Source organism: Physella acuta, unplaced genomic scaffold (assembly GCF_028476545.2).
Source record: "Physella acuta isolate Inbredline_101_S28 unplaced genomic scaffold, ASM2847654v3 ptg000850l, whole genome shotgun sequence".
NCBI lineage: Eukaryota > Metazoa > Mollusca > Gastropoda > Physidae > Physella > Physella acuta.
The window spans coordinates 9,863-81,951 of record NW_026732367.1 but is presented as its reverse complement, the minus strand read 5'-3'; the positions used below and the strand labels follow the sequence as shown (position 1 = coordinate 81,951).

Below are 72,089 nucleotides of genomic sequence, written 5' to 3'. Positions count from 1 at the left end.
AAACTTTTAATTTGGCGCCCCAACCCCCATATATTTTTTACATTTATAATGCAAAACTGCAGCTAAAATGAGCTTTTAATTTTTTTCAACCCATTCTGGCGTCCCCTAGGGTCGGCGCCCGAGGACATATATACCCCCCGCCCCCCCCCCCCCCCCTCGCTACGCCTCTGGTTTGTTGGCTCACATAGAAAGGGGAAAAGTGCACACAACCCAAATGCAAGAATTTCAAGCTAGAAAATAAAGCAGTGAAAAAAGTGTGCGTTGAAAAAAGCAAGTAAGGTATTTCTAAAGCGTGAGTGTTTGTGTACTCACCGTTAGCTGCCTTAAGTGACCTGGCTGTTGAGAGCGCAGTGACGTCATCATGTAGAGCCTTGACCTCGTTGTGAAGGTCCTTCAGGTGTCTGTCCAGCACCTGCGCCTCGATGACCTTGTACTCCTTCTGCGTGTCTGGACTCGTGTTTCCGGTGTGTGAGCTCATCGGGTGAGTAGGGTATCTGTGATCTGATTGGCTGAACCTTACATCCGGTGACTTGCGATTGGTTGGCTGGTCTTGTTCTGTGGGGTGTCCCCGATAGTACGGTTCGGTGTTGTGGTCTTTAGGGGAGGTAACTAACTCAGGCTCGCTGTATTTTCGTCGGTTCTTGACATCACTCACAGAGTTATGAGAAGGAAGAGTTGCGGGACTTTGTTTGCCTAAAGTATACATTTTTGGATCGATTAATAAAATAGCAATTATGCAGAGATTAAGTAAATAATTTTTAAAAATTATGTCCACACTGAAATTATCGATGCCTGTTTTTATCTTGAGATACCATTTTGAAATTCAAATTGAAATTTTTGGTGAGGTAAATATCTCACAATCTTGCACCGTCTCTTTATTTCAATGTCAAACATACATGCTAACAGGGGCTGTCTTGATTTTGACTTATACTAAAGTATACACCTTACTTACACCTTACACACCTCAACCCAACCCCATTTACAAAACGATATAATTGCTGTGTTTTTTTAATGTTATTCTGCTCATATTTAATTTTTTTAAAAGTAGTAATTATGAATATTTTTTTTTACGTTGAATAAGAATATACTTTAGTTCTATAATTACTTTTATTGTGGAATTTTATATTCAGGATTAACACTCACCTTTTTTAATGTTAGATTTGATGTCCCTCATTTCTTCATGAAGGGCCCTTAACTCGTCCCTCATATAATCCAGATTTCTCTCGATTTGGTTAAACTGAATCTGGTCTAAAGGCGTGGGGGTCCTCCCACCACCAAAGTTTGTCCCCTGATTCGCCATCATGGGGTAGGTAGGGGAGGCCATTTGAAACGTCATGGGCATCTGGTAGGGGTAGGGGTTGTGGAACAGTGGAGTTATCTGCCCCGCGGTCATCATCAGGGGGGTGGCTGGTACGGTGGGGTTTGATGAGAGGGTGGGGTACATGGGAAGTCCTGTGTAATCGTTTGTCCTCTCCGTGCTTCTGTCCCTTGTTCTTGGTGGTGTCATTAAATAATTCTTGAGCTACGAGGGGCAAAATGTGTAACTTTAAAAAGAAATCTATAGCAATATATCTCATTTTTTTCGTGATTTTTTTGGGGGGGGGGGGGGGGGGGGGGGTTAAGATGAAGGAGTGGAGATAAAGTAATTTAAACATGGTAGTCAAATATAATCTTTAAATGACGCTACTTCTAATAAAAAGTATCGATTTTTTTTAATAATGTGTGCTAAAGACAATGTTTGCAATATAAAAAACATTTTAAAAAAAATCTTTTATCCATTTTAACTTCAGAACATGTTAAATTAGACTGTCTTAAAACAAATTTTAATACATTTTTATTACTATTTTAGTGGTGTAATGTCTCACTTAAATGTTTCACGTTTTGTTACACTCCCTGCTCTATTTACGTAATTAACTACGTAGTGACGTAACATCTTCTCGATAAAAACGAACACGAATCTCCGCACTTTACCGAAACAATATCATGTCACCCTTTAGAGCACTCACCCCGTGTTTGTCCGCCCTTATCCCCACCTTCAGGGACTGCTCCGACTCCAAGAGACGCTCACGGACATCCGGGTAACCACGAGCCTGAAGGACCTCCAGGAATGCCGGGTAGGCACCGGCACCGCGTCGTTGTAGAGTCTTCACCATCAGGCGACTCACGGCTCTGTCTCCCTGGTTCTCGATCCTGGCCAACAGATAAGAAGGTATTTTGTTATTAACTTCTTTCATATAATATATATATATATATATATATATATATATATATATATATATATATATATATATATATATATATTTCTATATATGTACATCCATTCCCTGGTTATTGGTTAATAAGTAAAGCCGTGAATAAAGCAACTTATACTAGAAAAAAACTATTTGTTATCGACAGATGGGTCTCCTAAACAAGAACTTGTTTTTTATTGTAGTTTCACACGCAGTAAAGATATGAAGACACTTTACCACTGAGAATACGCCTTGCCTCATATTTAAATTTATGTCTGGTGGATTAGATAGCTACATACACTGTCATGAAAGATACGCTTTGTCTAAGGTTGTAAGGCATAGATTTATTAGCCGTCCTTATTCTATACAGATAAAAATTCGTGTATGTAACAACTTTGTTGAAAGTACGTCATAATGTTTTGACCATAAACATGTCGGTATTGTAATTTCGTCCAAGTTAATCCCGTCTACTTAATAGGGCTGATTTGGCTAGAGGCCCTCGAAAAGTAACAACAGGAATTCTTATCTAACTAATGGAGAATACAACAGCAGCTCACCTTACTAGAGGTAGAGGATTTAGAAGCTCCCCCCCCCCCCCAATTAAATCAAGTAAAGCACTTTTTTCTTAAAATGCAACTTTGTCATTACTTATTGTATTTCAATTATCACAACCCAAACCATCTTAAAGGCATCTTCTAGTGCCGCAAATAAATGTATAACATAATTGTACAAATTTAAACTTGATTCCTTAACATTACAATTGTTGTAAACGAATTTTTAAAAAAACAGTCAATAACATGGGACAGAAGAACATCCACACTTTATGAAACAGACTCTTCGGCTAACAAGCCTCAAGCCAAAGACATTCTCACTCACAACTGAAGGAGAGATCAGGAAGGAATGGATATGCTACATGCGCGTAAATTGCTTGCGGAAACAAGCAGACACTCAAATGGAATCATTATGGCAGGCGGAATATAAACTGTGTTAGATACCATCATGTTGGGCTAAACATGGAACCAGATAGAGAGATTGGCATAGGGCATGGGCTGTAGATTGGAGAAATGTAGTTTGGCTTTCATACTCCAAGAAGGATAAATGGGACTTGATTGATAGTAATTCAAATGTAAAAAATATGAAAGATGCGACCAGGACGGATCTGGATAATTATAATTGGTTGTAAATAAATTTAAAATATAATAACAGACAGGAAATATGAGTAGTGCACCAAAAACGTGCCTACAGGCAATGAAACGTGAGTTATACGCCCACGACTTGCTTACAGACAATGAAATGTGAGAGGTGCATCAAAAACTTGCCTACAGACAATGTAATGTGAGTGATTAACTTAAGATTTCCTTACAATGAAAAATGTGAGTGATACACCCAAGACTTGCCTACAGACAATGTAATGTAATACCTTCAAGACTTGCCTACAGATAATGTAATGTGAGTGATACACTAAAGACTTACCAACAGACAATTAAATGTAACACTCATGACTTACCTCGATAACTGGTTGTAGTCCGTGTGTGTCAGCACGTGCTGTCTGTACAACTCCCCCACCACGTCACGTGGGTTGATGTTGTCGGTGATGTACGCCATCTCGCGGTCCAGCGTCTCCCGGTGCACGGCGTCCATGGGGTGCACCCTCCACATCACAGGCTCCATGCTAATAAAGTCCTCTTGGCCGTCCGCCACGCTAGGAAGAAATGTATTGTTACTAGAGCTCCGGGAATTGGATTGGGCGAAGAGCTTCAGCAGCGTGATGTCAAGTTTGGGGTTTGATATCATCAAGTTCTCGTCCACAATGTCGCCGTGATTGTAGGATGATCTGTTCGACAAGGGACTGTATCGAGGTACGTATCGCTTATCTGTCCTTGCGTCGTACAGTCGGTGGTTATCTCTCTCAATCCTGGCGGTGTTCGAACCGTACAATCGATTTGTTGCGGGCGTGTCTCCAGTTCTGCTGTGGCGCCTGCTGGTTGGGATTGGTTTATCGTCATCTCGGCTGTTGGAGTCGCTGGTTCTAGACGAGTCGTAGCCCGCCTCGTGTCTAGAAATGGACTCGAATCTGGACACTGACCTCAGTGGGGATTCCCCGTGGTTTACAGACGACTTTCTCCGAGGTGTTTTTGGTTCGTGGTTTTTAGAAGTCCCCTCATCGTATGCTAGACAACAAAATGGAAACAAAATGTGTTGAATACTTCAAGAGAGAAAATGGCATTTTTAAAATATTAATTATTGGGTTTTTCTTATATTTTTTCAATCTACTCCACTTTTACTACAATTAATAAAATACATTTGTTTTAGAAATTATTTCAAATTTACTTAATTATTTTGTATTTAGTTGAATAAATAATGTTTTTTACAGCAATATAGACTAGTTGTAAATGAAGGCTGATAGAAAGCTTTCATTAACAACAAGTCTATATTGCTGCAAAAACATTATATTTACTTTTTCTCTCCGGACTAGAATAACCGTCAGACGCATCTGGAAACGTGTTTGTCTCCACATCGTTGGAGCTCCTACGACTAGCGTGTAGGCGAGAGTTTTGGGCCCTTGTCTTGGGTCGCCGGCCCTGTTCGCCACTCCGGCGTCTGTCTGCCATCTTGCTGTAACATAATGGCAGGTTTATTAATTAGGTAGGTTGTTTAGAGGTTTCCTAGGAAGGTTGGGTTACATTAATTAGGTAGGTTGTTTAGAGGTTTCATATGAAGGTTGGGTTACATTAATTAGGTAGGTTGTTTAGAGGTTTCTTAGGAAGGTTGGGTTACATTAATTAGGTAGGTTGTTTAGAGGTTTCCTAGGAAGGTTGGGTTACATTAATTAGGTAGGTTGTTTAGAGGTTTCCTAGGAAGGTTGGGTTACATTAATTAGGTAGGTTGTTTAGAGGTTTCTTAGGAAGGTTGGGTTACATTAATTAGGTAGGTTGTTTAGAGGTTTCTTGGGAAGGTTGGGTTACATTAATTAGGTAGGTTGTTTAGAGGTTTCCTTGGAAGGTTGGGTTACATTAATTAGGTAGGTTGTTTAGAGGTTTCCTAGGAAGGTTGGGTTACATTAATTAGGTAGGTTGTTTAGAGGTTTCTTAGGAAGGTTGGGTTACATTAATTAGGTAGGTTGTTTAGAGGTTTCCTAGGAAGGTTGGGCTACATTAATTAGGTAGGTTGTTTAGAGGTTTCCTAGGAAGGTTGGGTTACATTAATTAGGTAGGTTGTTTAGAGGTTTCCTAGGAAGGTTGGGTTACACTAGGTTTTACACTAGATTCTTTTTTTAAAATACGCTTTCAGAAGAGACAGTCCATTGGGCAGAGGAGGTAGAGATCTGTTTCTATGACCTCGGCATCTAATGGGTTAGTATGGTCAGAACTGTGCCCAGCAGCATTTATCCCCTCCCCCCCGACTCAGGTACCAATTATGGCTGGGTTGACTCAAGTACGCCCCCATGCTAATACCTGTCGAACTCGTGACATTGGGGCAGTAATCGTGTGCTTTATAACTCGACCAGAAGTAAGATAAAGTGTCTTATTAGGTCAGTAGGTTCATGGGGAGTTTAAAGCACAGTTACGTTAAATATGAGTACAGTAACGGTTAAAACTAGGGTTACGATGATGTTAAACTGAGCTCGATGGGCTTTTCGAGAACTTAAATTACATACAAATGGGGTTAGAGAGCGAGTTAGTACTGTGTTAATGATGTGGTTTTATGTTATTTTTTTTTGTAATTTTTTTTTGTCGTATCCATGCTTAATGCTTCGATATTTTTTACCTATTGATAACGATACTCGTTGTCACTAATATAAAAAAAGACCATTGTAAAATATCCAACCATGAAAAAACCCACAAAATTCGACAAGACGAACATTAAATGAAATACACGAATGAAAACAGTGTGGATGTTCCTCTGTAGAATAAATGTACAGATATAACCGAGGGAGGGTCAGTCATGACAGACAGACATGAACCCACCTGTCACTCCAATGTGGGGAGGCGGGGCCAAACAGCTCATCAGGGGTGACCATTTCCGGTTTTGTCGTGACGATGACCGGAGACTCCGTCTGCCTCTTGGACGCCGGATACGTGATGGCGTCATCAAAACTGTCGGTCCGTTTCAGAATTTGGCGAATTTTGGCCGAGTTTGTTTCCGGTTTCGTTTTCTCTGATCCGAGTTCCGATGGTCCACGAGCATTAGATCTCTCCTGATCATCTCCACCTGATCTGTATCTATCGTCCCCAGCATCGAATCTATCGTCTTCACCTTTATCAGATCTGTGTGTTTGTCTGTCGTGTTCCGTGTCAGATCTGTGTGTTGGTCTATCGCGTTCCGAGTCGGATCTGTGTGTTGGTCTATCGTGTTCCGTGTCGGATCTATCGTCGTTGTCTGTCTGACCTGTGACTGGCGAGTCCGGCTGAGACTCTGGGCTATCCATGGATTCAAGTCTGTCTGTGGTGTCTTCTGTTGGTGGTTATTTCTTGACAGACATGTAGGAACATCATGCACGAAAGTTTGAACTGTAAGCACATGTTTTAACTGTGAGCATATATTTTACAGTGAGCTCATGCTTTTAATTATAAACACTTGTCTAAACTGCAAACACATGTTTAAACTGTGAGCACTTGTTTAAAGTGTAAGCGCATTTTTAACTGTAAGCCCATTTGAAATTGCTTATATCATTTTTTTTATTAATAGCGTATCGTGTGTATTTTTTATGAAAAACACATCTTTTTATCGATAAATTTTAACATTAAATATTCATTGTTCTGTTGTTATGTTTTTGTTTTTGTTGTTGTTGTTGTTTTTCTTTTGTTACATTTATGCTGTTGCTATATTGGTCATTATAATCATAGAATGGTAGTACTAAAAAATTTATACCATATTTTACATACGGAGTATTGTTAATAACAACTGGATAGTGAAACAATACATTCACTGAAGCTCTTATCTAACACAGAGTTAAGCTGGATCAATGGCAATAAATCATAGTGATTGATACTATCGAATACAAATAGAGGAGCTGATCTTATTGATAGAGTATCAAAATATCTAAGTCATTTTGGCTCTTGTGCGGGGAGGGGGGGGGGGGTGGGTGTGGGGATGAACCCAAAGAAATCTGATTTTTTTTTGTGTATGTTCTAAACAGTACTAATTTATTAATTTTTTTTGCAAAATAAGAAATTAGATTGTACTCGGAACTACATTATATATATATATATATATATATATATATATATATATATATATATATATATATATATATATATATATGACTGAAGTACAATTGGGTTTTATATTTGTTCACAATTAGTGACTAAGTTTAAGTTTAGATAAATAACAAACATCGTGTAGGATAAAATCCTTGTTGTCAAGACTGGACTGGATATTCTATTACCATGACAATTGCCTTAACTACACAAATCGATTTTGAAATTTGTCCAATAAAACAGAGCAAAAACATTCCGCGCAGCAGTAAACAGATGAAATCTACTTCCTCTACCAAACGTACTGTCCAAACTCGAGAAAGCAATTAGAATTGAACATTTACCCACCTTTAATCTTTACACCTTCAGTTGCTGTGACTAGATCCCATCCGTAGAACACGTCTCAGTCATAGCTATGGTATTCACAATGTGTTGGCTACAACAAACTGAACGTTGAAGTATAGAAAACGTTTTTTTTTTTCTTTAGAAAAACTAGCTTCTGTGTGTCCAGAATATGAAATAAATAGTTTTCCGGAAGTTTTATAAAATTATTAAAAATATAATTTTTAAATTTTTAAAAATTCTTTTTAAACCGACCCGTCCATGACCGGTCGTATTTACTAGTACATGAACTGGAAAGTGAATGCTCGGGCTACAAAACACTTTCCTGCGGGCGCATTGAACCATTCACGGTCCACACACTCGTACCGTGACTTGTAAACATTCAATACAAATCTACAGAAATCGATATTGTGATCGGGTCTACTGCTGGTATTCGCGATTAAATTACCGTGTTTTAACGGCGCCCTGGGGTGTTTTAATAAACCACACTCTGTGTATTGGGGGGAGGGGGCGGGGGGGGGGGGCGATAAGAGCGTTACCAATATCAAGGGAAAAAAAAACATAACGATTGTATGTCATTTTTGTTTCGTTGATACTTAAAGCAAGTGAGCTAATTATAAACTTGACTCCCCCCCCCCCCCCTCCGTATTATTTATGACTTTAAAGTTCATGTACGAGCCGGGTAAAGGGGGGAGGGGGGGGGGGGCTACAGTACCAATAAAGCCAGCGACGCCCTGATTTATCTCTATCTGTCCTGCAGTCCGAATCCATAGCAGGTCTGATGTTTTTGGAAATAATACCGAACAATACAAAAGTGTCAATGACCGTATTTTACGTTCATCAAACAAAGATTTTAACATACTAATTTGAAAAAGAAAACAGAGTAGCTTCAGGTATTTAAATAACCTGCAATTTTATTTCCAAACATTAATTATTCAAAACAAAAGTTGGGTTTACTATCGTGTCCAGCAGAGGCTAATAATTAATACCCCTGTTTTTATGTTATATTCTTTAATTAAATAATTAAAACAGTCTTTTCATTGAAATACTTATTGTTCTTAAAAAGAGAGTTGGAAATGATTAATAAGTTAACGGACTTTTAGAGCTAAATCAGGTACAAATGTCACCAGCACTTTCGTGAGCAGTCGTTATCTTAAAAGTCTGTGTTGTTTTGATCTGACACAGTATAATCTGAGCTGATCTTAAAAGTCTATGTTGTTTTGATCTGTCTGAATCTGATACAGTCTAGTCTAAGCTGATGTTAAAAGTCTGTGTTGTCTTGATCTGATACAGTCTAGTCTGAGCTGATCTTAAAAGTCTGTGTTGTTTTGATCTGTCTGAATCTGATACAGTCTAGTCTTCAGCTGGGCGTGTACACACAAGGGCGTGGCTGTTTGGTGACACACACACACACACACACACACACACACATTGATAAACATTGAACATTGATACACGTGTTATGGTGACATTTTGACCTATGATTTTACCTGGCTATGTGACACCGTTATCGTTTCTAATATTAGCCTTATTAAAATAATCAGCATTAGAATACTAGATCGATAGTAAAGTAAGTTGTGTTCAATGAGATAAATTATATATATATATATATATATATATATATATATATATATATATATATATATATATATATATATATATATATATATATATATATATTGTTTGATGTAAGGGATATATCATTACATGTTACAAAATATCTTTTAGAAGTATGGGGTCATCCATAAATGATGTCACACTCGTAGGGGGGAGGGAGGGTCCGTAATTTTGTGACGTGTGATGAAGGGGGTGGGGGGTCAGATGTTGCGACGTCACACTTTTGCATTATAAAAAAGCAATGTTAGAAAACGAATTTTAGACGTTATTTCGCGTTTTAGATAACTGTTTTAATAAATTATAATAGTTTAGACAAGATTTTAGAAAAATATCGATGTTTAAAAAAAATTCAACTGCAATTTTGAGGGGGGGGGGGGGGCTGTAGGTTGAGGTGTGACGTCATTTTAGGGGGGGTCTGGCTTTTTGTGACGACGTGTGACGGAGGGAAGGGGGGGGGGGGGTAAAAATCGTCAAAAAAAGCGTGACGTCATTTATGGATTACGCCTATGGGATTATATTATTGTTGAAACCTTTTTTTTTAAAACATGAACTCTCTAGTTACAAATGCATCGTTTTAAAACCACTACGGTAATGTTCTGATTCTTTCGACTTTTACTAACTCCTCTGGTAGTAATCAAATATGACTGCTAAAAGATTTGTTGAGTTACTTTTATCTCGTAAGGAATACATAATGTAATCTATCGCTTTGGGCACGTAAAATCGGCAGAGGCTAGTAATGTAAAAAGAATGTGCCTCATTAAATTTTAGTAATTATTTCACATTTTAAGGAAGATTTATGTTTTGAAAAATACAAAAATGTTTCAAAGTTTCATTCATGTACCTGTTTTTAAACAATTGTATTAAACTTTACAGTAATAAATAAAGACTAGTGATGTTTTCATCAGATGCAACAAAGCTCGTTTACTTCAGCAGCCATCTTGTTTAAGTTTTTTTTTTTTTTTTTTTTTTTGTAAACTTATAGGGCTGGTAAGTAGGTCACCAATCAGTTCTACGGCTCTTACAGGTTTTATTGAGCCTTGGAACTGGTTGGTAACCTACTTACCAGCGGGAGATTCAGGGGAAGCCATTCATTACTAGCCTCGGCCGATTTGACGTACCTAAAACGATAGATTATCGGTAATTCTAAGCATAGATATTATCTATCAACAACATGATAAAATGCCTTTCTTTTCCTAGGGAACCTCTCTTTGTTTCATTGGTTTCATGGAAACCTTCCTTTTACTGTCATATTTATATACATCTGTTATTTATTCAAATATAATAAACAATTAAATTGATGGTGTTCATATTTGAGAGTATCATTTTTAAAGTGAGATGTGTAGACAGATTGTTATATTGATTTTTAAGAACTAATACCACCCAGTATTATTTTCGTGTATTTTCTTAGAAACTATCCACCGTTATTATGAAAACAAAAATTGTCGGATTTAATATCTTATTTATTAAATCCCAGTTATTAAGATTTCCATTAAATACGATATATCTCATCCATCTTTTGTATTGTAATATCCTTACTCATTCGGGGAGATACTTGTAGCAATGGATCCAAGTTGTCTGATTCAGGAACCACAACCGATAAAATATTAACACTTGAAAGTTGTTTACATAGTTATCGAACATGCCTATTTGATAGTTGGATCCATGGATGTCATTTTATTTGACCGAAATAAAAGAAGTCACTATTCCCCAAACAATGTTGAGTACCTGTTTTAGCTGTCACTGCTCTGGTATGATCGAAGTTAAAATGTTAACCTCTAGTGCAAGCTGGACACAAAACAAAAACACCCCGAGTTTCATTTTTTAATGAGAATAATGCACTTAGCATCAAATATAATGTTAGCCCTGCTCTCTTTATTTACTGTTTGAATTTCTCGGCCTGACCCCGGCAGTTAAGACCAGATACAAAGGTATGCCTATTCTCAGACGGTTCTTATGTAGTGGTTTTCATGCAGATCTTTTTGCAATAGAAAATATACACTTTAACCAGTGGCGTCGTTCGTCCGTCCCGTTCTCCACCCCCCCCCCCCCCCCCCCATCCCACCTCCACAATCGGATAAAACGAAAAAAAACCCCACTGTTTTCAGGATAAGCTGCTGTAACAATGTAATCTCATGTAGTGTCTCACCTAGCAGCTGTTAGCATCAGCATCACCTCGTAACTGTTACAGCATCCAGTGGCGTAGGCAGGGGGTGGGGGTTAGGGGGGTCATAATCCCCCATAGACCCCTCGGTATATACTGTATATATATAAAGTATGAGGGGGTGCAAATCGAAAGTTTGAGGGGGGGGATGCAAATCAAAAGTCTGAGGGGGGGGGGGGGGGGGTGAAAATCGAAAGCTTGTCCCCGGGTAAAAATTGCCCCCCCCCCCTTTTGAGACGATCCTGGCTACGCCACTGACAGCATCACCATCAGGGGTAGACTGGCTGTGTCAGACCACTAGTATAATTTACTTATTGTCGGCTCATCGGGATTTGTTCCGGTAACCCAGTCTACCCCTGGCTAGTACTATCAATCACAGTCTAAACCATTTTTACTTTCTCGTATATACGAAGTATAGAGAAAGTCTTGTAATCGTGCAAACAAAAATCGAGATTTTTACAAATCTCGACGTTTTACACCTCACTGATACGGAAAACATAATTTTGCAATCTTGTCCGTATGTCTGTGTGTGTGTGTGTGTCTGTGTGTGTGTGTAAACACGATAACTTGAGTATCGTTACAGCTAGGTTGATGAAATGTCATATATAAGTATTTTATCAAAATCGTAGATCATTATCAACTTTTGAGCGATTTCAGATAACCGGAAGTGGTACTTTTTCTACTTTGAATTTTTCAAAAGCCTATAACTTGAGTACTATTTCAGATATATATAGATAAATGAAATTTCACTTGTAAGTAAAAGATCTAATTCTCTACCATCTGTCAAACTTTGAGTAATTTCCGTTGACCGGAAGTACTAATTTTCGTTATTTCCGATTTCTCAAAAAACGCATGTAAATTTATAAAGTACTAATAATATTGCGCACTATTATGCACATTTTGTTTTGGCGTTCGCTTGGTGCGCAATTCCTTTTTTCTACTAGATTTTATTCTATTTTTAAAAGTTTAAGTAAACAAAAATTATTTCTATATTCCGAGTTGCCATCCCACGTAGTGTTATATTAGAATATTCGAGAAAGTGTAGGGGAGATCACTCCCGGTTTATTTAATTAGCCATTTATTTCCCTTATTCGTGAGATGAAATCTTATAATTTAAAGTTGTATTTCATATAGCTCTAGGAAGAAAAGCACCTTCTTGACCACAGTAAATGTAGAGATTCCAACCACCTTTTACTTTCTCTAACTTTTATTAGGTACCAAATAGAGCTGGGTGGATTCAGATCCCAGACTCGTAGGTAGGTCTCCGAACTGGAGACTTACGGGTTAGCAGTGGAGAGCTCTACGACCCGACCACGCCACTCCATAAATATAAAGCCAACTCCACTTATAGTGGATCAGAGATTATGTAGATTAGTGTAAGCTGTGGATGTAATTCTACAGGTGCACACGGCCTCCAGATCTGCACGGAACAGGTGGGTCTCGGCACCAAGCCTGAATAAATTAACGCACATTACAGGTGCAAGGTGACCTAGCCAGGTCTGACAACTCCAGTTTTCTCACGTGAAGTTAGAAAGGTTTTACAGCATGTCAGCTGTTAGAAAGGTTTTACAGCATGTCAGCTGTTGTTAGCGCCGATTGCGTCATAGTCTGGCTCCTTGATATGACGGGAGGTATGTGCTTGAACTCCGGTCAACTGGTACGTAAAAAAGGCGCTCTATGGAGTGTGGGTGGTGTAGGTGTATTTGCCTGTGCTTGCGTAAGTGTTAAGTCTGTTATGTATTTTCGTGTGTGTGTACTGTTTCTCTTAGTCATTCCCTCCCTCCCCCCCCCTACCTAGAAGAGGTGTCTGAGAGAAACTCTCTATTTAATTATGTGTGTGTTTGTGCATGTGTATATGCATGCGTTTCAGTGTCTCTTCTTGACTTTTTTCTCCTAGTGGGGACTTTAAAATGTTTTTTTTTTGGGTGGGGGGGGGGGGGGCGGACTAAAATTTTGGGGGGAAGGGGGGCGGGGGTTAAAAGTATATATTTTCTATATAAATTCCATTTCTTTTGTGTCTGCGTACATGCGTGTGTCCGTATGAGTACGTGCATATGTTTGTGTGTGTGTTTACATGTATGCCCGAATGTGTTCGTAAGCGCGCGAGTGTTTGTGTATGTTTGCGTGGGTGTACTTATATGCTGAAGTGTGTGTGTGTGTGTATATGAATACAGCCTAACTTGAAACGCCCTACAGAGCCCTGTGATTTCAACAATAGAACAACACTGTGGAGTGGGGAAAAAAAGTTGATCCCTATAGATTTAGTAGCACGAGTTATTTCCCTTACCTGGAGTTATCTGAGGTCATCTCGTTCAACCAAGTTGCCGGCTGCCATTTTGTATTTCAAGAGAAAAGAAAAATAAACGGAACCGACATGGTTGACTGGCTTTCAGTCTGACAATCCAAGTGTTTGCGCCATGTACCTACGCACCTGTAAACAGCTACAGGTCTAGATCTGACGTAACACGCAGCGTGGATTGAATCAGAATTTATTCAATAAGTCAAACGTAGATTAGCAAATGAAATTTTAAAATGGATTTCAACTCATATACCCAGCGTCCAAGTCGCGTCGATGGTTATATTTTTTAAAGTGGTGTTTTGTGTCAAACGAGCGATAGGGGGGGGGGGGCTAGTCTAGGGATAGTAATAGACTATGACAGTTCCGATGAGTCTTAATCTTAATACCTTAGTCTTAATACCTTAGTCTTAATATCTTAGTCTTAATATCTTAGTCTTAATATCTTAGTCTTAATATCTTAGTCTTAATATCTTAGTCTTAATATCTTAGTCTTAAGATCTAGTCTTAATATCTTAGTCTTAATATCTTAGTCTTAATATCTTAGTCTTAATATCTTAGTCTTAAGATCTAGTCTTAATATCTTAGTCTTAAGATCTAGTCTTAATATCTTAGTCTTAATATCTTAGTCTTAATATCTTAGTCTTAATATCTTAGTCTGAATATAATCAGCCAGTGACTAGAGGAACCAGTGACCCGAGGAAAGTAGGAAAAAAATGGTAGCATCGTTTACAAATGTCTGTGTTGCAATATGAAACAAAACCAGTGCTAATTCTCACCTAGACACAGCACTAGTGCTAATTCTTACTCAAAGCACCACAACTCATTTTACCCTAGACAGCCTTTCTATTCCCGCAGACAAAAAAGAAAGCTAGTTAAAATTGCAAACTATTTACATAGTTCTCATAACACGTGCCAGTGAGTGATCCATACAGATTAGATGTGATTGCTTATGTAAAGAAAAAAAAAACATTTTTCTCTGCACCTCTATCTAAAACATAGCGACTTATACTGTAGCTAGTCTGAAATCAAACTATATACGCCGATGATTAATTTACCAAATAATAAAAGAGAAATACAATGGGGTGAGATGGCATACATTTAAAATTCACCTTAATACGAAAAGCTAAACGACAGAGTTATTTGTTGAAAAATTGTCTGCTGTGCTCTCCCCCCCCCCCCCCCCCCCCCGTGTTGAAATAGTTTATGCACATGATTTCAATTATCTGATCATCTTTTATGCTACTGGTTAACTCTTTTCATTTTGTATTACATTTTTATATTAATTTAAATGTATACAATAATTGTGCTATTTTTAATGTTCCCTAAACACAGTATGTATCATGTTTTCAAATGTAACTTGTATTGATCTTTTTTTAGCATTATTTTTTTTTATTTTGAATCGTGCCAGGAAAATTTGCCGCTCTGGACGTACTCTCTACCTTGTCACCACACCCACCCTTTCAGTGTTTCTTGCAGGCATCTCTTCGCCCCCCCCCCCCCCACCCCCAAAAACAGTCTACCCCCCCCCCCTTTCAGAACGAAATTGAATTTATATAGAAAATATACATGTAAATATATATATATATATATATATATATATATATATATATATATATATATATATATATATATATATATATATATATATTCCGCCCCCCACCCCTCCTTCAACCAAAGTTAGGCTTAAATTAGGGTCGAAGATTCAACATGGGCGATAAGCAGGTTTGGTTACTAAAAACAACTTCTACTTGCTGCAGATGGCACCCAGAAAAACGTAGCCTGTGATCAAACATATCAAATCTACTGCACACTAGTTTATTTGCTCGACCAGGTTTGTCATCCTATCACTTAGTACATAGGTCACCGTGGACTTGATGCAACCTCATGCCCATGTTGACAGGACCCGTGTGTGAAGTACAGTGACCCGTGTGACCCGTGATCCAGCTGTCGCACAAGGTACCCTTCACCTAACGCAGGGTCACCTGGCGCAGTGGTTCTCAAAGTTATAGTCGAAGAGTTTAGTTTAATTCATGAAGTGACAGGAACAGGCTTGTTTTGAAGCCACAAACTGACAGGAGTTGTGTTCAAGTCCCAAAGATTGTTTTAGGCATATATGCATATATATATATATATATATATATATATATATATATATATATATATATATATATATATATGTTTGTGTGTGTGTGTATATACCTATTTACATTTTGTTACTGTAAGTTGAGAACAATATAAAATATCAACTCTGAATTTAGTCTGAAGTTGTAAAATTGTCTTAAACACAAATGCAAGTACTATTTTGTTTATTTCACACTTATCTCATAACTTGGGTCGTTGAAAATTAGTGAATGTTTACCAAAACCCCATAAACAAGTTACATTTTTAATTTAATCTGTCATATTTTTTTTCTCAGCTACAAGCATAATTTAACTCAAATTTTTCTGTAAAAAAAAAAAAAAATATTTTTCTGTTTATGCAAGTGTACGGCGCATTTATGGATGCCAATATTCCCATCAGAAAAAAAAAATGTTTTTCTTTTTAAAAATATCCTTGATGATGAAACAGGTACTCCAGTGATCTCCAACCGACCAATGAAAGTTTGCGATTCGCCGCGAGCGAGCTTTTGATTGGTTGTAAACGCGCACACCCTTGCGGTTGAAATATAGTAAACAAAATACGTCCAACCTCATTCTGAATTCATTCATTGAAACGTGATGGTTATTAGTGCGTTACTCTATAACTTGGGCGAGATTATTATACATTTCAAGAAATCTAACCATAAACTGATCACTGCTTTTGATACTTTCTCAAAGTTACACAACTAAGGTAAGCTTTTTTATAGTGTGTAATTTTTATTTGGTGTGTCCGATCAACATTAATTACGATAATGAAATGGTTAATTAAACGTACCGACGCTGCCGGTATGAAAGCTACACACGGTAATTAAAAGGCAGGAAACGGTGGCTATTAATAGATGCAGGTTATACAGGGACATGAAGGCAGGTAGTATTCGTGGACTTAGCGTCCGTTTAAAGATTGTGAAATGTTGTATTGGTAAGGCTGATATAGGGCCTACTTGTGGGGTGAGGTACTGATATAGGACCTACTTGTGTGGTGAGGTAGTGCTGCTATAGGGCCTACTTGTGGGGTGAGATAGTACTATAGATCCTACTTGTGGGGTGAGGTAGTGTTGCTATAGGGCCTACTTGTGTGGTGAGGTACTGATATAGGGCCTACTTGTGTGGTGAGATAGTGCTGCTGGTTGGGTGATGTAATGATGATATGGAGAGGTCACTCACCTGTAGACTAGCACCTGAATGTTGAATTAACTCAAAGCCTTAATAAAGGTTAATGAAGTGAAACTTTTACTAAAATTTAATGAAGTGAAGCTTTTACTAAAGGTTGATTAAGTGAAACTTTTACTAAAGGCTGATAAGTGAAACTTGTATTAAAGCTGTCAGAAGAAAAAACGTTTTACTGCAGGTGGCGAATATGGCGAAATCTATGTTATGATACAACCATTTTCTCTGTGCGTATAACCCATTAATTTGGCTAAAATCGAAAAATAGTCAATCAAATTATAATTACACTTTATTTATTTACTTTTACGCGATTCTTCGGCTTCCCACATTTACCATTTATATATCCATCTGATTAAAAAATACTTACATCAGCCATTGCGATGCATTGTAAGAACATCGACTAAATCTAAACATTACACAAACTACCTAAAGCGCAATGAACCGTGACTTGCTGCTGAATCAAATGTATCCGGTAATTAAATGATGTGTTACCAATGGCCTTTACTGTGTTGTGTGTTAACAATGTATCAAATACCGTATTTTTAAAATTTAAAAGATTCCAGTGCAGTAAAAAAGTTAGTGTTTATTATGTAATTAAAGCAAGTGGAATAGTTCAGATGGAGAAATGAAATACGGATAGTTTAATTAAAGTCGGTGTTATGTTACTTGGGATACATCTGTGGATATTGAGTACTGAGACTTAAGATAACTAGCGCATATTATACATGGGTATCAGGGGAGTAGGTTAACTGGGAGTAGGGTAACGGGGAGTAACGGGGGAATAGGTAAAGGGGAGTAACGGAGGAGTCCTGTAACGGGGAGTAGGGGTATGGGGAGTAGGGTAACGTGGAGTAACGGGGAGTAGGGTAATGGAGAGTATTGGTAACGGGGAGTAGGGTAACGGGGAGTAGGGTAATGGGGAGTAACGAGGGAATAGGGTAAAGGGGAGTAGGGTAACGGGGAGTAAAGAGGAGTAGGGTAACGGGGAGTAGGGTAACGGGGAGTAGGGTAACGGGGAGTAGGGTAATGGAGAGTAGGGTAATGGGGAGTAGGGTAATGGGGAGTAGGGTAACGGAGAGTAGGGTAACGGGGGAATAGGGTAAAGGGGAGTAGGGTAACGGGGAGTAGGGTAATGGGAAGTAGTGTAATGGGGAGTAGGGTAACGGGGAGTAACGGGGGAATAGGGTAAAGGGGAGTAGGGTAACGGGGAGTAACGGGGAATATGGTAACGGGGAGTAAGGAAACGGGGAGTAGGGTACGGGGAGTAGGGTAACGGTGAGTAGGGTATAAGGGGAGTAGGGTATAAGGGGAAGTAGGGTATAAGGGTGGATGGTAGGATGGTAGGATACTGAGAGGGCTGGAAATGGGCAAAGTTTGAGGGGAATCGGAACGAGAGGCAGTAAACAGAGTTTCATTCAGGTGTTTCTTCGAGTGGGGGACTTAAATTAATTTATAAGTGTATTTTGATTTCACTGCTCATGCCGACCCCCCCCCCCCCCTTTAGATACCGGTTGATGCACCACCACGCTGCATGGTAACACAACACGGCAGTTGTACGTACATTTGGTATAAGCCCGCTATAAAAATACATTTTAAAAAAAATAAAGAATTTTTCTCGGTCAAATTCCCGACTGTTGGCTACCTTGCTCCAGGAAGGCAGTTTGTATCACGTGATCAAGGGATAAACGTATCACGTGATTGGGAGCCCGGGGTATCACGTGATCGAGACACGCCGTACCGGGTTCAGATGTTAACGTAAACTTGAACAAAACACCGAATTTAAAAATAAATAAAACCAATGTTGTGCAATCAGCTCTTCTTTAAGAAGTTAATCTTTTATAGGAAAAACTTGGTGTATGAGGAAAAAATATAACGGTACTCAAACTGGAAACTTTACAATATGAGTAAATCTTCAGTGTACTATACAAACAGGAAATATATTACAATCATAAGCTTTTGGTTTTTATATGGATATAATATTATTTTTAGTTTCCATTTATTACTTTCTATTCATAATTATAGGAAGTATAAGAATGTTATACGGTTATTTCATTTCTAGAAGAAAAAAAACATATTCAATCGCAGCTGTGTATTAAAGCTAGCACATACATTTTACACACTGCGTGTTCCAGCACTACATGGAATGCCAGCAACACGCCATTAAGATTGATTGATTGCACTGGTGGATTGACCAGGTTTAGAAACACTAACAGCGGTCACTAGGTCATTGACCTGGCCGCTACCCTAAAATCCTTACAATAGATTGTTTTAAAGATTTTATTTTAAGCGAACGGTTTTTTTTAGGGTTTCTGAAACTGCGCGACGGGACCAAGTGTTGTGACCTTTCTATTGAAAGCACCTGCTATTGTTTGTTTGTTCTCAGTCTCATTTTCCCAACCCCTCTCTTGTAGTCCCCTCTCTTGTAGTCCCAACCTCTCTCTTGTAGTCCCAACCTCTCTCTTGTAGTCCCCTCTCTTGTAGTCCCCTCTCTTGTAGTCCCATCCCCTCTCTTGTAGTCCCAACCTCTCTCTTGTAGTCCCCTCTCTTGTAGTCCCAACCCCTCTATTGTAGTCCCCTCTTGTAGTCCCAACCCCTCTCTTGTAGTCCCAACCTCCTCTCTTGTAGTCCCAACCCCTCTCTTGTAGTCCCCTCTCTTGTAGTCCCCTCTCTTGTAGTCCCAACCCCTCTCTTGTAGTCCCCTCTCTTGTAGTCCCAACCCCTCTCTTGTAGTCCCAACCCCTCGCTTGTAGTCCCCTCTCTTGTAGTCCCAACCCCTCTCTTGTAGCCCCAACCCCTCTCTTATAGTCCCCTCTCTTGTAGTCCCCTCTCTTGTAGTCCCAACCCCTCTCTTGTAGTCCCAACCCCTCTCTTGTAGCCCCAACCCCTCTCTTGTAGTCCCCTCTCTTGTAGTCCCAACCCCTCTCTTGTAGCCCCAACCCCTCTCTTGTAGTCACCTCTCTTGTAGTCCCAACCCCTCTCTTGTAGTCCCCTCTCTTGTAGTCCCAACCCCTCTCTTGTAGTCCCAACCCCTCGCTTGTAGTCCCAACCTCTCTCTTGTAGTCCCCTCTCTTGTAGTCCCCTCTCTTGTAGTCCCCTCTCTTGTAGTCCCAACCCCTCTCTTGTAGTCCCCTCTCTTGTTGTCCCCTCTCTTGTAGTCCCAACCCCTCTCTTGTAGTCCCCTCTCTTGTAGTCCCCTCTCTTGTTGTCCCTTCTCTTGCAGTCCCAACCCCTCTCTTGTAGTCCCCTCTCTTGTAACCCCAACCCCTCTCTTTTAGTCCCCTCTCTTGTAGCCCCAACCCCTCTCTTGTAGTCCCCTCTCTTGTAGCCCCAACCCCTCTCTTGTAGTCCCAACCCCTCTCTTGTAGTCCCCTCTCTTGTAGTCCCCTCTCTTGTAGTCCCAACACCTCTCTTATAGCCCCAACCCCTCTCTTGTAGTCCCAACCCCTCTCTTGTGGTCCCCTCTCTTGTAGTCCCAACCCCTCTCTTGTAGTCCCCTCTCTTGTAGTCCCAACCCCTCTCTTGTAGTCCCAACCCCTCGCTTGTAGTCCCAACCTCTCTCTTGTAGTCCCCTCTCTTGTAGTCCCCTCTCTTGTAGTCCCCTCTCTTGTAGTCCCAACCCCTCTCTTGTAGTCCCCTCTCTTGTTGTCCCCTCTCTTGTAGTCCCAACCCCTCTCTTGTAGTCCCCTCTCTTGTAGTCCCAACCCCTCTCTTGTAGTCCCAACCCCTCGCTTGTAGTCCCAACCTCTCTCTTGTAGTCCCCTCTCTTGTAGTCCCCTCTCTTGTTGTCCCTTCTCTTGCAGTCCCAACCCCTCTCTTGTAGTCCCCTCTCTTGTAACCCCAACCCCTCTCTTTTAGTCCCCTCTCTTGTAGCCCCAACCCCTCTCTTGTAGTCCCCTCTCTTGTAGTCCCAACACCTCTCTTATAGCCCCAACCCCTCTCTTGTAGTCCCCTCTCTTGTAGTCCCCTCTCTTGTTGTCCCTTCTCTTGCAGTCCCAACCCCTCTCTTGTAGTCCCCTCTCTTGTAACCCCAACCCCTCTCTTTTAGTCCCCTCTCTTGTAGCCCCAACCCCTCTCTTGTAGTCCCCTCTCTTGTAGCCCCAACCCCTCTCTTGTAGTCCCAACCCCTCTCTTGTAGTCCCCTCTCTTGTAGTCCCCTCTCTTGTAGTCCCAACACCTCTCTTATAGCCCCAACCCCTCTCTTGTAGTCCCAACCCCTTTCTTGTAGTCCCAACCCCTCTCTTATAGCCCCAACACCTCTATTATAGCCCCAACCCCTCTCTTGTAGCCCCAACCCCTCTCTTGTAGTCCCAACACCTCTCTTATAGCCCCAACCCCTCTCTTGTAGCCCCAACCTCTCTCTTGTAGTCCCCTCTCTTGTAGTCCCCTCTCTTGTAGTCCCATCCCCTCTCTTGTAGTCCCAACCCCTCTCTTGTAGTCCCAACCCCTCTCTTGTAGTCCCAACCCCTCTCTTGTAGTCCCAACCCCTCTCTTGTAGCCCCAACCCCTCTCTTGTAGTCCCCTCGCTTGTAGTCCCCTCTCTTGTAGTCCCCTCTCTTGTAGTCACCTCTCTTGTAGTCCCCTCTCTTGTAGTCCCCTCTCTTGTAGTCCCAACCCCTCTCTTGTAGCCCCAACCCCTCTTTTGTATCCCCAACCCCTCTCTTGTAGTCCCAACCCCTCTCGTGTTGTCCCCTCTCTTGTAGTCCCAACCCCTCTCTTGTAGTCCCCTCTCTTGTAGTCCCAACCCCTCTCTTGTAGTCCCAACCCCTCTCTTGTAGTCCCCTCTCTTGTAGTCCCCTCTCTTGTAGTCCCCTCTCTTGTAGTCCCCTCTCTTGTAGTCCCCTCTCTTGTAGTCCCAACCCCTCTCTTGTAGTCCCCTCTCTTGTAGTCCCAACCCCTCTCTTGTAGTCCCAACCCCTCTCTTGTAGTCCCCTCTCTTGTAGCCCCAACCCCTCTCTTGTAGTCCCCTCTCTTGTAGTCCCAACCCCTCTCTTGTAGTCCCAACCCCTCTCTTGTAGTCCCAACCCCTCTCTTGTAGCCCCAACCCCTCTCTTGTAGTCCCCTCTCTTGTAGTCCCAACCCCTCTCTTGTAGTCCCCTCTCTTGTAGTCCCAACCCCTCTCTTGTAGTCCCAACCCCTCGCTTGTAGTACCCTCTCTTGTAGTCCCAACCCCTCTCTTGTAGTCCCCTCTCTTGTAGTCCCAACCCCTCGCTTGTAGTACCCTCTCTTGTAGTCCCAACCCCTCTCATGTAGCCCCAACCCCTCTCTTATAGTCCCCTCTCTTGTAGTCCCCTCTCTTGTAGTCCCAACCCCTCTCTTGTAGTCCCAACCCCTCTCTTGTAGCCCCAACCCCTCTCTTGTAGTCCCCTCTCTTGTAGTCCCAACCCCTCTCTTGTAGTCCCCTCTCTTGTTGTCCCCTCTCTTGTAGTCCCAACCCCTCTCTTGTATTCCCCTCTCTTGTAGTCCCCTCTCTTGTTGTCCCTTCTCTTGCAGTCCCAACCCCTCTCTTGTAGTCCCCTCTCTTGTAACCCCAACCCCTCTCTTTTAGTCCCCTCTCTTGTAGCCCCAACCCCTCTCTTGTAGTCCCCTCTCTTGTAGCCCCAACCCCTCTCTTTTAGTCCCAACCCCTCACTTGTAGTCCCCTCTCTTGTAGTCCCCTCTCTTGTAGTCCCAACACCTCTCTTATAGCCCCATCCCCTCTCTTGTAGTCCCAACCCCTTTCTTGTAGTCCCAACCCCTCTCTTATAGCCCCAACACCTCTCTTATAGCCCCAACCCCTCTCTTGTAGTCCTAACCCCTCTCTTGTAGTCCCAACACCTCTCTTATAGCCCCAACCCCTCTCTTGTAGTCCCAACACCTCTCTTATAGCCCCAACCCCTCTCTTGTAGCCCCAACCTCTCTCTTGTAGTCCCCTCTCTTGTAGTCCCCTTTCTTGTAGTCCCATCCCCTCTCTTGTAGTCCCAACCCCTCTCTTGTAGTCCCAACCCCTCTCTTGTAGTCCCAACCCCTCTCTTGTAGTCCCAACCCCTCTCTTGTAGCCCCAACCCCTCTCTTGTAGTCCCCTCTCTTGTAGTCCCCTCTCTTGTAGTCCCCTCTCTTGTAGTCCCCTCTCTTGTAGTCCCCTCTCTTGTAGTCCCCTCTCTTGTAGTCCCAACCCCTCTCTTGTAGCCCCAACCCCTCTCTTGTAGCCCCAACCCCTCTCTTGTATCCCCAACCCCTCTCTTGTAGTCCCAACCCCTCTCGTGTTGTCCCCTCTCTTGTAGTCCCAACCCCTCTCTTGTAGTCCCCTCTCTTGTAGTCCCAACCCCTCTCTTGTAGTTCCAACCCCTCTCTTGTAGTCCCAACCCCTCTCTTGTAGTCCCCTCTCTTGTAGTCCCCTCTCTTGTAGTCCCAACCCCTCTCTTGTAGCCCCAACCCCTCTCTTGTAGCCCCAACCCCTCTCTTGTAGTCCCAACCCCTCTCGTGTTGTCCCCTCTCTTGTAGTCCCAACCCCTCTCTTGTAGTCCCAACCCCTCTCTTGTAGTCCCCTCTCTTGTAGTCCCCTCTCTTGTAGTCCCCTCTCTTGTAGTCCCCTCTCTTGTAGTCCCCTCTCTTGTAGTCCCAACCTCTCTCTTGTAGCCCCAACCCCTCTCTTGTAGTCCCAACCCCTCTCGTGTTGTCCCCTCTCTTGTAGTCCCAACCCCTCTCTTGTAGTCCCCTCTCTTGTAGTCCCCTCTCTTGTAGTCCCCTCTCTTGTAGTCCCCTCTCTTGTAGTCCCCTCTCTTGTAGTCCCCTCTCTTGTAGTCCCAACCCCTCTCTTGTAGTCCCCTCTCTTGTAGTCCCCTCTCTTGTAGTCCCCTCTCTTGTAGTCCCCTCTCTTGTAGTCCCCTCTCTTGTAGTCCCAACCCCTCTCTTGTAGTCCCAACCCCTCTCTTGTAGTCCCAACCCCTCTCGTGTTGTCCCCTCTCTTGTAGTCCCAACCTCTCTCTTGTAGTCCCCTCTCTTGTAGTCCCAACCCCTCTCTTGTAGTCCCCTCTCTTGTAGTCCCCTCTCTTGTAGTCCCAACCCCTCTCTTGTTGTCCCCTCTCTTGTAGTCCCCTCTCTTGTAGTCCCCTCTCTTGTAGTCTCCTCTCTTGTAGTCCCAACCCCTCTCTTGTAGTCCCAACCCCTCTCTTGTAGTCCCCTCTCTTGTAGTCCCAACCCCTCTCTTGTAGTCCCAACCCCTCTCTTGTAGCCCCAACCCCTCTCTTGTAGTCCCCTCTCTTGTAGTCCCAACCCCTCTCTTGTAGTCCCCTCTCTTGTTGTCCCCTCTCTTGTAGTCCCAACCCCTCTCTTGTAGTCCCCTCTCTTGTAGTCCCCTCTCTTGTTGTCCCTTCTCTTGCAGTCCCAACCCCTCTCTTGTAGTCCCCTCTCTTGTAACCCCAACCCCTCTCTTTTAGTCCCCTCTCTTGTAGCCCCAACCCCTCTCTTGTAGTCCCCTCTCTTGTAGCCCCAACCCCTCTCTTTTAGTCCCAACCCCTCTCTTGTAGTCCCCTCTCTTGTAGTCCCCTCTCTTGTAGTCCCAACACCTCTCTTATAGCCCCAACCCCTCTCTTGTAGTCCCAACCCCTTTCTTGTAGTCCCAACCCCTCTCTTATAGCCCCAACACCTCTCTTATAGCCCCAACCCCTCTCTTGTAGTCCCAACACCTCTCTTATAGCCCCAACCCCTCTCTTGTAGCCCCAACCTCTCTCTTGTAGTCCCCTCTCTTGTAGTCCCCTCTCTTGTAGTCCCATCCCCTCTCTTGTAGTCCCAACCCCTCTCTTGTAGTCCCAACCCGTCTCTTGTAGTCCCAACCCCTCTCTTTTAGTCCCAACCCCTCTCTTGTAGCCCCAACCCCTCTCTTGTAGTCCCATCTCTTGTAGTCCCCTCTCTTGTAGTCCCCTCTCTTGTATTCCCCTCTCTTGTAGTCCCCTCTCTTGTAGTCCCCTCTCTTGTAGTCCCAACCCCTCTCTTGTATCCCCAACCCCTCTCTTTTAGTCCCCTCTCTTGTAGCCCCAACCCCTCTCTTGTAGTCCCAACCCCTCTCGTGTTGTCCCCTCTCTTGTAGTCCCAACCCCTCTCTTGTAGTCCCCTCTCTTGTAGTCCCAACCCCTCTCTTGTAGTTCCAACCCCTCTCTTGTAGTCCCAACCCCTCTCTTGTAGTCCCAACCCCTCTCTTGTAGTCCCCTCTCTTGTAGTCCCCTCTCTTGTAGTCCCAACCCCTCTCTTGTAGCCCCAACCCCTCTCTTGTAGCCCCCTCTCTTGTAGTCCCCTCTCTTGTAGTCCCCTCTCTTGTAGTCCCCTCTCTTGTAGTCCCAACCCCTCTCTTGTAGTCCCAACCCCTCTCTTGTAGTCCCAACCCCTCTCTTGTAGTCCCCTCTCTTGTAGTCCCCACGCTTGTAGTCCCAACCCCTGTCTTGTAGTCCCAACCCCTCTCTTGTAGTCCCCTCTCTTGTAGTCCCAACCCCTCTCTTGTAGTCCCCTCTCTTGTAGTCCCCTCTCTTGTAGTCCCCTCTCTTGTAGTCCCCTCTCTTGTAGTCCCCTCTCTTGTAGTCCCCTCTCTTGTAGTCCCAACCTCTCTCTTGTAGTCCCAACCCCTCTCTTGTAGTCCAAACCCCTCTCTTGTAGTCCAAACCCCTCTCTTGTAGTCCCCTCTCTTGTAGTCCCAACCCCTCTCTTGTAGTCCCCTCTCTTGTAGTCCCAACACTTCTCTTGTAGTCCCCTCTCTTGTAGTCCCGTCTCTTGTAGTCCCAACCCCTCTCTTGTAGCCCCAACCCCTCTCTTGTAGTCCCAACCCCTCTCTTGTAGTCCCCTCTCTTGTAGTCCCAACCCCTCTCTTGTAGTCCCCTCTCTTGTAGTCCCAACCCCTCTCTTGTAGTCCCCTCTCTTGTAGCCCCAACCCCTCTCTTGTAGTCCCCTCTCTTGTAGTCCCAACCCCTCTCTTGTAGTCCCAACCCCTCTCTTGTAGCCCCAACCCCTCTCTTGTAGTCCCCTCTCTTGTAGTCCCAACCCCTCTCTTGTAGTCCCAACCCCTCTCTTGTAGCCCCAACCCCTCTCTTGTAGTCCCAACCCCTCTCTTGTAGTCCCCTCTCTTGTAGTCCCCTCTCTTGTAGTCCCAACCCCTCTCTTGTAGTCCCCTCTCTTGTAGTCCCAACCCCTCTCTTGTAGTCCCCTCTCTTGTAGTCCCAAACTCTCTCTTGTAGTCCCCTCTCTTGTAGTCCCCTCTCTTGTAGCCCCAACCCCTCTCTTTTAGTCCCCTCTCTTGTAGTCCCAACCCCTCTCTTGTAGTCCCCTCTCTTGTAGCCCCAACCCCTCTCTTGTAGTCCCAACCCCTCTCTTGTAGTCCCCTCTCTTGTAGTCCCCTCTCTTGTAGTCCCAACACCTCTCTTATAGCCCCAACCCCTCTCTTGTAGTCCCCTCTCTTGTAGTCCCCTCTCTTGTTGTCCCTTCTCTTGCAGTCCCAACCCCTCTCTTGTAGTCCCCTCTCTTGTAGCCCCAACCCCTCTCTTGTAGTCCCAACCCCTCTCTTGTAGTCCCCTCTCTTGTAGTCCCATCTCTTGTAGTCCCCTCTCTTGTAGCCCCAACCCCTCTCTTGTAGTCCCAACCCCTCTCTTGTAGTCCCAACCCCTCTCTTGTAGTCCCAACCCCTCTCTTGTAGTCCCCTCTCTTGTAGCCCCAACCCCTCTCTTGTAGTCCCAACCCCTCTCTTGTAGTCCCCTCTCTTGTAGTCCCAACCCCTCTCTTGTAGTCCCCTCTCTTGTAGTCCCTTCTCTTGTAGTCCCCTCTCTTGTAGTCCCAACCCCTCTCTTGTAGTCCCAACCCCTCTCTTGTAGTCCCAACCCCTCTCTTGTAGTCCCAACCCCTCGCTTGTAGTCCCCTCTCTTGTAGTCCCAACCCCTCTCTTGTAGTCCCCTCTCTTGTAGTCCCCTCTCTTGTAGTCCCCTCTTGTAGCACCAACCCCTCTCTTGTAGTCCCCTCTCTTGTAGTCCCCTCTCTTGTAGTCCCAACCCCTCTCTTGTAGTCCCAACCCCTCTCTTGTAGTCCCAACCCCTCTCTTGTAGTCCCCTCTCTTGTAGTCCCCTCTCTTGTAGTCCCAACCCCTCTCTTGTAGTCCCAACCCCTCTCTTGTAGTCCCCTCTCTTGTAGTCCCCTCTCTTGTAGTCCCAACCCCTCTCTTGTAGTCCCCTCTCTTGTAGTCCCAACCCCTCTCTTGTAGTCCCAACCCCTCTCTTGTAGTCCCAACCCCTCTCTTGTAGTCCCAACCCCTCTTGTAGTCCCAACCTCTCTCTTGTAGTCCCAACCCCTCTCTTGTAGTCCCAACCCCTCTCTTGTAGTCCCAACCCCTCTCTTGTAGTCCCAACCCCTCTCTTGTAGTCCCAACCCCTCGCTTGTAGTCCCCTCTCTTGTAGTCCCAACCCCTCTCTTGTAGTCCCCTCTCTTGTAGTCCCCTCTCTTGTAGTCCCCTCTTGTAGCACCAACCCCTCTCTTGTAGTCCCCTCTCTTGTAGTCCCCTCTCTTGTAGTCCCAACCCCTCTCTTGTAGTCCCAACCCCTCTCTTGTAGTCCCAACCCCTCTCTTGTAGTCCCCTCTCTTGTAGTCCCCTCTCTTGTAGTCCCAACCCCTCTCTTGTAGTCCCAACCCCTCTCTTGTAGTCCCCTCTCTTGTAGTCCCCTCTCTTGTAGTCCCAACCCCTCTCTTGTAGTCCCCTCTCTTGTAGTCCCAACCCCTCTCTTGTAGTCCCAACCCCTCTCTTGTAGTCCCAACCCCTCTCTTGTAGTCCCAACCCCTCTTGTAGTCCCAACCTCTCTCTTGTAGTCCCAACCCCTCTCTTGTAGTCCCAACCCCTCTCTTGTAGTCCCAACCCCTCTCTAGTAGTCCCAACCCTTCTCTTGTAGTCCCAACCTCTCTCTTGTAGTCCCAACCTCTCTCTTGTAGTCCCAACCTCTCTCTTGTAGTCCCAACCCCTCTCTTGTAGTTCCAACCCCTCTCTTGTAGTCCCCTCTCTTCTAGTCCCAACCCCTCTCTTGTAGTCCCCTCTCTTGTAGTCCCAACCCCTCTCTTGTAGTCCCCTCTCTTGTAGTCCCAACCCCTCTCTTGTAGTCCCCTCTCTTGTAGTCCCAACCCCTCTCTTGTAGTCCCAACCCCTCTCTTGTAGTCCCAACCCCTCTCTTGTAGTCCCCTCTCTTGTAGTCCCAACCCCTCTCTTGTAGTCCCAACCCCTCCCATTCCTATTTAAGGACTATCTAGGCAACGATCATTGAAATAGGCTGCGGGTTGGGGGGAGAGGGTGGTCATCCAATTAAAGTTTGTAAGAAAATGTTCAACGTCTAGACCAACTGAACAAAACTATGTGACTTAAACTGACCAAAACTAGTTGACTTAAACTGAACAAAACTACGTGACTTTAACTGAAATAAACTACGTGACGTCAAATGAACTCAACTTCCTGACTTAAAACGCTCAGCTAGTGGGTTCATGAAGTGCAAACTATCAATCTTTTCAGAGCGAGAGTCTTAGGTTTAAGCATGGAAAAGTTATTACATTTTGATAATCAAAACCTATTGATTTGTATCAATCGATATGAAAGTCGGGTGTATTAGCTATTTACCTAACAAGCAGGAATGATCGGGGTGTGTTATAGAGCTGTGCAAGTTTTGAATTTTAAAGGAGCCTAGTCGACTGCAGTAGCTACTTCTACTGTGGTCAGGACATTGTCTAGAGGCGGGCACCTAGCTTTACATGCATCGATAGAGGACGTAGAATTAAATGGAGGAATCTAACTGGTTGGGTATGCACTTCAAACTTTCTATTGTGGAGTTCAGCGGAGGTTTGGTCGACAAGAGGGGGGTGTGCTTCATCATATCATTCTCTAACGAATGAGGGAAATCAATAATATGTCCAGCCGTAATAATGAGCAATCATGAAACGGTATTTTCAAACTTGTAAAAATTATCTATTTAAAAGCTTTAATGGTCTTCTATTCATGCTAAAACAAAAATAATACTTTTAACATCTGAAGTGTTTAAATAACAGCAAATAAGCGTACACAAATTTTAATGCATATACTTATTGATATGTGAAATGATGACCTCTGTTGTTATTTTGTTTCTTTAGAATTTCTATAAATATTTAGTGAAAGCTGGAAACATAGTTGTAGGTTGCGTCCCTTTAATATTTTTACTTTAGAAATGGGAGAGAACTAATTGATTTTCGTGTTTATTTAAAAAAAATAATTCAAAAACAAAAATTAAAACGTCAACACTATTTTTGACTCATTTGTAGCTATCAAATGGCTCTGGGTATATTAATAAATAATGGAGAACACTATTATGTAATTCTTGATGTTGCCCTATTATGAAAAACGTTTAAATTTAAGATATGTTTATAGTCGGTGTAACCTACGTATTGCACAGATCTAAGCGATTATGAAAACGTGTAGTTAGTTGAACTGCTTACTTTTTACGTTGTCTTGTTTTAGTTTCATTTGATGTCGTTCACAAATTTCAAGACATGGTCATCGTCTTCAAGTACTATACCACCTGTCACGTCATTCTGTCTGTGGCGTGACCATGTCTGTCACGTTTAGCTGTCGCGTGATGAAATTTGCCACGTGACACTCTCTGTCACGTGATACGGTTTTCACATTAAACTGTCTGTCATGTTAAGCTGTGTCGCACACGTGACACTAACTGTCAAGTCAAGTTGTCTGTCACGTGATACTGTCTGTCACGTGCATAATTCCATCAACTTCACGTGATCCTGTCACGTGCATAATTCCATCAACTTCACGTGATCCTGTCACGTGCATAATTCCATCAACTTCACGTGATCCTGTCACGTGCATAATTCCATCAACTTCACGTGATCCTGTCACGTGCATAATTCCATCAACTTCACGTGATCCTGTCACGTGCATAATTCCATCAACTTCACGTGATCCTGTCAATGGCATAACTCCATCAACCAATCACTTGCGAGAAAAATCTTCTCCCAGTTGTCGCCATCGATTTCTCTGACCCCCACAGGTCACTACGACACCATCCTGGCTTCTCTAACCACACGAAATCTTCCCCCCCCCCCCCACCCATACCCCTGCCTAGTTAGCTGGCCCGGAAATGCGTCACTGTAGGGTTTTTTTTTTTATCTGCCAGAAAATCGGCTCAGGTGGCTTGCTTATATTTTTTTTAAAATAAATCCTCAAAATCTGGAAAACCAATCACCCGAGGAACGAAGGGTCGAATTACCTTTCCATATTTACCTGATCCAGCAGCAGTGGGTAACTCAGTCCATCACTACATACACTCAGTCTATCACCACCTACACTCAGCCCATCCATATCTACACTCAGTCCATCTTTACCTACACTCAGTCTATCACTACCTACACTCAGTCCATCTACACTCAGTCCATCACTACCTACACTCAGTCCATCACTACCTACACTCAGTACATCCCTACCTACACTCAGTCCATCACTACCTACACTCAGTACATCCCTACCTACACTCAGTCCATCCCTACCTGCACTCAGTCCATCACTACCTACACTCAGTCCATCACTACCTACACTCAGTCCATCACTACCTGCACTCAGTCCATCACTACCTACACTCAGTCCGTCACTACCTACACTCAGTCCGTCACTACCTACACTCAGTCCAACTACACGCAGTCCATCACTACCTACACTCAGTCCATCACTACCTACACTCAGTCCATCACTACCTACACTCAGTCCAACACTACCTACACTCAGTCCATCTACACTCAGTCCATCCCTACCTACACGCAGTCCATCACTACCTACACTCAGTCCATCACTACCTACACGCAGTCCATCACTACCTACACTCAGTCTATCACTACCTACACTCAGTCCATCACTACCTACACTCAGTCCATCTACACTCAGTCCATCCCTACCTACACGCAGTCCATCACTACCTACACTCAGTCCATCACTACCTACACGCAGTCCATCACTACCTACACTCAGTCCATCCCTACCTACACTCAGTCCATCACTACCTACACTTAGTCCATCACTACCTACACTCAGTCCATCCCTACCTACACTCAGTCCATCCCTACCTACACTCAGTCAATCACTACCTACACTCAGCCCATCCCTACCTACACTCAGTCCATCCCTACCTACACTCAGTCCATCACTACCAACACTTAGTCCATCACTACCTACACTCAGTCCATCACTACCTACACTCAGTCCATCCCTACCTACACTCAGTCCATCACTACCTACACTCAGTCCATCCCTACCTACACTCAGTCAATCATTACCTACACTCAGTCCATCACTACCTACACTCAGTCCATCACCACCTACACTCAGTCCATCACTACCTACACTCAGCCCATCCATATCTACACTCAGTCCATCCCTACCTACACTCAGTCAATCACTACCTACACTCAGTCCATCACTACCTACACTCAGTCCATCACTACCTACACTCAGTCCATCACTACCTACACTCAGTCCATCACTATCTACACTCAGTCCATCCCTACCTACACTCAGTCCATCACTACCTACACTCAGTCCATCACTACCTACACTCAGTCCATCACTACCTACAACTACCTACACTTAGTCCATCTACACTCAGTCCATCACTACCTACAGTCAGTCCAACTACACTCAGTCCATCACTACCTACACTCAGTCCATCACTACCTACACTCAGTCCATCACTACCTACACTCAGTCCATCACTACCTACAGTAAGTCCAACTACACTCAGTCCATCACTACCTACACTTAGTCCATCACTACCTACACTCAGTCCATCCCTACCTACACTCAGTCCATCCCTACCTACACTCAGTCAATCACTACCTACACTCAGCCCATCCCTACCTACACTCAGTCCATCCCTACCTACACTCAGTCCATCACTACCTACACTTAGTCCATCACTACCTACACTCAGTCCATCCCTACTTACACTCAGTCCATCCCTACCTACACTCAGTCCATCACTACCTACACTCAGTCCATCCCTACCTACACTCAGTCAATCACTACCTACACTCAGTCCATCACTACCTACACTCAGTCCATCACCACCTACACTCAGTCCATCACTACCTACACTCAGCCCATCCATATCTACACTCAGTCCATCCCTACCTACACTCAGTCAATCACTACCTACACTCAGTCCATCACTACCTACACTCAGTCCATCACTACCTACACTCAGTCCATCACTATCTACACTCAGTCCATCCCTACCTACACTCAGTCCATCACTACCTACACTCAGTCCATCACTACCTACACTCAGTCCATCACTACCTACAACTACCTACACTTAGTCCATCTACACTCAGTCCATCACTACCTACACTCAGTCCATCACTACCTACACTCAGTCCATCACTACCTACACTCAGTCCAACTACACTCAGTCCATCACTACCTACACTCAGTCCATCCCAACCTACACTCAGCCCATCACTACCTACAACTACCTACACTTAGTCCATCTACACTCAGTCCACCACTACCTACAGTCAGTCCAACTACACTCAGTCCATCACTACCTACACTCAGTCCATCACTACCTACACTCAGTCCATCACTACCTACACTTAGTCCATCACTACCTACAGTAAGTCCAACTACACTCAGTCCATCACTACCTACACTCAGTCCATCACTACCTACACTCAGTCCATCACTACCTACACTCAGTCCAACTACACTCAGTCCATCACTACCTACACTCAGTCCATCACTACCTACACTCAGTCCATCACTACCTACACTCAGTCCACCTACACTCAGTCCATCACTACCTACACTCAGTCCATCACTACCTACACTCAGTCCATCACTACCTACACTCAGTCCACCTACACTCAGTCCATCACTACCTACACTCAGTCCATCACTACCTACACTCAGTCCATCACTACCTACACTCAGTCCATCACTACCTAAAGTCAGTCCATCACTACCTACACTCAGTCCATCACTACCTACACGCCACTGCCGACCTGGCCCGACAGCTGCAGGTAACACGAGACGTGTGGGCAAATAATTTACCGAGTTAATTTGGATTTACCTGACGTTCTTGACTGAAAAAAAATCTTTGAATGTCCACGACACTGGTATTTTTAATTTTATCTGTCAAGTTCAGTAGCGTATGTGTGTGTATATATATATATATATATATATATATATATATATATATATATATATATATATATATATATATATATATATATATATATATATATATATATATATATATATGTACAGGAATTTAAACATATCCTTATACACTTTATATGTAGTGTTGTATAGCCACATATATCGTTTGCGTTGACCCGTCTAATCCTTAAATGAACCTCTAAGTTGTGTGACAAACTTATTAGGCTGGGGTGTCTCAAAGCCAATCAATACAGATCTTCCTGCGACATACCGTAGGAATCTTGCCGTCATTTATCTGCCTAGGATGGATGCGTTCACACAGCTTTTTCCGTGTTTCGTCAAGTCGAGGCTCAGGAGGGCCTACTGGTTCGTACATGAGTTTTTATTGGGTGATCTTAGTGTCAGATCTTAGTGTTAGGGATGGTGATCTTAGTGCTAGGGATGGTGATCTTAGTGCTAGGGATGGTGATCTTAGTGTCAGATCTTAGTGCTAGGGATGGTGATCTTAGTGTCAGATCTTAGTGCTGGGGATGGTGATCTTAGTGTCAGATCTTAGTGCTGGGGATGGTGATCTTAGTGTCAGATCTTAGTGCTGGGGATGGTGATCTTAGTGTCAGATCTTAGTGCTAGGGAAGGTGATCTTAGTGCTGGGGATGGTGATCTTAGTTCTAGGGATGGTGATCTTAGTGCTGGGGATGGTGATCTTAATGCTAGGGATGGTGATCTTAGTGCTAGGGATGGTGATCTTAGTGTCAGATCTTAGTGCTGGGGATGGTGATCTTAGTGCTGGGGATGGTGATCTTAATGCTAGGGATGGGGATCTTAGTGCTAGGGAAGGTGATCTTAGTGCTGGGGATGGTGATCTTAATGCTAGGGATGGGGATCTTAGTGCTAGGGATGGTGATCTTAGTGCTGGGGATGGTGATCTTAGTGCTGGGGATGGTGATCTTAGTGCTGGGGATGGTAATCTTAGTGCTAGGGATGGTGATCTTAGTGTCAGATCTTAGTGCTGGGGATGGTGATCTTAGTGTCAGATCTTAGTGCTGGGGATGGTGATCTTAGTGTCAGATCTTAGTGCTAGGGAAGGTGATCTTAGTGCTGGGGATGGTGATCTTAGTTCTAGGGATGGTGATCTTAGTGCTGGGGATGGTGATCTTAATGCTAGGGATGGGGATCTTAGTGCTAGGGATGGTGATCTTAGTGCTGGGGATGGTGATCTTAGTGCTGGGGATGGTGATCTTAGTGCTGGGGATGGTAATCTTAGTGCTAGGGATGGTGATCTTAGTGTCAGATCTTAGTGCTAGGGATGGTGATCTTAGTGTCAGATCTTAGTGCTAGGGATTGTGATCTTAGTGCTGGGGATGGTGATCTTAGTGCTAGGGATGGTGATCTTAGTGTCAGATCTTAGTGCTAGGGATGGTGATCTTAGTGCTGGGGATGGGGATCTTAGTGCTAGGGATGGTGATCTTAGTGTCAGATCTTAGTGCTAGGGAGGGTGATCTTAGTGCTATTGATGGTGATCTTAGTGCTGGTGGATGGTGATCTTAGTGTCAGATCTTAGTGCTAGGGATGGTGATCTTAGTGCTAGGGATGGTGATCTTAGTTTCAGATCTTAGTGCTAGAGATGGTGATCTTAGTGCTGGGGATGGGGATCTTAGTGCTAGGGATGGTGATCTTAGTGTCAGATCTTAGTGCTAGGGATGGTGATCTTAGTGCTAGGGATGGTGATCTTAGTGCTGGGGATGGTGATCTTAGTGTCAGATCTTAGTGTTAGGGATGGTGATCTTAGTGCTAGGGATGGTGATCTTAGTTCCGGGGCTTATGATAGTTATGTTAGTTATGGTGTTGTCATTTTCATGTTAGTGTTGAAGTATCCGGTACTGTTAGGCTCGATGTCAGTTTTAGTGTTATTACTAGTGCTAGGGTTTATGACAATGCATGCAGTTTTCCTTGGGAGAAGGGTGCGGACACCGGGAAAAGTATATATTTTCCATATAAACTCTATTTCGCTCGAAGAGATGCCTGAAAAAAACTCTGCATGCAGGTTGAAATCAGTGGAACGTCCCTGAGTCCACCCAGCTCTGATGGGTACCTAACTCACGTTAGGGAAACAAAGGCGGCTGGGCATAGTACTGACCACGCTATCCTTGATAGGCCGAGGTCTCTGACGCAGTTGAACTCTACTTCCTCTGCCCCATGTATCTTAGGCACGAACGGGAAATGATGATGATGATGATGATACTTGCATGCTAGTTGCTCGTCAATATCTACACGTCTTGACTGAATACAAACCTATAATAGATCATTGTATTAACGTATGTTATGCATAAAATGTTTAAATTTAACTTGCCGTGGTATGCGTGGCTGACAGTGAATCAAATGTTACGTTAGTGAACCAATGTTCTGCTTAAAATGGCTGAGAGTGAATCAAATGTTACGTTAATGAACCAATGTTCTGCTTAAAATGGCTGAGAGTGAATCAAATGTTACGTTAATGAACCAATGTTCTGCTTAAAATGGCTGACAGTGAATCAAATGTTACGTTAGTGAACCAATGTTCTGCTTAAAATGGCTGAGAGTGAATCAAATGTTACGTTAATGAACCAATGTTCTGCTTAAAATGGCTGACAGTGAATCAAATGTTACGTTAGTAAACCAATGTTCTGCTTAAAATGGCTGACAGTGAATCAAATGTTACGTTAGTGAACCAATGTTCAGCTTAAAATGGCTGACAGTGAATCAAATGTTACGTTAGTGAACCAATGTTCTGCTTAAAATGGCTGACAGTGAATCAAATGTTACGTTAGTGAACCAATGTTCTGCTTAAAATGGCTGACAGTGAATCAAATGTTACGTTAGTGAACTAATGTTCTGCTTAAAATGGCTGACAGTGAATCAAATGTTACGTTAGTGAACCAATGTTCTGCTTAAAATGGCTGACAGTGAATCAAATGTTACGTTAGTGAACCAATGTTCTGCTTAAAATGGCTGACAGTGAATCAAATGTTACGTTCGTGAACCAATGTTCTGCTTAAAATGGCTGACAGTGAATCAAATGTTACGTTAGTGAACCAATGTACTGCTTAAAATGGCTGACAGTGAATCAAATGTTACGTTAGTAAACCAATGTTCTGCTTAAAATGGCTGACAGTGAATCAAATGTTACGTTAGTAAACCAATGTTCTGCTTAAAATGGCTGAGAGTGAATCAAATGTTACGTTAATGAACCAATGTTCTGCTTAAAATGGCTGACAGTGAATCAAATGTTACGTTAGTAAACCAATGTTCTGCTTAAAATGGCTGACAGTGAATCAAATGTTACGTTAGTGAACCAATGTACTGCTTAAAATGGCTGACAGTGAATCAAATGTTAAGTTAGTGAACCAATGTTCTGCTTAAAATGGCTGACAGTGAATCAAATGTTACGTTAGTGAATCAATGTTCTGCTTAAAATGGCTGACATTGAATCAAATGTTACGTTAGTGAACCAATGTTCAGCTTAAAATGGCTGCCAGTTAATCAAATGTTACGTTAGTGAACCAATGTTCTGCTTAAAAATATTTTAATTTAACTGTGAAAGAAATCGTCTTAATCGTGTAGTCTACAACGAGTGTATAGAGCCGTTTCATAATTAACTTTTGGATAAGTATAAATTGTGAAGGCGGCATTGAAAGACATGTTCATTACGTTTCTTTCAACTGGAAGCACTACATTTAAAACCAATGACACAAATATTGATTGAACTGAGCCTTTTGACTCCGCTTGCATAGGACGCCGATCATTGTTTGTTTTGTTTTGTTGTTTTTTTTAAATTAATTTCACTTGTAGAACATCACCCAACATGCCAACTATTTTATCACCAGCTTGGATTTATCAAACATCACAGATGTGTCTGTGTGGGTGGGTTGACAACAGCATCGCTACGACTACCAAAGTTCTTGTTTTTTCTTATATAACAACAACAAAACTTAATTTAAATCTCAGTCACCAAACTTGAACAACAAATCAACAACTTATCGATCCCAGCTTTTCCAACCGCGATCGATTTTGTCGCGACGTCAACTTCGATTGGACGTCCCAAAATAGCATCGTCTGCTAGTGAGTTCCATCCCTTGACACCCAAAATATCCCAGAAGAGCGCTAGGTGACCGCGGGATGACCTCAAGTTTTCAGCTTCGAATACCCAGCAAACAAAACAAAGAATTTTCGTTTTACCGTTTCCGTTATGCGTAATTTTATTTCTTCCTTATTCTGTATCTTTTACATAGGTAGGGGGCGTCGGGCTTTGATTAATATGTGTGACAATAGAATTTGGGGAAGGCGAAAATCGTTTAAAAATGTGACCTCGTTTATGGATGGCCCCATGTCACTCTATACCAAGACAACTTGTTTTACTATTTCGTTTCATAATGACAGCTATTTTGTTTGTGTTTTTCATTGTAAGAAATATAAGATTTAGACGCTTGCGTGGTATTGTGAGGGATGAACAATGTCGAAAATAAAGAAAAACTATTAAATTCGAAATATTTATTATTAAAATACTTTTTATGTTGAAATAATAGTTTATTAGTTTTTTTACCGGTTTATTATTAGCTAGACCTATTTTGACACAAATCTTCTCACGCCGTACATTTGCTGTCATTTTGCAATAATTAAAAAACCAAAACCTCAATGATGTTTTTTTTTTAATTAAAAAAAAAATATGCATCTTTTCTAAACCAGCGTCAGTAGCTTAGGCCGGGGTATTGCGGATATAACCAACACCATTTTTGTGGATCCCCTCCCCCCAAACCCCTATAAAAATGCCTATATAGTGTCAGCTTTCTAAAATCGTGAAACTTGATTTATACTGAACCATTTAACTCATCGACCAAGTGTGACTGTAAAATATTATATTTTACTGTTTTTTGTTTTTCAAATTTATCGCTGTTGTGTGTGTTGTAAAATGACCCACCGAAACTGTGACTCTATTTTTGTATTTCCATCAGGCAAACCGTGACCAAACGGCTCGACGTCATGGCCGGATCACACGTCCTGATTTTTTTCGTCAACGGACGGAAGGTAAACTAAACCATGTTTTATTGAATGGTTGCTAGGATACTAAACCATGTTTTATTGAATGGTTGCTAGGATACTAAACCATGTTTTATTGAAAGATTGCTAGGATACTAAACCATGTTTTATTGAATGGTTGCTAGGATACTAAACCATGTTTTATTGAATGGTTGCTAGGATACTAAACCATGTTTTATTGAAAGATTGCTAGGATACTAAACCATGTTTTATTGAATGGTTGCTAGGATACTAAACCATGTTTTATTGAAAGATTGCTAGGATACTAAACCATGTTTTATTGAATGGTTGCTAGGATACTAAAACCATGTTTTATTGAATGGTTGCTAGGATACTAAACCATGTTTTACTGAAGGCTGCTAGGATACTAAAACATGTTTATTTGAAGGGTTGCTAGGATAGGATACTAACCCATGTTTTATTGAAAGGCTGTTAGGATACTAAACCATGTTTTATTGAAAGGTTGCTAGGATACTAAAACATGTTTATTTGAAGGGTTGCTAGGATAGGATACTAAACCATGTTTTATTGAAAGGTTGCTAGGATACTAAACCATGTTTTATTGAAAGGTTGCTAGGATAGGATACTAAACCATGTTTTATTGAAAGGTTGCTAGGATACTAAACCATGTTTTATTGAAAGGTTGCTAGGATACTAAACCATGTTTTATTGAATGGTTGCTAGGATACTAAACCATGTTTTATTGAAAGGTTGCTAGGATACTAAACCATGTTTTATTGAAAGGTTGCTAGGATACCAAACCATGTTTTATTGAATGGTTGCTAGGATACCAAACCATGTTTTATTGAAAGGTTGCTAGGATACTAAACCATGTTTTATTGAAAGGTTGCTAGGAACGAATGTTGGTCTTGGACGCATATGTTGATTTTTATTAATTACCCTACTAATTTAGGAATATTTCTAGTGGCGAGGATGTGGTAATTGAGGGGGGGGGGGGGCTTGTGAACAATTAATTAGAAAATGTGAACATTTTCTCCGACAAACGTAAAAATGAAATAAATCTATTTGGAAAGACATTATCAACCAACAACAAAGTATAACCTATAAATTTTGCTGCTAAAAATCTTATAAAAAGGAGGGGGGATCGTTTTTTTTTAATTGTTTTTTTTTTTTAAAACAAAATATTTTTTAAAAAATAAACACGATACCGTGGTTTGACCAAATCGAGTGCGCACGTCCTCGAAAATAAAGATGATGTAACAGATCTAGACCTAGTTCGTCTGCACCGTGTTACGAAATCAAAGGCCGGTGCTAAAAGATCTTCTGATCTAAAAGTAATCAGACGCGTGAGTGTCAGTGCGTGTGCACGTCACTTCCGGTTTGCCCAGGTCACACTGTGTTTAAATTAGGTGACCCGCGCTGTTAGAATTAAAATATGGACCTGGGTGTTGGGAAATGCGTGTGTGTATATATATATATATATATATATATATATATATATATATATATATATATATATATATAATATATTATATATATATATACACGCCCAATATCGATGAGTACTCAAGAACTCTGTGAGCCTAAAATACATTGGCTAGCTAAGGGTGGAGGGGGGTAGGGGGGGTAGGGGTTCTAATCATTTTTCCTTTCGGAAATATGTTACGCCGTGAGATAGGGGATAGATTAATGTAGATGTGGGTAGGTTTGGAGTACTGAGTTGATGATGGAACCATCTAGACGTCACGTGTTTAAAGCTGGTACAATTACATCACGTGTACAGTCCAGACGTCACGTGTCTAACGCTGGTACAGTCCAGACATCACGTGGTCGGTGCAGATTCAGTGAAGACACCCGATCTGCTATTGTAAGCTTTCTCATGCCTGTCCTTTCCCTGCCTGACCGTACCGTGAGATTTCAGGTTAATTAACTGCACTTGGCGTGTTCCCAAATGGGTCGTCGAAATATGACGTCACACACCCAGAGGGGTAAGTGGGTGGGGAGTTCACACTTTTGTGCAGGTTGGCCGAGCGGGGGAGAATTTAAAATACGTAGAAGGAACAATAAATTTGAATCTTATTTTGTTTACAAATTTTAATCAATATGTCAGTAAAATGTTTCGTATATCGGGGTTTGAGGTAGGTGCAGCGTCATCTGCTAAGAGTTGAAGGGCGGGGGGGGGATGTAAACAGAGTTTCTTCCAGGCATCTCTTCGAAAAAATTCTACCGCCCCCACCCCCCCTCCCCGAACGAAATTAAATGTATATAATTTATATAGAAAATATATACTTTTAACAGTGTCCGCCCCCCCCCCCCCCCCAAAAAAGTCTGGAAGAAACACTGGGTGTAAATGTTTTGCTTTACATGCATGACGTCATATATAGACAACCCCATAGAACTTCGACCTCCGCCAATGTATTTAGTACTACTATACAGGGTTTCTTTTAGACTTTTTTCTCCGTGGGTGGGGTCAATTGAAAAAAAAATTCGGGCGGGGGGGGGGGGGGCGCGGGGGTAAAAATCCGGGGAGAGGTGGGTGGACACTGTTAAAAGTATATATTTTCGATATAATTTCTATTTCGTTCGGAAGGGGGGGGGGGGCGGTAGACTGCTTCGGGGGGCACCGCCACCCCCTCCCCCCTGCGAAGATATGCCTGAAGGAAACACTAGAACCAGAGGCGTAGCGACCCTTCCCGGCGCCCGGGGACAAACTTTCGATTTGCACCCCCCCCCCCCTCAAACTTTCGATTTGCACCCCCCTTCAAACTTTCAATTTGCACCCCCCCCCCCTCAAACTTTCAATTTGTTTTTCCAACCCATTTTGGCGCCCCCTAAATCGGCGCCCGGGGACATATGTCCCCTCACCCCCCTCCACCCCCTCGCCCCACCCCACCCCCTCGTTACGCCTCTGGCATGCACTTCAAATTTTCTATTGTGGAGTTCAGCGGGGGGTTGGTGGAAGTGGGGGGGGGGGCGGCTTCTTCATATCATTCTCTACCTTTTTTTTTAAATAATTTTATTTTCCATAAAGCAAAATGCAACATATTTACAATAACATTGTTTACATAGCTTTGAATGAGTAAGTTCATATGTTAATTAATTACAGCAAGACGGTGGAAAGACAAAATTTTTGCAGTACGCTGGTTTGCATTTCTTTGAAAAATATATTAATTATATATATTAATTATAATTTAAAATTAAAACAAATTACTCTTTTTTTCCCTCATTCTCTACCAAAGAAAGAAATCAACAATTGTCTAGCCGCTAGCCAGTTGATCCAGTGCATATTGAACTGAATTTTTTTAAATTGTAAAAATTATCTATTTAAAATCTCTAATGGCCTTCTATTCAAGCTAAAATAAAAATAATAATTTTAACTTCTGTAGTGTTTAAGTAACAGCAAAAAATTTATATGAATTTTAATGTATATAGTTATTGATATGTGAAATGATGACGTCTGATGTTATTTTTGTTTCTTTGGAATTTCTATAAATATTTAGTGAAAGCTGGAAACATAGTTGTCGGTTGCGTCCCTTTAATATTCTTACTTTAGAAATGGGAGGGAACTAATTGATTTTCGTGTTTATTAACCCTCGCTACGCCTCTGACTGGAACTATACTTACTCCCACTCCGATTAGAACTACCGTTACCCACCGTATTTTTAAATAATTGGGTAGTCGTACAGTAGAGTGCACACAATTTAAATTACAAATGTGCCCTGAATCACAAACTATGATCGTACGGTTGAACTGGAGATATTACTAGGTCAAAATGACATAACACCTCCCTTTTCCCCCACCCCCTCTTCTTAGGTTTCTATAATCCAATTATACTTCATAAAACGTGACTAGTCATAATGTAGTGTAAACATAAAAACAGCATTCGCTTGTTTGTAAAACGCAAACCTGTTTTAATCAACATCCGATTTGAGTCAAATTACACGCGTCGGCTGTTTTTACTTTCTCTTTTCTGGAGAGCTTCCAAAAGTTAGACATTCACGTGTCTCAACACGTGTGGATAACTTTTTTCTTTTCACTACCTAAATTTTGTTTCGTGTCTAGTCATATTTGCAGTCACTTAAACTTTTTAATGTGTTTTTTTTTCATCGCGTCGAAGGTTGCTTTTTAGCGCAATTTCCATACTGGCAATTGCGTTTAATAATTCGTCATTTCTGGATGGATGGATGGATGGATGTGTGGATGTGTGTCCGCAGCTTTAAGTCGTATCTCCTCCTCAACGAAGCAATATCGAGGACTAGTTCCAAAAGCCAATATGTTAAGCAAGTTCCAATGATGATTGTGGGCCAAAAAAATTCCCGGAATTCCTTCCTGGATTTCCCGGAAAAGCCAAAAAACCTCGAACAAATGCAGTTTTTGCTCCATATCTCGACAACCAGACCACTTAGCGACTTGAAACATTTACCAATCGATTCCTGCCATAATTTAGAACAATATTGCTGAAGAAAGTTTTCAAAAATATCCTTTCGTTCGGTCACAAAAAATTAATTAAGTACATTTAAACTGAGCATCGTGTAGGCCTAGGATGATATTTACTACTTTTTTAAACTGAGCATCGTGTAGGCCTACTCGTTAAAATAAAACTATTTCCGTTGATTTTAAATCTCGTTAATATATATTTTTTCTATTTTGTTTTGAATTATTAAAACTACTTGTGTAGCATTATTTATTTGCTGAATATATGATTTATCTCGATTTAAAATTGTTATGGATTACATAAGGACATTGCGCTTAAATTGTCACTAGACTTTTTATTAACTTGTTGTTTTGTTTTGTTTTTGTTTTCAGCATACGTGTAATGACTTCATGTTTTTAATTAATTGAATGTGGTTTTTTTCCTCTGCTCCCAGATTACAGTGAACAACCCTGACCCCGAGATGACCTTGTTACATTTCCTGCGGTACAAACGTATCCTTTTAGTACCAGACATTGAGCAGACAGCTCCAGGTGTAGGGATACATTAGTACATCAGAACGAGGCTCGTATTACTCGCGTGTTTTACATGCGCAGAAGCAGTCGAACAGATGGTGTTATGAGTGTGTTTAATTTTAAATTAAATGTACATTTATTGATTATTGGTACTCTGTACTGTTTAAAACTAACATCATTATTTGGTTGGGAATCCTGAACACAAAGATACATCTGAATAGTTTCGAAAATTATAATTTATAAAATGTGTGAGCTGGAATTGGATATTTTTAAAAAAAACCAGACTATGCAATAGCCAAATTGAGTTGGAGGGGGGGGGGTAAAAAATAAAGCTGATTTTATCCTATAGTCTAGAGTTGATATTTTACAAATACATTATGAACGTGTAACATTGCAATAATAAAATAATTAGCGCTTTAAAAAAAAAATTCGCCACTATTGCTCATATGGAAAAGGCCTCAGACTATAAGGTTCCCATCAACAACGCTCATGACAAAATGACGAAGGCTATTTTTACACTTAACAAAAAATGAAAAATTTAGGTAATTAGTAACACTAAAAGCACTTGGCCTATAGATCTGCATGTGCATCTCTGATGTACTGTGGTGGGCATTAAGGTTAAACTTAGCATAGGTTCAACAATAGGCAAATGTTAAACTGGTTAAAGTTTTAGTTATGAACAGATGTTGTAAGAGCAGGGTAGAGGAGCTTAGGGTTAGTGGAGTTAGGGTTAGTGGAGTTGGGGTTAGGGTTAGTGGAGTTAGGGTTAGTTGAGTTAGGGTTAGTGGAGTTTGGGTTAGGGTTAGTGGAGTTAGGGTTAGTGGAGTTAGGGTTAGTGGAGTTAGGGTTAGTGGAGTTAGGGTTAGTGGAGTTAGGTTTAGTGGAGTTAGGGTAAGTGGAGTTAGAGTTAGTGGAGTGTGAATATTTTTCCTGACCAGCAAGTCCATCTGACCGGCAGCAAGCTCGGCTGTGGGGAGGGAGGATGTGGCGCGTGCACTGTCATGTACTCACGCTATGACTCCACATTGGACATCATCAAGTATCCTTTTGTTTGTGAGGATGTCATGTAACATTTGGTTTGTCATGTGACATTTGGTCTGTCATGTGACATCTGGTTTGTCATGTGACATTTGGTTTGTCATGTGACATTTGGTTTGTCGTGTGACATTTGGTTTGTCATGTGACATTTGGTTTGTCGTGTGACATTTGGTTTGTCTTGTGACATCAATGACATGGGATATCAAATATAGTCAGTGGTTGTCCTATGTTTTGTGATTTTCAGTATGTCTAATGTCATTGTGTTACACTTTTATGAGTAGTTTGTTTTGAGATATGCGACATGTGGTATGGCAATCTACCAAACGCTGTTGTCATGTTGTGATTTTTTATTCATTATTTAACTAAGCTCATTAAATGTTTATCTTTCTATTCAGATAACACAATGCACAATATTCGCTAATGTTCTAGAACATTCTCTAGCAGATTTGCACTACTCACAATAATGAAACAAGAATTTCGCACTCGTCCAGTGCAGCAGAAAGTCTCAGTTACATAATTTACTTTAATTTTTACTTTCTCGTATATACGAAGTATAGAGAAAGTCTTGTAATCGTGCAAAAAAAAATCGAGATTTTTGCAAATCTCGACGTTTTGCATCTCACTGATACGGAAAAACATAATTTTGCAATCTTGTCCGTATGTCTGTGTGTCTGTGTGTGTGTGTGTGTGTGTGTGTCCGTGTGTAAACACGATAACTTGAGTACCGTTACAGCTAGGTTGATGAAATTTCATATATAAGTATTTAATCAAAATCGTAGATCCGTATCAACTTTTGAGCGATTTCCGATAACCGGAAGTGGTACTTTTCCTACTTTGAATTTTTCAAAAGCCTATAACTTGAGTACTATTTCAGATAGATAAATGAAATTTCATACGTAAGTAAAAGATCTAATTCTCTACCTTCTATTAAATTTTGAGTCGTTTCCGTTGACTGGAAGTAGTACTTTACGCTACTTCCGATTTCTCAAAAAACTAATGTAAATTTTAAAAGTAATAATAATATTGCGCACTATTATGCGTTTTTTTATTTCGCGTTCACTTGGTGTGCAATTAATTTGTCTACGAGATTTTATTCTATTTTTAAAACTTTAAGTATTTAAAATGGATTAAAAATCATGTCTATAGCCCGAGTTCCCATCCCCTGTTATTTTATATAAGAATATTCGAGAAAGTTTAGGGGAGATCACTCCCGGTTTATTTAATTTAGTGTGTTGAAAAATTAGTGTAACGATTACAAAACTGCCGCCAAAGAACGCTCTTTTCCATTTGCCGATATCTGGCAAAAATGTTCTGCTTTAGTTTATGAAGCTGTTTTCTCCTTTTTTTTTTTTACAAAATAAGGTTCCTGATCTTATGACTTTGCAAACCATAACATGCAGGACTAGGATGCTAGCTTTTGTCTGTCTGACCCATACCCACGCAGATATTCACAGCTTAGTTGAACCTGCTCGGAGTGTAAACTCCCGCCGGTATAGCTCTGGGGGGGGGGGGGGTGACAGGAGATTACACTCCCGCTGGTATAGCTCTGGGGTCGTCATGCCTACACTTAATATATATAAACATTTTGTGTTGTCTTCCAAATAATATATTAATACGTTATAGTGACGTAGGCAGAAGGTATTTGGTTTAGAACCCCCAACCCCCCCCCCCCCCCCCGCCCCCCACTCCCGTGGACTCCAAAATAAAATCCAATTATCATGAACAGGCTACCACTGAAATTATTTTTTTACCGGAGTTATCGCCTTAGACCAGCCCCATTTAGGGTACTTAGGGCGTCGTTAAAGTTTCCCGTTCAACCTATTACCACGACTAGCATGACAACCAATGGAACAATCTACAGACACGCCGACATAACTTCCTTAACTCGGCTTTATACACTACGCCGTCAACGCCTGTCTGGCGCCCCTGTGCGCCCTGCACGGTATCTCTGTCACCACCATAGAAGGGATTGGAAGCATCAAGACTAAGCTTCACCCAGTACAGGTAGGTTGGTCACGTCACGCTGTGTTGCTTTATATTTTTACACCACCCTATGTCGTCACACGGCGTCACAGTAGATCCCCCCCCCCCTCACACACTCACACTCATCCACATATAACATGGTTTTACGTCATTCTAATATTAGCTCTAAACTAATTGTACATTAACACGTTTTTTTTTCATCATTTTCAGTGTTTAAAAAAAATACAACAAATACTTGCTACGACACGGTTAAATCCCCACTCCCCCCCCCCCCCACCTCCTTCGCCCAGACGTCTTACACATTATGACGTTTAAAACGCTCGCCTTCCTCCCACTTAGAATGTGACGTCATTTCTAGAAGACCGCTGTGTAGACTCGACTCATACAAGAAATATTGTCAGTGGATTGTGTGATATTTTACTGGCTTCCCGTAAACATAGGTAGCCAGTAAATCCAAATATGTCCACATACATGGTGGGAACGTCAAAATACAATTTGTAAACATAGATAGTGTCCAAATATGTCGACATAGTGGGCATTTCACAACTAGTTAAATCACATAGCACGTACCCCTCCCCCCTTTCCCAAATAATGTTTCTTTTAGACTTTTTTTCTCCGTGGGGGGGGGGGGGGAGGGGCACTTGAAACTTTTGGGGGCGGACTAAATTTTCCAGGAGGCGGACAGACACTAGTAAAATTATATATTTTCTACATAAATTCTTTTTCTTTCGGGGAGGGGGAGGGGGCAGACGTGTTTCCTCGAAGAGATGCCTGAAAGAAACACACTGGTCCCAAATAAATAACCTTATACTACCAGCAACCCTTTTTTTGCGCCACCGCCATACTTATCTTCGCCCTTTGACCCTCCTCTCCCCAGCGCATGATAGCAGAGAGCCACGGCTCACAGTGCGGCTTCTGTACCCCCGGGATCATCATGTCCGTCTACGCCCTGCTCAGGAACAACCCCAAGCCCACAAAGAAGCAGTTGTACGACGCCCTGGACGGTAAGTTATCAGCGGCTGTCAACACTGGGACCAAGATGGTCGTAGTTGTACATGAACAACATGCAGGTTAGAGGTTAATGCTGACTGCCTGTAGGCCACTTGCTCAGTGCTGTATAGGAGCATTTATGTTATAATCATAGCAGGTTTTGGCATTTTAATGGCTCATTTTTTAAGGTGTTGTAAAACATACACAGACACACTCGCAGAAACACATATATATATATATATATATATATATATATATATATATATATATATATATATATATATATAATCGGGTACATAATTATCCTTTATCTAAGGAAACTTGTGCCGGTGTACAGGATACCGACCCATCCTAGACGGTCTCTACCCGTTAACTAAGGTAAAATAAACTGAATTTACAAGTGACAATAATTACATTTTGAAATTTTCAAGCAGGCCATTATGTGCGTTATTTAGTGTAGGTCTAAACATTAGGAGAAAAAATAGTTTTACTGCATTTACGTTAAAGAATTAAAATTTATAAAGCGCACACAATTTACGTTTTTATCATTTAACAAAAGATTGGGTTTTTTTTTAAGGAATATGCTGCTTGTCCAATGGGAGATAACTGCTGTAGGAATGACGATACATCCATTAGCAGCAGTTGTGGCACTTCAAACGATGATTGCAATGGCTTTGGCTACAGTACTGGATACAATACAGATGAAGTAAGTTATTTAATGGTGCTTGTTATAGTATGTTTTGTGGCTTATTTTAATTTCAATGTATTTGTTAACCTTATAAGCAAATTCAGAACCTGTAAAAAAAACAAAGATCTACAAGCTTAAATATGAAATGAAACGTTGTAATAATTATTTTGGATCCACAAATGATTCTAGATCTAGATTCTAATAATTTTATTAATTTACTATTAACCTATTAGAATATATTATTTATTTCTATTAACTTTTTTTAAGCATTCAAATCTTCTTTACTAGATCTAGTCTACATCTAGAATCTAGATCTAGATCAAATTATTAATAATCAATATTCAATAAGTTATTGTTGTACTGACTAGTGTTAAATGTTCAATGAATTATTTTCAAATTTAATTTTTTAAAAATAACCTTTAGGCCTAATATTCAATATTCAACTTAGATCTAGAGCCTAGATCTGCCTAATACTTTGCTTGCTTACTTCACTTGGCCTACTGTAAGTGTAATTACTTTACTTACTTTACAAATTTATTTCAGTATTACGATAAAAATAAAAAACAAGAATCACTGTATGATCCCACACAAGAACCAATTTTTCCACCAGAGTTGAAGGTAGTTTCTAGTCTCTTACAACTATAGAATTTAAATAACACACAATTTCTAATTCTAGATCCCTCTACTCTGGCCTACTTGATACTAGTTTTATTTAATGGTTTTGAAAATGTAAATAAGTATTCTTAGGCCTAGATCTAGTCTAGACAGGCATAAATGAAAAATTTAGAAATGAACTGTAAAATCATTTTACTAAAATTAAAATGACAGCACATTCACAGCCTGCAGTTTCAAAAAAATACTATTAGAAGCTTAAATATTAAACATAAGTTATTGAATGTCTTAAAATTAAGCATTCTCTTCACTATAAAAGCCAGGTAGCTGTAACATAATCCGATTGTTTTATCTCAGCTGAATGTTGATGTCACCTAAAATTAATAATAGTTAAAGATAATATATTGTGATACCTTACAATTAAGCATTCTCTTCATTATGAAAACCTGGTAGTTGTTGCATAATTCCACTATTTTATCTCAGCTGATGTCACCTAAACTAATCGTGGAGTATTTGAGATTTGAATCGGATCGCTGCACATGGCTGCGTCCTACAAATCTGCAGCAGCTGCTAGAAATTAAAAAAGAACATCCTGATTGCATCCTTGTCACAGGCAACACAGAAATAGGTGGGAAATTTTTAATTAACTGGATATATTTGACTCCGAACTCAATCTTAACATAGTGTTGAAGAGTTGTTGTGTAAGAATTTTTATTTTAACTAGAAAAATTTAGCTAACTTTGCAATCTATTTTTATCTAGAACAGTTTTTATGTAGTACACATATTTTTAGAAAAACTATAACATGAAACCAAATTCAATCTATAATATTTAGCTCAAAAACCCATAAAATATCTTTGTTGGGTGTGACCATGTCAATATTGTCCAAGAAATAAACAGATTTATAATCTGTTAAGAATACAATGCATTATTAAATTAGGGCAAAAAATTATATTTATAATTCTACTTTTATAAAGGTCTATAAACTCACTTTAGAAAATGTAACCTTAATTTTCTATCTCTAATCAGGTATAGAAATAAAGTTCAAGCAGCGCAGATGTGGTATACTGGTCAGCCCTGCTTTTGTCAAAGAGTTGAGAGAGGTGACAATTTTAGAGAAAGGCATCAAGTTTGGTGCCTCTGTCACACTGACTGACTTGGAGAAACACCTGAGGAAAGTCGTGGAGACCCTGCCTGGTGAGTCGCTTGTGGATGAATAAAAAGTAGTCCCTTATGGTTTTGTATGTTTGCTTAGTGTGTCCGTAATATAACGTAGTTACTCTTGTTTTTATAAGAATACTTTTACTTTATATGTAGAAGTAGTTACACATGTTTGTGTAGCATATGTTAACTTGTATGTCCTAAAGCTAAGTAATTACCTAATTTTTATGTTAACATTATAAAAGAAAAAAGAATCCTCTTAAGGGGATATGCGCGGAAAAAAATCACACAATTTGTTTTTCGTCATGATGGGTTTCTTGCACTTTTGGATACTTTATCCATTTTTGTATAAAGAAAATAATAACATTAAAGAGAAAAAAATATTGTATATGTTGAAATTACGATTTTTATGACCCTATTAATTAAAAAATAATCAATTTTTCCCAATCTTACAAGCTCTCTATGAAAAGCTTTATATCCGTCATTATATTGTATTTGACATCATTGGAAAGCTGGATTTCTCATGTATCTAATAAACTTAATTTCTTACATCTCGGAAACACCCAAAGCTTACAATCGGCTTTGCAGTATACACAGATATGGTACTTTCCTGACCTAGTTTTCGTTACTTTTTGCTGTTTTTCTCAGTTCGCAGGTTTTTAACACTAAAAAGCCTACTACTTTTTTATTTATTAAACAATGCCAACCATATTTTTAGTAAATGTTCTTCATGCGAAAATACAACTTTTGTCACGAGGGAATTGTGATTGCTTTCATAGAAAAAAAGTATTGGGTAATTAATATGCACATTTTGAAACTTTTGAATACTAAAAAGGGTACGATTTTTTAAACCTTGTAAAATTCTTACTAATAATTATTTCAAAAAGTTGTCGTGACAAAAGTTTTAATATATACTGAAATATAAGCAGTTTAAATTTGATTGCTATAGGTGCATAAATAAAAAAGCCTTAGTATTTTTAAAAGTACCAAAAAATTCAAAGTGGCGGAGGTTTTTTGGGTTTCCATGACAACCGAAATTGTTTTCGACCCTCTTTTTTGCTGTTTAATACTTATTTTTATATGCCAAATATGATAAAAGTATTCAAAAGGCTTTAGAACTTAAAGTGTAAAAAATAGAAAAAAACATAGCATATCCCCTTAAGACCTAGCAATCCATTGGACCGATGAAGTAGAGTTTATGTTTCTTGACCTTGGCATATGAAGGGAACGTTTGGTCAGCACTTTGCCAAGCCACCTTTACCTTCCCGAACGTAAGTTAGATACCCATCAGAGTTGGGTGGACTCAGGGATGTTCTACTGGCTTGGACCCGGATTCGAGCTCAAGACTTTCATGTTAGCAGCCTAGCACTACCGTTTAGGCCATGCCACCTGACATGTTAATATTGTAGCCATTACAAAATATTTATGTAGTTATTGTAATTTACATCATGTTTTTAACAATAATAAATGTAACATGTTTACTTTATAAAATTACAGCTGTATTTAATATGTTTTTATTATCTTCTCTATTGTTTGGAAATAACAGAAGAAAAAACTCGAGTGTTTGCTGGTTTTATTGACATGCTTGGATACTTTGCTGGACGCCAGATTAGGAATGTTGCAGTAAGTAGCAGTTTTAAAATTAAAGTTTTTCTGGAGTTGACTATTGTGTTTAACACATCAATGAGTTACGTCAATGAAGGCTAGAAAATTAAATTTTGTCTTTGTGATGGGAATTAGTGTTAATTTTTTCATTATGGGACTGTAATAATAGCACATGTTTATTTGTCCAGTTATGTTTGAAAAAAAAAATGTTGTTATCTTGCTGTAGTCACTAGTGTAGATTTTGAATAAATGAATCTCACAAGTAAAATGTCATTGTTTACTTTAAAATGAAATAGATTGTTTAAATATCTATTTTTTCTTAGTAAAACTACATATACTTATCTAAACATGTTTATTTAAAGTTTAAAAGTTTGAACTACATCAAGATCAATGTAACTAAAACTGAATGGCATAAACTTTTATTTCATACAGTTAAAAATATATATAATCTCTACTTTCTCTTTTCAAACTTTTCATTTCATACAGTTAAAAATATATATAATATCTACATTCTCTTTTCAAACTTTTCATTTCATACAGTTAAAAATATATATAATCTCTACATTCTCTTTTCAAACTTTTCATTTCATACAGTTAAAAATATATATAATATCTACATTCTCTTTTCAAACTTTTCATTTCATACAGTTAAAAAAATATATAATATCTACATTCTCTTTTCGAACTTTTCATTTCATACAGTTAAAAATATATATAATATCTACATTCTCTTTTCAAACTTTTCATTTCATACAGTTAAAAAAATATATAATATCTACATTCTCTTTTCAAACTTTTCATTTCATACAGTTAAAAAAATATATAATATCTACATTCTCTTTTCAAACTTTTCATTTCATACAGTTAAAAAAATATATAATATCTACATTCTCTTTTCAAACTTTTCATTTCATACAGTTAAAAAAATATATAATATCTACATTCTCTTTTCAAACTTTTCATTTCATACAGTTAAAAAAATATATAATATCTACATTCTCTTTTCAAACTTTTCATTTCATACTGTTAAAAAATATATAACATCTACATTCTCTTCTCAGAGTCTTGGAGGCAATGTGATTAATGCCAGCCCCATTTCAGATTTGAACCCACTTCTGTTGGCCTGTAGGGCAGAGATTGAATTTGATGCCTTAGGTTGGTTTTTATATCCATGCTAATCATTGTTTATTTATAAACTTATTGACAGTCAAGCTGGAAGAAGTTATATGGTCATGTGACATCCCATGTGATCATCAGTTAAGTTGAAGTTAGTGACAATGCTAGTTTTGTCCTATCTCCACTTGTCTTTTGTTTATTTTTACTTTCTCATATATACGAAGTATAGAGAAAGTATTGTAATCGTGCAAAAAAAAAAAATCGAGATTTTTACAAATCTCGACGTTTTACACCTCACTGATACGGAAAAACATAATTTTGCAATCTTGTCCGTATGTCTGTGTGTGTGTCTGTGTGTCCGTGTGTAAACACGATAACTTGAGTACCGTTACAGCTAGTCTGGTGAATTTCATATATAAGTATTTTATCAAAATCGTAGATCCGTATCAACTTTTGAGCAAATTCCGATAACCGGAAGTGGTACTTTTTCTACTTTGAATTTTTCAAAAGCCTATAACTTGAGTACTAGATAGATAAATGAAATTTCACATGTTAGTAAAAGATCTAATTCTCTACCATCTGTCAAACTTTGAGTAATTTCCGTTGACCGGAAGTACTTATTTACGCTTTTTCCAATTTCTCAAAAACGCATGTAAATTTATAAAGTACTAATAATATTGCGCACTATTATGCGCTTTTTTATTTAGCGTTCACTTGGTGTGCATTTCTTTTTTCTACGAGATTATATTCTACTTTAAGAAATGTGAGTAATTAAAATGGATTAAAAATCATGTCTAGAAGTCTATATCCCGAGTTGCCATCCCCTGTAGTGTTATATTAGAATATTCGAGAAAGTTTAGGGGAGATCACTCCCGGTTTTTTTATTTATGTAGTAAAACTGTTTTAAGGCCATAACAATACAGTCACCTTAACTATTCTTCATAAGAACAAGGAAGCCGGACGGTAAAGATGGACACTGATTTTTTCCGAGGTTATAAAAAGACCAGGATGAGGCCCCATGAGATTCTTGTGGCCATTACACTGCCATTTACATCTGAGGTAAGGCCACTTAGCCAGTCTGGACAATAATATCTGAGGTAAGGCCACTTAGCCAGTCTGACCAATCACATCTGAGGTAAGGCCACTTAGCCAGTCTGACCAATCACATCTGAGGTAAGGCCACTTAGCCAGTCTGACCAATCACATCTGAGGTAAGGCCACTTAGCCATGTCTGACCAATCACATCTGAGGTAAGGCCACTAAGCCAGTCTGGACAATAATATCTGAGGTAAGGCCACTAAGCCATGCCTGACCAATCATATCTGAGGTAAGGCCACTAAGCCAGTCTGACCAATCACATCTGAGGTAAGGCCACTAAGCCAGTCTGACCAATCACATCTGAGGTAAGGCCACTTAGCCATGTCTGACCAATCACATCTGAAGTAAGGCAACTTAGCCATTTTGTGTAAAACCCACATAGCATGATGGCCAAAACCCACAGACAAAATATTAAAATAAGTTTAGTTCATTTTTATAATACTTTTAGTTTATTTTTATTTTAAAATTATTGTTGTATTAAAAAAAAAAGCCTTATATTTAGAAAAAACATGAAATGCAAAAAAAAAAACTACTTAATTCAAATTATATTAGTTCCTGATGCTTTAGATCTCTGTAGTACAAATCAAACAGTCTATTACATTTAAAGCTTTGTATTATGTGATCACAAATCCAACAACCTAATCTCATCTGTTAAGCCAGGTATTATGTGATTAAAAATCTAACAATCTCATCTGTTAAGCCTGGTATTATGTGATCACAAATCCAACAACCTAATCTCATCTGTTAAGCCTGGTATAATGTGATGACTGTGTTTTCAGAACGAGTATTTCTTTGGGTACAAGCAAGCCAGCAGAAGGGAAGACGACATCTCCATTGTGAATGCTGGGATGAGAGTGGACCTAGATCACAATGGGAAAATAATTAAAGACATTCAGCTGGCATTTGGTGGCATGTCCGTCAATACAGTCCTTGCTACAAAAACAATGGAAGCGCTCAAAGGGAGGTCAGTCTAATTGATTTTAAACTGTTAACAGGAGTTGAAGATACATAAAAAAAAAATTGTATATACTGTTTTGATTTTTGTAAACCTTTCTTTAAAGAAAAAAAAATCAGAATAATGAGAATTATGGCTATTATTCTTTTAATGGTACATAAAAAAGTACACATTAAACTTGTGTTATTATTTTTAATTTCAGAAACAAATCTAATTAGTCTGTATCAGAATATTGACTAAAATTATCTTTACTGAAAAATTATTTACATTTTTTGTAAACAATAATATTTTTCTTAGAGTGTGGGATGAGTCAGTGCTGGACACGGCATGCTCTCAGGACATGCTGCCTGCTGACCTGCCTCTTCCACCTGGTTCTCCAGGTGGGATGGTGGCCTACAGAAGAGCCTTGACCTTGAGCTTCTTCTTCAAGTTTTACACCGCAGTCACCAATAGGCTTCAACAGGTGGGTCATTTAACAAGTTGGTCATTGAACAAGTTGGTCATTTCAACAAGTGGGTCATTTAACCAGTTGATCATTTCAACAGTAGGTCATTTAACAAGTGGGTCATTTAACCAGTTGATCATTTCAACAGTGGGTCATTTAACAAGTTGGTCATTTCAATAGGTTAGGCATGATATAGATAGAAAGTTAGGATCTCATTTGGTGGGTTATTTTTAAGAGGTGGGTCATTCTAACAAGTTGGTCATTGTATAGATAACTTGATTGGCGATCAACATTTGACTTCTAGAAAATCATTAGGAAACAAATTTATTAACTGTTCATCAAAATTTAACTTCCAGAGAGTCATTATGAACCATAAAGTTATTGTCCATTAACATAAAACCTCTAGCAAGTCATTATGAACCAAAATATTACTGTCCAATACCAAATCTACTTCCAGAAAGTGATTATGAATCTAATGATGCCGGAGAATGTCAGTGCAAGCGAACCCTTACACAGGGGGATAAGCTATGGCAGCCAGTTCTACGCTGTCAAACACCCAGACTCCAGTTTTGACACGGTGGGGAGACCACTGGTCCATGTTGCTGCCCACAAACAGGTGACAGGGGAGGCTATATATCTGGATGACATCCCCATAGCCGAAGGTAACTTGGCAGGTTGTCTGTGATACCATAATTAATTATTTTATCAGGTAAAAAGAATTACATGTAATTTTTAAAATTAAAAAGGATTTCTGAAATTTTTACTAAACATGGAATAATAGGGACTGCTAGAGATAATAGGAAATTTGTTGTCTTTATTTTAGAGGGATCATTTAATTTGCATTTGAAAATGAAGAAAAAAGAAAGTGTGGGCTGAATTTAATATTTGTTATATAAGTTATTTTAAGTAAAAATCAATTAAACTTAATTAGTAAATGCTGATGATAGGGAATAAATGGAATAAGATCTTCTTCTTCTTCGTTCTTAATTATTAGTGTGGAAGGGGATCGAGATTTATCTGCCAGTTGGTTTGAACTCGAGACTTATTTCGAATTTGTCAACCATAAGCTTTTTGCCGACTCGACCACGCCTCCAACACAATTAAGCGTTACGTGTCAACTGGTTATGCGCCATTGAGGCCATTGACTCCGATTTCAGCCTGCTTTTCTTTTAGGATTTGCTTCCATAGCCTTTGTCCAACCAAGAACAAACTACAAGGCAGCAGTTGTTTAATTTTGGAGTTGTCTCTCCTAGAAAAGTGGCTGACCCCAGCTAACGAGCCTCATCTGCCCGAGGGTTTGAACTCGAGACTTTTTCGGTTTAGCAACTATGAGCTTTACCGACTCGACCACGCCGACCACTTGGAATAAGATAAGCAACTGCTTGTCTAGATTCACATCTCCTGCAAGACTACATATTATTCTAGGAAAGATATAATATGATATTATTCATTTAGTACATTTAAGCAAATAGTACTAGATATTTTTGTTTATTTAAATGGAGTTATTCTATTTCCCACTATGCTAATCCCAGGTTAAGAAACAAACAAAAAGCTAGTTATGAATACAGTTGTGTGGGTTGGGAAAGAATGGTCTAGAAGTATGGGTTAGCCAAATCAGGAGGTAATAACCTTGGTTCCAATTTGAAAAATCTTGAGTTTGGTTCATGACTCAGTGGTATACCAATGAGTTCCCTCAACACTTTAGGAGCACATAGAAAAATTGAGCAGCAAGCTATGATACTGACCAACACAAACAATTTTACCTGGTCAAACAAACACATAGAAAAATTGAGCAGCAAGCTAAGATACTGACCAACACAAACAATTTTACCTGGTCAAACAAAAGATACAGCCTGCCTATGGAAATTTGGTCCAAATGTGTTAAATTTATCTGGACACTTGTAGGTGAGCTGTTCCTGGGACTGGTGACCAGCAAGAAAGCTCATGCACATTTGCTGAAGGTTGACCTGACACCTGCCCTATCCATGCCAGGGGTAGTGGACGTGGTTGACTACCGCGATGTTCCTCAAGAAAACAACTGGGATGTCAAGGAGCAGGTCTTTGCCAAAGATAAGGTATGTGTGCGGGACAAGCTGGTGTTATAATAATTTTTTTATCGTAGCATATTTATATAACTACATACATAACCATTTTATATCACTTAAAATTCTATACAAAATATTTATAATATTTGAATCGGCTCACTATTTAAAATTATTTATTTTTGTATTTATATTAATTTAATTAAAATAAGTCTTCAGCAATTTATAAAATATATTTTAATAAAGTAAATAAACTTATAACTGTTGATGATGGCACTTGTTGTGCATCATCAGGTAGTGCATGAGGGCCAGATTATTGCTGCTGTGATTGCCAAATCCCATGCTGAAGCCCAAAGGGCAGCCCACAGTGTAATTGTTGAGTATGAGGATTTGGAGTCGGTGGTTACCATCAAGCAAGCCATAGACAAGAATTTGATCCACCCTACAACATTCAAGGTAAACCTTCAAATTTAAACAAAGGGTTAATTTAAAAGCTCCAAATTTTTCTTTTTAAAAATGTTTTATCATTGCAGTATAATACAATATTAGAGTAGGCCCTAATATTAAATTAAATTTACAAATTTCTAATTTCACTAAATGTCACTCTAATGTCACTAGTAGACTTAAATTTCTTATAAAATTCACACAAAAGCAATTCAACATTTTATTTACTTTAACATGGATTGAAATGGCATAACAATTTGCTTTCATATGCTAAACATTTGACTTTTTAAAATATTTAATTACACATTGAAATGTAAACAATATAAAATGTAACCCATGTTTTTCTTTCTTCTTAAAAGTTTAATTTTTAATATTCTGCCTTAAACCTAACAGTATTCTTCCATAAATAAAATCCCTATTAACTTGTTGATTGTGAACTGTCCAACATTAGAGGCAATATTCTTATGTTGTGTCTATTGTCTACTGCTCCACGATCTAGCTAGAGACGGGTGATGTGGATGCAACTTTCTCTGCCTGTTCCCATGTTGTTGAAGGAGACATGCACGTATCAGCGCAGGAACATTTCTACCTGGAGCCTCAGGGGTGTGTGGTCTACCCGAAGGATGTGGGGGAGATTGAGGTGGTGGCCACCACACAATCTCCCACACAGATGCAGGTAGAGAAGATTTTACCTGTGTTGGGCTATGTATGAGTAAATATTGATTATACTGATGTCAGATGATTATCCAAACAAATGTGTAATTAAAAAATACTTTAAATTGGAGGTAATTTAATTGTTTTAAATGGTTTAACATTTTTTACTGAAATATTTTTGCTAAATCAAATGGATAAGGAAAATAAGAATACTTTACCTGTATTTTGTTGTTTTTTTATCATCAGAAATGTCTTATCAAGGTCCTTGGCTTTTCAGCAAACCACATCACAGTCAAAGTAAAAAGACTTGGTATGACCATTTTTTTTTTCATTTAGTTGATTCTTAATTGGAATTTTAGATGTATTTATGATAAGCTTGAAAGATCAAAATGTAAATTAATAATAAGCAAAACTGCATAGAGTGATATTTTTTTAATTATTTTTTTTATATATTTATTTAAATAATTTTATCTGCATCAAAATTTTATTTCTAAAAACAATCTATTTAATTTTTAAGTATCTCTGACACTTTGAATGTTGACCAAGTAATAATAAAGCAATAAAGAATATTGACGTAACTAATGTAATGTGAATGTTGTGCATGTAAATGTTGTGCGTGTAGTGATACACTAATGACAATATAACACTCAGGATTGTGTTCTCAGGTGGAGGTTTTGGTGGAAAAGAGACGAGAACAACATCGGTTGTTTTACCTACAGCAGTTGCAGCTGTCAAGTAGGCTTCACTGTTTATTTGACCTCACAACCCTTTCTCTATTGTAACTCCAACCATCACTCACTTTTATCTAATCATTATCTACTATAATCACAACCATTACTCCCTTTTATCTAATCATTATCTACTATAATCACAACCATTACTTCCTTTTATCTAATCATTATCTACTATAATCACAACCATCACTCCCTTTTATCTAATCATTATCTACTATAATCACAACCATTACTTCCTTTTATCTAATCATTATCTACTATAATCACAACCACCACTCCCTTTTATCTAATCATTATCTACTATAATCACAACCACCACTTCCTTTTATCTAATCATTATCTACTATAATCCCAACAACCACTCCCTTATTATCTAATCATTATCTACTATAATCACAACCATTACTTCCTTTTATCTAATCATTATCTACTATAATCACAACCACCACTCCCTTTTATCTAATCATTATCTACTATAATCACAACCATCACTTCCTTTTATCTAATCATAATCTACTATAATCACAACCACCACTCCCTGTTATCTAATCATTATCTACTATAATCACAACCACCACTCCCTTTTATCTAATCATTATCTACTATAATCACAACCATTACTCCCTTTTATCTAATCATTATCTACTATAATCACAACCATCGCTTCCTTTTATCCAATCATTATCTACTATAATCACAACCATTACTCCCTTTTATCTAATCATTATCTACTATGATCACAACCATTACTTCCTTTTATCTAATCATTATCTACTATAATCACAACCACCACTCCCTTTTATCTAATCATTATCTACTATAATCACAACCACCACTCCCTTTTATCTAATCATTATCTACTATAATCCCAACCATTGTTCCCTTTTATCTAATCATTATCTACTATAATCACAACCATTACTTCCTTTTATCTAATCATTATCTACTATAATCACAACCATTACTCCCTTTTATCTAATCATTATCTACTATAATCACAACCATTACTTCCTTTTATCTAATCATTATCTACTATAATCACAACCATTACTCCCTTTTATCTAATCATTATCTACTATAATCACAACCATCTACTATAATCCCAACCATCTACTATAATCCCAACCATAATTCCCTTTTATCTAATCACTAGCTGTTGGTACCCGTTACATGTGAATTATAGGCCTATATATTAGGATGTTACATTTGTTTGAAAAAATGTTTTATAAAAAAGTTTTTGGTCAAAACGATATTAGTGAGAAAGCAAAGAAATAAAGAAATAACTAAATAGCTAAAAATCCAACACATTTAAAATAACATAGACTACCAATACCTATTAGAAAAATTAAAAACAAATTATATACATTATTAGTCAACACAACACCATATTAAATGACACTGTACTTTGAATATGTAATACTCCATGAAACAGCCCCCTCTTACTTAACAGACCTATTTTCTTTTAACACAAAATTAAATCGATGTCTTAGTTTACAGATCCCATATACAACTTTTTTTCCAAAAACATAGCTTCGCCTACTCTGGTTCTAATTTGTGGAACAATCTTCCTAATAAAATAAAACTATCTAGATCTGAAAATATATTCAAAACTAAACTTGAACAACAATTATTTAATGACCTCTCTGACTCATTGCAACAGTTCTCATTCATCTATTATATTACCTCATGTTGTATAGTAACTATGTAATATTATTTCTTTATTCCACATTATTAGTGCTATGTTTATGCCATGTCTTTACTAAGCAATTTGTTTATTTTAAGATGGCCAAATTGATCAAAAACATCCAAGCCCATTATATTGTTACTGTTATTGAATAAATTGAATAAATTGAAATGTATCATTTCATAAAGCTAAGGGTCTATCAATTTAACTAGTGGAAAAAATAATAATTTTTTTTGTATGATGTATAGAGTATAGAAAATAGTCATATAAGATTTTGAATATTAATCTTTTGTAAATTAATAAAGAACGCTAAACAAGTTTTGTTGTATTGCTATTTAATTTCTTTCCAATTAAACATTTTTATCTACCACAGTTTTAGGTTGTCTCTCTTGTTTCTTTTGAGCTTATAAATGGGAAGTAACTTCAAAATATTTATATTCTATTTCAAATTTGGAAACTGCTCTGTTGCTTATATTAACCAGTTTAAGATAAACTATAAAGAAGAAGTATATATATAGATCTAGCTGTAATCTTTGGAATTAAGTGCCTGTAAATCTTTTTAAAATATATTTTTAAACTCAACGTCAAATTTCTTCTTTTTTTTCTATTTTTAAAAATTAGAAAACGTCTGCTTACATTGTCATACATTTTTTTTCATGCTTTCATCAGCACTACTCAGTTTCCCTATAGTTTAGAAACTGCTGATCATCTGTTATCCCTAGCACTGTTTCCTTTCATCATCTCTTGTTTTATTTCACCTTACTCTTGCCTTTACTCTCTTCTTTTCTCATGTTATCTGTGGCACTGAAGATCTCACCTTTTTTATTCTTTTTTTTTGCTTCTTATCACATTACCTTTCACATTTTCACATTTTGCTGTATGACTGATTTCTCTTTATAAATCCTATATAAAACTAAAATATTAACTATTCATTTCAAAAAGAGTAATTTTTAAAGATAAAATAAATCTAAAACATTTTATGAAAAAAAGACTATCATTGTCACTGGTGAAATTTTTTTTAGACCTTGTATTTTTGATATATCAAATTATGTCTGATCACAGAACCAACCTTCCAGTACGATGTATTTTAGATCGAGATGAAGACATGTGTCTGACTGGTACTAGGCATCCAGCATACATTAAATATAAGGTAAATTTGAAAAAAAAATTCTTTGGCAGAGCAGTACAAAAAATCTGGGGAAAGCTTTAAAAAAAATGATTCAGGCGTACTTTATTGTATACTATTTAGCCAATATTGTTTTACCTAAAGATTATTTACACAAACTGTGAATGAAACAGGAATTATAGATGATGATTGGTTGATTCTGTTTCAGATTGGCTTCAATAACTCTGGGAAAATTCTTGCACTGGATGCTCAGCTGTATCTTAACATGGGGCACTCTGTTGATCTGTCCACTGCTGTAAGTCTTCTGTGGGTGGGGTGAATAAAAGATCACTGCTGTAAGTCTTCTGTGGGTGGGGTGAAAAAAAGATCACTGCTGTAAGTCTTCTGTGGGTGGGGTGAATAAAAAACCACTGCTGTAAGTCTTCTGTGGGTGGGGTGAATAAAAGATCACTGCTGTAAGTCTTCTGTGGGTGGGGTGAAAAAAAGATCACTGCTGTAAGTCTTCTGTGGGTGGGGTGAATAAAAAACCACTGCTGTAAGTCTTCGGTGGGTGGGGTGAATAAAAGGTCACTGCTTTAGGTCTTCTGTGGTTTGGGTGGGATGGGTGAATAAAAGACCTTTGCTTTAGGTCTCTGCTTCTGTGAGTGGGGTGAATAAAAGACCTTTGCTTTAGGTCTCTGCTTCTGTGGGTGGGGTGAATAAAAGACCTTTGCTTTAGGTCTCTGCTTCTGTGGGTGGGGTGAATAAAAGACCTTTGCTTTAGGTCTCTGCTTCTGTGGGTGGGGTGAATAAAAGACCTTTGCTTTAGGTCTCTGCTTCTGTGGGTGGGGTGAATAAAAGACCTTTGCTTTAGGTCTCTGCTTCTGTGGGTGGGGTGAATAAAAGACCTTTGCTTTAGGTCTCTGCTTCTGTGGGTGGGGTGGGGAGAAAAAAAAGCACTTCTGTAAGTCTCAGAGGGTGGGGAGGGTAAAATAGGTCATCAGAATGGAAAATAAGGAATAACTCAAAATTACCAGTAGCAGGTCAATCTTTAAAGAAAGAATAAATATAGGCTATATGAACATATTCAATTACTTGCTAGAGGAGGCATTAGACAGAAAGTCATTGGAATATGAGCCTGACACGAGCAACTAATAACAACTAATATATTTTTTCAATGCTGATATATATCTTAATTTTTAAAATATGGTTACTTTATTTTATTTCATATAAACAACACAGATATTAATGAATTTTATAAAGTACTCTGCTTGTGCTAGATTGTGTAACCTCAGCTTGTAGAAAACATATATTTGTTTTAGGTTTTAGAAACTGCTCTGCTTGCACTAGACAGCGCCTACAAGACACAGAACTTCAGGGCCAAGGGTTATCTCTGCATGACCAACCTAACATCTTGTACAGCTTTCCGGGGTTTTGGGGCGCCGCAGGCTATAATCATGGCAGAGAACTGGATAAGTCATGTAGCTGACACACTGGAGATGCCATCAGAGGAGGTGGGTTCAAATTCACTTCTGTCACTTTAATTATTAATTGCTTTTCTTGGGTGCTGTCCCTTTAGCAAAGGAAAGGATTAGGTTCAAAGATAAGATTAAGTGATTGGAAATAGGTTTGAGTTTTTTTTTTCATTTCCTATGTTGGTTTAGCTAACTAATTATCTTATTAGGGTAATCTATCAAATATATGATATTAAGTAATTCATAATACTTTTGATCAAAATATTTTCGGCTTTAAAATGTGTACATTAAAAAACTAAATAGAATCCTATTCTTCCTACCGTTACCAAACAATGATTTATATTTTTTAAATGTGTTGGGTTGTTAATATTAGTGTAATGTACTTTATACTGTTAAGGTTATGATTAGTGTTATGAATAATAGGTTTTCATTTATTGATAGGGTTTGTTTTGACACTAGCAAGCTATATTAGTTAATCTAAAACCTTTCTCAATGAACATTTTTATATTGTGGTATGGAAGAATGCTCAAGAAACAATTGTAACTTTGTTTTGTAGGTGAGGGAGAAAAACTTTTACAAAAGTGGGGACTCTGTCCCCTGTGGTCAGGTTCTGAGTGGTTGCAATTTAACAAGATGTTGGCAGGAGTGTATTAAAAACAGTGACTTTTACAACCGAAAAGAAAAAGTGGAGCAATATAATAGGTAATTTATTTTTATTGAGGAACTCATTTTATATTTGAGATTCATTTATAAATTATTAGTTATCAGTTTTTTTATATAAAATTGTTTACAAAATAATTACATTGTTTTGTTCATTACAATCTTTGTTATTTTCACATATATGTATTATAAATTAAAAATTACTTATTCTAAGATTGGATAATCTAAAACAACATTTTACAAAGTTTTGCCTATTCTGAAAGCACAAATATGTGATTATAAAGAAATGCATCGTCACAAAATCTAGTTTTAAAATTGTCTTAGAAGTAACATAGCAGGAGATTTAGTTTGTTTCAATAACTACTAATTGTGAAAAGATTTGAGCCTATATAAAAATAAATTTACAGTTTAATAATAACTTTTCAGACAAAATATATAACATTTTAGAAAAAAACAAATAAACATAATATTTCATTGAAAACAATATAACTAAAGAAAATAATGAAAATGTTTCTGAGAAAATAATGTATTAATTACTTTTCAGGGAAAACCGGTGGAAAAAAAGAGGAATAACCGTAACACCTCTGAAATGTGGGCTTGCATTTCTTCTTCAGTCAATGAACCAGGTCAGTTTACAGAATATTTTTGTCACAATCATTTCAATCAGAAGTACAAACTTCAGGTATTTACTAATTACTAAACAAAAAGAAAATCCAACTTTTTTATTACAGGGTGGAGCTCTGGTTCACATCTACACTGATGGGACAGTTCTTGTGGCCCATGGTGGAATTGAAATGGGTCAAGGCTTGCACACAAAAATGATACAGGTGAAGAAGTTATTTGTGTTTTGTAATAAGGTTTCTCTCATCTTAATCTCTAAAAAATATATGGAGTTTTCATTTATTCACTTTCTCAAAAAAAAAAATTTACACTTTAATGGTGTAGTTTTCATTGATTCACTTTCTCGAAAAATACAGTCACTTATTAAATGTTTCAGTTTTCATAGATTCATTATTTTAATATTAGTCTTTTTGAAATAAATTTAACATGAGAACAGCAGACCATTTAATCAAGTAAACTGGTTTTTTTTTATTGTTTGAAAACATTGGTTAAAAACTGTTAAACATTAAAAAAAAAATATCCAAATTAAATGTTATTCCATCAGGTAGTGAGCAAGGAACTGGACATACCAGTGTCCTGCATTCACATAAACGAGACATCCACAGCTACCATACCTAACACAGGCCCAACAGCTGCCAGCATGTCCTCTGATCTCTATGGAGCTGCTCTCATTGTAAGTCATTTGCCCTTTAATAATGACCTGCTTTTATTGTGAGGATGGTCATTTACCATTTAGTAATGTCCTGCTGTTATTGTGAGGATGGTCATTTACAATTTAGTAATTCCTGCTCACATTGAATATTTCCAGCTAGATTATTACAGTAGTTTCTTGGTTTAGGGTATCTTTTACAAATAATGTTGTATTGATATTTTTAATGGGTTAAATCAAATATAAAAACTAGTAAGTTATAACTAAGATGTATATCATATAGAATCCACTGTATGTCTAAGCTCTTAGTTTAAATGTATATGTAGTGCTGTATGATGCTCCAAAGCTAATTTATTAGCTTTTATAAAGCTCAAATATTGTTTTAACAAAATGTGCACTAGTTTCACTCCATTTACAAAAAAACACATTTTCATGAATATCATTTATAAGTAAAGTTTGTATGTCTATGACAGGATGCATGTAGACAGTTAAAAGAAAGATTAGCCCCATACAGGGCAGCTGATCCTGAAAAGACAATAAAGGATTGGGTGAGTGAAAAACTTCATGTTTTACTCATGGGATTTTTGAGTACAGAGATCAGCATGGTCTAGTGGTAGAGCAGTCTACTGCTGACCCAAAAGTATCAAGTTTGGCTTGAGAATTAAGGAGCCGCTGAGTCCACCCAGATTTAATAGGTTACTGACTTGAGTCAGGGAAAGTTAAAATGGCTTGGATTAGTGCTGATCACACCATCTGTTAGTCAGTTCCAATTCATACTGGGCATGCATCAATTAGTTCTGGAATAACAGTGACCTCTGACCTTTCAATGCTTATTGGCCTAGACATCCATGAGACCAAAATTTCAAATAAAATTAATTTATTTTATTTTTAAGTTTGTTGTATGTGCATTCTCTTGTGGCTGTTAATTTATATTAATTATACAAAAAAAGAAGTTGATACTAACTTCACCTTAGTTCATAAATTCACAAAGCTAGTTAACAAATCTGTTTGATTGTACTTTATTTAAACTACACACCAGCTGGTAGTTGTCCTTATTGTTAACACATTAAGCCAAGACTTACTCTTGTCTCTTCTATTAAGGCCCACAATGCTCACCAAGACAGAGTGTGTTTATCAGCTGTTGGATATTACAAGTGAGTTTTTACTTTCAGACCAGGAATCTTGATATTGGCAGTTCTACATTCTGGGGAGGGGGGGGGGAATAAAACGCCAAGTCAAACTACAAGCCCAATATATAATCATTAAATATATACCAACATGTAATGCGCAATATGGCCAGTTGACTCCAACTTCAATCTGCTTTAATTTCTGGAACTGAACTTGAGACTTTTAGAATAGTTTAAATAGGAGAATTAGTTAAAATAGGTTTTGGTTCCAAGTTTGTACTTTGTATTTCATACTTTGTATTTCTGCTAGACTTGAAGGCGTCTCTTTGGACTGGAACAAAAAGGTCAACAACCCTTTCAGTTATTTCTGTTATGGCGCCGCCTGTGCTGAGGTGGAGATTGACTGTTTGACAGGTGACCACCAGGTGAGATTCATTAAATTAAAACACATTCTGCTGAACAAGGTTAATAACACATTCTGCTGAACAAGATAAATGAAAAAATATGTGTGATGAGTTTTGGAAAAAATATTTCTAAAATTTACTCATTAATGCATATTTTAATTAAAAATGTTCAGGTGCTGAGGACTGACATTATCATGGATGTTGGTCAAAGTCTCAATCCAGCCATTGATGTAGGTCAGATTGAAGGGGCTTTCACACAGGTAACTTTCTCACCAACACACAATACATTAATTAGGATAAATTATTGACTAACAGCAAATAATAAATAGTTTAAACTACTTAAGATCTAGTAAAATTTCAAGAGGTTTTAAGCATGAAAAAATACTGCTTACGATTTTTTTTTAAATTATTATGTTGATCTGTCTGTAACTACCTATATGGCTATGGATTAATGATATCTTGTAATGTTACAATCTTTAATGACTGATGATAATATCTGTTTAACACAATCTTCAGGGCTATGGGCTGATGATGCTTGAGGAATACAAGGTATCACCAGCAGGTATTCACCTGTCAAGAGGACCAGGTAACTACAAGATCCCATCCTTTGCCAACATACCTCAAGTCATGAACGTGTCACTGCTCAAAAACAGTAAAAATCCAAGGGCAGTGTACTCATCCAAAGTAAGAAGTTTTTCAAGAATTATTGTGTTAATATTAAATTCTAAATATTTTTTGTTAAAAATAAAATTTTATATTAATAGATTGAACATTTTTTAAATTGTGATAGTAATACAACCTCAATAGCCTTTACATTTTGAAAAAATATATTCTTCTATGTGGAGTGTATTGTCACATTTGATTAACACTAATCCATTAAACAGGGGATTGGGGAGCCTCCACTTTGCCTGGCAACATCAGTGCTGATGGCCACAAAAGAAGCAATCAAAGCTGCCAGATTGGACTCAGGCCTTAAAGGCTATTTTTGTTTGAACACACCAGCAACCCCAGAGAGGATCAGGCTGGCTTGTCAGGATAAGTTTGCTCAGATGGTAAACACAATTTGTTTAGGGATAAAATTTATTTATTACATTAAATAAAGGGAGACAGGTCTGTAAGATTGGATTGTTATGATTAAGTTTGCTCAGATGGTAAACTGCATTAATTGTTTATAGATAAAAAAATATTTTTAAAAATGTATAGAATTGCATGAAATAAATAAAGATAGGTCTGTTGATCTTACATACCATCCTACTGCTTATAGTGAAATGAAATTTCTATAGAACTTTGACATTTCCACAGTCATTTACTGTTTTACATTATTGACCTGTATTTTGGTGTGGGGTATCTTAAATAAAAATAAGCAAACTTAGTTAGTTTGAAGATGTAGCAGCAAATTAAACTGAGTTTTGATTATATTTTATTTTCAGTTTACTGAGGATGCTGAAAAGGATGCAGAAAAACCCTGGACAGTTGTGTTATAGACGTCTGAGAACTCTGGAGTTTTGAGTATTGGCTTAGAGATATAGAACTGTTAATAGTTTCTTGGACAGTTGTCTTGAACATTGTAGTTTTAAATACCATTTTTAGACTTCCAGTAAATAGATATTTATTGTATGTGATATTTTAGAATCTCTGGTGTATTTATACTGGTGTATTTAATGACCTAATGTTTATATTTTGTTTCGTACATGTAAAAAATTTCAATAACTTAAAGCTGATATCTGCCCAAACGCTAATTAAATTAATTACAGCTTGGGGGGTTAAAATAGCAAGTAAAAAACTGTGCATGTACATTAAACAATCTTTCAAATTGTATTTTAGACTTCTTTTGCACATGCTAAACCTTCATAAAGCTATGTAATTAAAAGAAAAATAAAATTATAATTTGTAAGGGTAAACATCAATTAATCAAAACAAATTTGTTTTTCATTAGTGATGTCTGTTAGATAAATTTTATGCACATTCAATTTTTTTATAACTTCCTGGATGGAATATCTTATTTAAGAATACTGGGGAAGCATTATTCAATTTCAAAGACAGTTTCTCCTTTCTTTTCACTGCATTTACAATAGTTATTGTTTAAAATGATGTTGTAAAGTTACGGAAAATGCTGAAAATCCTGATAATAAACTGTTATTTATTTCCTTGTGATAATTAAGTGCAATAATAATAATCAAAATATATCAGAGAGAGGTGAAAATCTCATTTGTATTTCTCATATCAAAATATTTCTCATGTTAATATTTTTAATATACCAATAATATCTGGAATTTAATATACAATGTAATTAATTATTTTATACAAAAATAATGGAATCTTAAAATTACATTTATATATCTTAATAGGTTATCTTTCTGTAAAAGTGAAACTGTCTAAACTATGCTATTTTTTTTCTTTTTTAAACTGTGCCAGTGTATGTTTTTCTAAACTAGTGTACCTTTCTAACCTTACTCAGCTTCTACAGTGTTTTGAAATCTTCAAATTTATTTTTAAATTTCATTTTAATAATTTTCATATTTATTACAAAATTGCTGAAAATTAATTTCATAAGTTGAAAACCAATAATTTTTGCATTTTTAATTTTACGTTTGCTTACCTTATGCTGGGTTCTTATTCTAGTCCTATGCAATACTGTAATTTGTCTTCCATGAATTTTTTTTTCTCATTTATTACTGGACCACAAGACTAGAATTATTTTAATGTTGTTGGTAAAAACAAATTGGCTGTTTCCAAAATAAATAGCGCTTACAAAACTGATATCCAAGATCAGATGTTATAATTTTATATCTGGCTTACTTTTATTGCTAAAAACTGGAGTTATTTTATTTTTGTAATGTTTTAAGTGTGAATTTTTTTTTTTAGATCCTATTTTACACCAATGTAAATTGTATGCATTTTGAGGCAATTATTTTATGTTATGTTCCCGTGTTGTTAACTTATTTAGAAAAAAAAATTTGCAAATAGTTAAGAGGAACAAATTTTGCATCTAATCAAATTTCCATAATAGATTTCAAAAACCTTTGGGAGGAAGAAAAAGTTTAGTACAGATTCTTGATCTACATGTATTTAATTCACAGTCAATAAAATCATAAAAGATTTTGGTTCACATTTCATTAAAGAAAAGGTGGATATTTCTCCCAAAGATACTGTTCAATGTATATATTTTCTATATAAATTCCATTTCGCTCGGGGGGATGGGGTAGACTTTCTTCGAGATCCCCGGAAGAGATGCCTGGAAGAAACTGCTTAAACATATTATCTCTTGATGTTGGTACTCTTTTCAATGACTAATGTTATGTTATATTTTTTTTTAAGTTCTTGTTACCTAAAAATAGTTTTATTAATATTATTATTATTAAAACAATATAAGGTTGAAAAATCACACGTAACTATCATTATTATAGGATAAATATGTTAATCAAAAGTAAGCACTTTTTAAAAATATGCTGTTATATCAGTACCCTTTAAACTTTTGGATATCAGTTTTTTATTGTAAAAATCTCTTTTTGACATACATAAATGAAAGCTATGAGTTATTTTCTCTGTTTTGGAACATGTTTTATATCGACTGCCTAATTAAAACTGAATAGAATTAGAAGGTAATGAATGAACATCTGTGATCTGGTGTAAATAAAATCTATTTATGTTTTAGTGATGACAATTTTTATTTTTGCATGAATAGTTTTATATAGTAGTTTTATATAGAGTAAGTACAATCTTAGGTTAGAGTAGTGAAACAATTTTTTTTTTACAAACATTTACTGAAAAAAAAATGCTTTTAATTTTGTTTTTTGTTTTCTGCACATTAGTGAGCACTATTCTGAGTATTCACTATTGAATTCATTCTAGGCTTAACAAGGAATTAAAAGCTAATTTAATAACAATTCAAATCAAAGAAATATTTATAGTATTGGAATGGTTTTCAATTTCTATCAGATGGTCTTACAGAGATTTGTTTTGTGTTGACATAACAAACCATTTAATTTGGTAATGAATTCAGTTTTTTTTCTTTATACACAGAATAAAGATTTTGTCTGCTGTTCTCCACAGCTTGATACTGTTGAAAAACAAACTACGATAATAAAAATTAAAAGCAATCAAACTCCGCCTTGTTCTTTTTACTCTAGAATGGTCAGTCAGCAAAAAAAAAAAGTTTGCCTTATTAAAACACTAACACAACAGGTGGAAATTTTGAGTTATAAAACAACTAAAGTCTTTCTGATGTTATAAGCGGTTAGCACGGTGATTATCATTCTGCAAATTTTCTTTGTCCCTCTTTAAACTTAATGTTTTCTGCCTTAACCCCCCCCCCCACTTCCATCTAATGACACACTGATCACTTAAATCAAATATAAATTGTTTCATAGCCATTAAAAAGTCTATTTCAAAGCAATGTTTTGACTACAGTAGAAGCAATTAAATCAAAATAGTGTGGCCATTTTTCTGTACGTGTTTTAAAGTTTACATTTCAAATTTCACACAGGTTTAGCTCCTGGTGTTTGCACCCAGTTAACAATACCTTATTTGTACCAACATGACAGGATTGATTTAACTATCATTAGATCCAGCTTCCAATGCTTATTACCAGATTCAGTTCCCATCTAGTTGGTTGCTGTGAAAGTTGCTTTGATTAAGCTGAACTGAGGGTTTTCTCCAAATGTCAACCTATCATGTTACAGGGGACATCAGAAATTGTTTGCTTTGAACTTAAAACTCAGTAAAAATTAAGCTGATAAAGTTTAATTCACCTGTGTATAAATTGGTTTGAAATGACTGTCCAGTACATCATCCATCAATCTATACAAATGTTGAATAGCATACTATCAATGAATATATAGAATAATAGAAACTTTGAAAACACACAATCCAATGTATAGGTATGTTATTTAATCAATGCATATAATTTTCAAACATAAATTCAGGTCATTTAATTCAATACGCAGGAAGATTAAGATAATAATACTTCTGACCGGTTGCATACCATGCCAGAATGTTACACACTTGTAGTTGATGAACACACAACAGAAACAGTTGACACATGAGCTGCTACACACTCCCTGCCATGTTTACTGGGTTAAGGATCTCAATCCAATAGCCATCTGGGTCTTGAATAAATGCCAGACCCTTCATTTTACCTGGGACAAAAATGTTACATTAATACTTAAAATGCTTTTATAATTATGAGACTTATTAAGCTGCACACTAAACCAAACAGTGGAAACAAGCTGAATTCTTTGAGGCCAAACAAAGTTACCTCACCAAAATCACCTAGACAGATCTAAAACAGTACCTCGCTAGGACTATTTTAGCACAAGCAAAAAACAACTTCTGATAAAAAAAAACCTAGACAGATCCAAAACATTACCTCACTAGGACTATTTCAACACAAAACAAAAAAATGACTTCAGCTACAACCATCTTAACATAAGCAAAAGTTTCTCTCAAATAACTCTCTGGCCTCACCTCCATCAGGTTTCTTGATA

The 72,089-nt window shown here is 38.5% G+C and overlaps 4 protein-coding genes across 4 annotated transcripts in view; 1 reads left to right on the top strand and 3 right to left on the bottom strand.

The window, feature by feature from the left end:
* LOC131952075 (uncharacterized) overlaps positions 1-686 on the bottom strand; it is a 5,267-nt gene extending 4,581 nt beyond the window's left edge. Inside the window, exon 1 of the mRNA XM_059314571.1 lies at positions 313-686. Coding sequence (XP_059170554.1) covers positions 313-478 — 166 coding nt within the window. The 5' untranslated portion in view covers positions 479-686. The remainder of the gene's footprint in view (positions 1-312) is intronic.
* A 446-nt stretch (positions 687-1,132) lies between these two features.
* LOC131952078 (uncharacterized) lies at positions 1,133-6,252 on the bottom strand. Its single transcript, XM_059314574.1, has 5 exons — positions 6,200-6,252; positions 4,690-4,847; positions 3,739-4,402; positions 2,007-2,190; positions 1,133-1,522 (listed from the first exon to the last, which is right to left on the bottom strand). Exons 1-5 carry the CDS (start codon positions 6,250-6,252, stop codon positions 1,133-1,135), a joined length of 1,449 nt encoding a protein of 482 aa, XP_059170557.1.
* A 10,304-nt stretch (positions 6,253-16,556) lies between these two features.
* Positions 16,557-70,294, top strand: LOC131952077 (xanthine dehydrogenase/oxidase). Its single transcript, XM_059314573.1, has 36 exons — positions 16,557-16,677; positions 38,322-38,394; positions 43,236-43,293; positions 44,257-44,349; positions 46,244-46,356; positions 47,213-47,339; positions 47,642-47,703; positions 47,903-48,031; positions 48,557-48,631; positions 49,109-49,253; positions 49,654-49,821; positions 51,332-51,408; positions 52,452-52,545; positions 53,453-53,565; positions 54,384-54,568; positions 54,857-55,022; positions 55,462-55,666; positions 56,910-57,079; positions 57,341-57,502; positions 57,990-58,166; positions 58,391-58,454; positions 58,810-58,879; positions 61,625-61,712; positions 61,897-61,983; positions 62,990-63,181; positions 63,699-63,844; positions 64,347-64,428; positions 64,534-64,629; positions 64,968-65,096; positions 65,546-65,620; positions 66,174-66,226; positions 66,510-66,624; positions 66,777-66,863; positions 67,120-67,287; positions 67,488-67,655; positions 68,034-70,294. Exons 2-36 carry the CDS (start codon positions 38,350-38,352, stop codon positions 68,085-68,087), a joined length of 4,038 nt encoding a protein of 1,345 aa, XP_059170556.1. The 5' UTR covers positions 16,557-16,677; positions 38,322-38,349; the 3' UTR covers positions 68,088-70,294.
* A 1,179-nt stretch (positions 70,295-71,473) lies between these two features.
* Positions 71,474-72,089, bottom strand: part of LOC131952083 (lactoylglutathione lyase) — a 2,981-nt gene continuing 2,365 nt past the window's right edge. The window contains exons 5-6 of the mRNA XM_059314579.1: positions 72,070-72,089; positions 71,474-71,741 (exon numbers count right to left, since the gene is read on the bottom strand). The exon at positions 72,070-72,089 is cut by the window's right edge and continues 70 nt beyond it. Of these exons, the coding sequence (XP_059170562.1) occupies positions 71,653-71,741; positions 72,070-72,089 (109 nt within the window). The 3' untranslated portion in view covers positions 71,474-71,652. The remainder of the gene's footprint in view (positions 71,742-72,069) is intronic.

What these genes read in the sequence shown, in the direction of transcription:
- LOC131952078 (XM_059314574.1), bottom strand. Translation starts at nt 6,252, where the DNA reads ATGGTCACCCCTGATGAGCTGTTTGGCCCCGCCTCCCCACATTGGAGT. An exon ending in TTCTAGTCCGGAGAGAAAAA is followed by an intron (nt 4,403 to 4,689) that starts GTAAATATAATG and finishes TTTGTTGTCTAG; the next exon opens with CATACGATGAGGGGACTTCT. An exon ending in TAAGGGCGGACAAACACGGG is followed by an intron (nt 1,523 to 2,006) that starts GTGAGTGCTCTA and finishes TGCCCCTCGTAG; the next exon opens with CTCAAGAATTATTTAATGAC.
- LOC131952077 (XM_059314573.1), top strand. Translation starts at nt 38,350, where the DNA reads ATGGCCGGATCACACGTCCTGATTTTTTTCGTCAACGGACGGAAG. An exon ending in CACTGCCATTTACATCTGAG is followed by an intron (nt 53,566 to 54,383) that starts GTAAGGCCACTT and finishes CTGTGTTTTCAG; the next exon opens with AACGAGTATTTCTTTGGGTA. An exon ending in TCTATGGAGCTGCTCTCATT is followed by an intron (nt 65,097 to 65,545) that starts GTAAGTCATTTG and finishes TGTCTATGACAG; the next exon opens with GATGCATGTAGACAGTTAAA.